The following is a 72,089-nucleotide window of genomic DNA, read 5'->3' on the forward strand; positions in this document are numbered from 1 at the left end:
AGGTCTTGATTGTCTTCCCTTGAGGGGGTCTTGAATCCGCTTGGGGGATCTTCTCCGAAGAGGTCGTGAGCTCCGAGGAGAAGTAACCAAGTGGATGAGCAAGGCTCTCACACAAAATATGAGCTAAACCATCGCTAAAACTAACTAGGAGGAGGTGGAGGAGTATATATAGTCATGTGCCACGAAGGGGTAAGTTGGGGGATACATGGACTCGGTCCAATACACTGTGCGCAGACAGGCATCGGACCTCCAGTGTGTTCCGATCTTCCGGAGGCTCAGGAAGGTCCGGACGTCCGAGAGTCTTCGGATGATAGAGGCGGAGGTGTCCCGTCTTTCGATGAGATGGTGGATTTCGCTTTGGTGGAAGTCGACTTTGACGATCCGACTACGAACGTGCGAGGACGTCGCGCCTTAGCAATCGCTAAACCAACTCCGAGAGGTTATTGACCACGCTGGAGCACGATCAACCTGATCACGAGGGTCTTTTTCCTGCGAGCAAACGAAGAACAAGCAAGAAACTAAGATTGCAATCTAGATATTGCGAATATAAGATGAAAGCTTTATTGATCAAGGTGGGGTTCTGTGACGCCTTTGTCTGGTCGTTGAACACAAACGAAGTACGCGAAGTTGCAGCTATGGCGAACTTTTAATCTAAACAAAACCCAAAGTCTAAACGATGCCCTAAGGGCTGTATATATGGAGGAAGAGGGGGGAATTTCGTGGCCCTTGGTGGAGGGGTCCGAAATCAACCCTATCTCTTGTTTCCCCACACATACGGACTCTAAAAATAGCCTATACTTATGTATTTCGAAATTACATGGGCCTGGCCCAATAATAAGGTGACGCAGCACCTAAAATAGCCTCGGGACGAAATTTATGAAGTGGCATCTTGTATATTTCGTCCAAGGCTTCATGCACCCATTATGGTGGCTTCAAAGTCCTGAAATCATCACTTGTAACTTCGTTCTTGTTTCCCTTGCGCATGCCATCATCTCCATGCTTGTTCTTGCTCCAATGTTCATCCTTCTCCAAGCTAGGCCCTTCATTTGTAAGCAAAACAAATGTATCCAATTTAGGCAGCATCATATTCTCATGAACATTAGAATCATTACAAAGAAACGAAAGTACCTGGTAATTTTGATAGAGGCGGAGGTGTCCCGTCTTTCGATGAGATGGTGGATTTCGCTTTGGTGGAAGTCGACTTTGACGATCCGACTACGAACGTGCGAGGACGTCGCGCCTTAGCAATCGCTAAACCTACTCCGAGAGGTTATTGACCACGCCGGAGCACGATCAACCTGACCACGAGGGTCTGTTTCCTGCGAGCAAACGAAGAACAAGCAAGAAACTAAGATTGCAATCTGGATATTGCGAATATAAGATGAAAGCTTTATTGATCAAGGTGGGGTTCTGTGACGCCTTTGTCTGGTCGTTGAACACAAACGAAGTACGCGAAGTTGCAGCTATGGCGAACTTTTAATCTAAACAAAACCCAAAGTCTAAACGATGCCCTAAGGGCTGTATATATGGAGGAAGAGAGGGGGAATTTCGTGGCCCTTGGTGGAGGTGATAGAGGCAAAGGTGTCCCGTCTTTCGATGAGATGGTGGATTTCGCTTTGGTGGAAGTCGACTTTGACGATCCGACTACGAACGTGCGAGGACGTCGCGCCTTAGCAATCGCTAAACCAACTCCGAGAGGTTATTGACCACGCCGGAGCACGATCAACCTGACCACGAGGGTCTGTTTCCTGCGAGCAAACGAAGAACAAGCAAGAAACTAAGATTGCAATCTGGATATTGCGAATATAAGATGAAAGCTTTATTGATCAAGGTGGGGTTCTGTGACGCCTTTGTCTGGTCGTTGAACACAAACGAAGTACGCGAAGTTGCAGCTATGGCGAACTTTTAATCTAAACAAAACCCAAAGTCTAAACGATGCCCTAAGGGCTGTATATATGGAGGAAGAGGGGGGGAATTTCGTGGCCCTTGGTGGAGGAGTCCGAAATCAACCCTATCTCTTGTTTTCCCACACATACGGACTCTAAAAATAGCATATACTTATGTATTTCGAAATTACATGGGCCTGGCCCAATAATAAGGTGACGCAGCACCTAAAATAGCCTCGGGACGAAATTTATGAAGTGGCATCTTGTATATTTCGTCCAAGGCTTCATGCACCCATTATGGTGGCTTCAAAGTCCTGAAATCATCACTTGTAACTCCGTTCTTGTTCCCCTTGCGCATGCCATCATCTCCATGCTTGTTCTTGCTCCAATGTTCATCCTTCTCCAAGCTAGGCCCTTCATTTGTAAGCAAAACAAATGTATCCAATTTAGGCAGCATCATATTCTCATGAACATTAGAATCATTACCAAGAAACGAAAGTACCTGGTAATTTAGTTGGCGTGCACGAGCTCTAGTAATTGGTCCAGTATGTATAGCAGCAGGGGCTATGGGTGTAACAATTGTATTGATGTCCTCATCATCGGACTTCCATAAATTCGGTTCTGTTGGGGAAGTGTCGGTCGTCCATAGAGTTTCGGTCGTCCGGCGCCTGGGAGTTGTCGGACGTCCGGTACTTGTCGGTCGTCCAGCCGCCGTAGCCTTCATTGGCTGGCCCTTCTGGCTGACTGAGTGTCCAAGCATCGGACGTCCGGCGTTGTCCGGTCGTCCGGCTGCTGTAGCTTTCATCGGCTGCTTCTTCTTGATCCTTGTACTAGGCGTCCTCGCTAGCTCTTCCGTTAGATGTGGTGGCTCCGTGGCTTTCCTCTAAGTACCTGATCATTCATAGCACACACGTTGGGGGTAGTAGCCATGTCTCACATGTAGAAAGTGAAGGTTCGGAGAGGAGCGAGTTCACCTTGTGTCCAATGGCATATAGTTGAGGTCTCGTCATATGTCCACTTGGGGTTTGGAGAGTAGTCGGAGTGTACATGGGGATGAACGTGGGATGCTCCGCATCAGGATGCCCTTGTAGGCATCCCACCTTTCTTCTTCAACAACTATCGGTTAGTATCGGTTGAGCCTAAGTTTTTGCTTCTTCACATGAGTTGTGCTATCCTTGCAATGTCATTTTATTTTGTTTTGCTTGCTACTTGAATACAATACCAAGATCTGATATTCTTTAATGAGAGAGAGTCTTCCCATTAGCTTCATAATTATTTAGCTACTCATTGATCTTCACTTATATCTTGTTGGAGTAGTTTTTCGTTTACTCGTGTGCTTCACTTATATCCTTTGAGTAAATGGTTGAATGAGTTGAATGTCATAAATCTGAAATTATATATGTTTCATTTGCTTATTCCATGGGGAGTAGTGGCTTCACATCTAAGAAGTAGAGGTTGTAAATTTATTGAAGGTTAGCAAGCATTGTATTAGTCATTTGAACAATTCATGAAAGAATATTGAAGAAAGAGAGATTTCACATATAAATACACTATCCTAGACATCTTTTATAATTGGGAGCACTCATTAAGTATGACATGCTAAAGAGTTGATGTTGGACAAGGAAGACGACGTAATGGTTTATTGTTTTCCGACATCTCAGTTAAAGTATATTGTCATGGATCATTCAAACATGTTGAGCTTGCCTTTCCCCCTCATGCTAGCCAAAATTCCTTGCACCAAGTAGAGATACTACTTGTGCTTCCAAATATCCTTAAACTCAATTTTGCCATGAGAGTCCACCATACCTACCTATGTATTGAGTAAGATCCTTCAAGTAAGTTGTCATCGGTGCAAGCAATAAAAATTGCTCTCTAAATATGTATGATCTTTTGGTGTGAAGAAAATAGCTTTATACGATCTCTTGTTATGGAAGCAATAAAAGCGACGGACTGCATAAGAAAGGTCCATATACAAGTGGCAATATAAAGTGACGTTCATTCACATTAAGATTTTGTGCATCCAACCCTAAAAGCGCATGACAACCTTTGCTTCCCTCTGCGAAGGGCCTATCTTTTACTTTATGTCTTTTACTTTATGCAAGAGTCAAGGTGATCTTCACCTTTCCCTTTTTCATTTTATCCTTTGGCAAGCACTTTGTGTTGGGGTGATCCTGATATATATATCCAATTGGATGTAAGTTAGCATGAATTATTATTGTTGACATCACCCAAAGGTGAATACGTTGGGAGGCAACACTATAAGCCCCTATCTTTCTCAGTGTCCGATTGAAACTCCATAACCATTAGTATTGCGTGAGTATTAGCAATTGTAGAAGACTATATGATAGTTGAGTATGTGGAGTTTGCTATTCTTGAAAAAAAGATGAATTGCAATTGTTTGATGACTGAGAATGAAGTTTGCTAGTTTTCAAGAAAGTTTATTGATACGGAGCATCCCACGTTCATCTCCATGTACACCTTCATAGCACATCAAGCCCCAAGTGGACCTACCGGAACTAAGGTGAACCCGCTCTTCTTCGAGAACATCATGAATATCCATTGGACTTGCTTGCTACCTCACCAAAGTGCTCTTTGTGTCCTTAGGTACGAAGACCGACGCCCACAAGCTGGTGAGGGACACCCCAAAGGAGTTGGAGAAGAACCACAAGGCCACGAGGAAGAAGATGGAGCGCAACAGGAGTTGGACAGGAGGTCCCAGGCGACCCCGTGCGCACGGGCCCCCGAGACCCCGTGCGCACGGACCACTCAGGGAGCTGCCGCTGGAGCACCCTATGCGCACGGGCCTGTACCGTGCCCACGGGACCCCCGTGCGCACGGGCCCAACTTACCCCGTGCGCACGGGCTCACCAGGATGGACGGCCATGATCTCCACTCCGAGCCCCTCTTCCTCCACTTCGTGCCCAAGACTATATATTCCGTATCTAGACCATTTGTTAGGGTTAGCAAAGGATATGTTAGACATATGAGAGCTTTGCTCCATGGATCCACTCCACTAGGAGATCAAGACCTCCTCTTGGAGTGACCTAGCTCAAGACCCCCTTGTGGGAAGGATCTATCTAGATCATCAAGCCCTCATCTTCTTCAAAGGATTTGGGATGAACTCTACCATGTATCTTATTTCCCTTTGTTGTTCATGTACCTTGTGGATCTTATGTGTTTGATTGTCTAGTGGATGTGTGATTTGACTTGTTCTTGAGTGCTCCTCTTGTTTTCCCTCCTTTGTTCATCTTGTTCTTGGGGATTCCACCTCCAATTCGTGAAAGATCTTCTCTATAAGGTTCCATCCTACATCATTTATGGTCTATGCTTGGATATGTGAATTGCTTGTTACTTTATCGTGAGATGTTTTATGAGATGAACTACTGTTGATGAGGACATGACTACCTTGGATACGACCAAAAATATTGCATACATGCATATTTGTCAGGTGATTTCTAGTGCAAACTATTCAATAATCTATTTATGTTATCCAGAACAAAAATACTTCACACACTTTTGTGTTTTGTCTAATTACAGGTGTATGGGATATTTGTACAATTCACATATGAAGATAAGGGAGAAAGAGATGTTTAAGTGCTGTTCAAAAAGTTCTCTCACGTTACTTTTGGGCCAAGAGAAGATAGAGTCCAAGTCTCTCACGTTCTGGATTCAGATTCGGACTGCACAGACATACCTGACTCAAAACGCCAATAACTTTTTCATACGGACTCCGAATTGGGTGATTCTTTTTTTGTTGGATTCTAGATTTTGTGCTATTTCCAGCACAATTGGATTCACCTTGAAATTTGTCCGGAGCGTTGATTTATCGACGAAACAATCAGACACTGCAATAGAATGCGAGTCAAACAACAAGTCCAAAGGTGTTGCATCACCTCCACTTGGGCCCATGAGCCTTGTACGACCTAGGGTTGGTTTTAGGATGCCTTGGGACGTTCTCCCACCTCCTTGGCCGCCACCCTTTCCTCCTATATAAGTAGATCTATCTAGTAGCTTTTTCCTTGGGATTTGTTAGTTAAAAGTTAGCCATTGCAACTTCGTGTACTTTGTTTGTGTCCAACGACCAGACCAAGACCGCTTACGGATCCCCACCTTTCTCAATACTTCATATATACTCGCAATATTCAGATTGCTTTTATCATATTTTTGCTTGTTCTTCGATTGCTTGCAGGAATAGACCTTCGTGGTCAGGTTGATTGTGCTCCGGCGTGGTCAATAACCTCTCGGAGTTGGTTTAGCGATTGCTAAGGCGCAACGTCGTGCACGTTTGTAGTCGGATCGTCAAAGTCGTCTCCATCAAATCGATAGTTATCATCTCATCGAAAGATCGGGACACCCCGCCTCTATCAAGTGGTATCAGTTTTCAGGTTGCTCGGTGAGAATTTCCAGTTTTCCCTAGATTAGATTTATTTTCTTACCTATTGTCCAAGAAAAAGCCACAAAAAAAGTTAGATCTATTCATCCTTTGTCCAAGCCAGTCCGAGCCTATGCAATTTTCTTTTCATTGTTTGCATTATTGAATTATCGGTTGCATCATTGTGTCGGGTTGCTGGTCTTAGTGTCTAGTTTGTTTAGAGTTTCGAGTTCTGTTCACATTAGTCACGCCGCCGCTGCATCGTTATCCCTTCCACTATCCACCACACATCCATCAAATTCCACCATGTGCTACCCACCGTTCATTGTCATAATCATAGTTGAGATCGTTCATATCTTCGCTTGATCCAATCTGCATCTTATCTAGTTTGTTTTGGAAAGAGAGAGACAAAAAAAAGAGGGAAAAAAGAGAGAGAAAAAAAGTAAAAAAAAGTCAGAAAAAGAGAAAGAAAAAGAAAAAAAGTGTGAGAAAAAAAGAGAAGAAAAAAAAAACAAAATTCAAATCTATCTAGACTCAATCTCGTAGTTGAATACACACTGGAATCTGTTTTGTGCACTGTTCAGTAAAAGAGGCATAAGTTCCTCATATGAACTCCGTTTTGACTCCACAAGTACTCAAATTAAAGCTAGCGACTAGACGCACCTGAATAGTTGCAAAAGCTAGTTCAATATTTGGCGTCTCAAAATCAGTTTCTAAATAGGTCTTTTTACCCTCCAAAGTTCGCGCATATATTTTGTTCCAGTTTTTCAGGCCAGTTTTAGAATTCTTTGACTCCTTATATCAATTCGGAATTGAGTGATTCTTTTTGCATTGGAAAGCTTGAGTTAGTAGCAAACTTTTCAAGAGGAAAGTTGGAGAGAGAGTTGTTATATATCCTGCTTGGCAGTTGTTATTTATCGTTATCTTTACTGCCGTTGTTATCTTCACTTATATCTTGCTGTCCAGAGCTACTTATCCTTCATTGATGCTAGTTGTGCTATGCCGTGACCTCATTAGTGTTCTAGGCTCGCGTCTCTAGTCCGGCCTAGCCTAGGACCAACACAGTACCGTCGTTGAGCGTTTATTCAACATTGCATCTTTGAATTGATTATTGCTAATCTTTTGCTACCATATATAGCCAACCCAGCTCCACATATTTCTATATCGTGTATACGTACGTTCCCCTGGCAATCGCTTTACACAATCTTCGGAGTTATTCAACACCGCTGGTTGCCTGTCACCACCTGTCGCATGGTAGGAACTTGTAAGATATTGATATTTGCTTTACTGTGAGCACGTTACAACCACATCCTAGTAGTTCATAGGAACATTATTCTCGAATTTTATTTCTTGTTTCTACTAATCATGACAGGTTCTGGAGAAAGAAGTTCTTGGACGACAAACACATCTTGACCATCACGAGAGTTGGGACAACACACATAAGCACATGGTCAGGTTATCTCTTTACCATCATTTGAGGGTAGATTTAATCCTGCTATTTATCTAGATTGGGAGCTTGAAGTAGAACAAGTTTTTAGTTACCATGACTTTTCTGAACTTGAGCGAGTACGAGCTGCCACTAGAGAATTTACTTGTTTTGCTTCTGTTTGGTGGAGTGTGCATTGTAAGAAAAACATTGATAACCAACCCACAACTTGGAAAGATTTAAAACATGTAATGAGACAACAATTTTTCCCTCGTTTACTATCATCGTGAATTGCTTCGCAAATTTGAACAATTTAAACAAGGCAATAACACTGTTCATGCTTACTACCAAGAGTTCAAATCTTATATGCATCATTGTGACATAGAAGAATCTGAGGATGATACAATGAATAGATTTTTTGGTGGTTTGAACCATGATATTCAGGCAAGATTTAGGTATATTCCTCATTGCATTAGTGGTATGTATGTTCGTGCTTGTACCTTTGAGAGACAGTTACAGGAGGATGCATTGGGTGACTACAACAACTACTATTCCAATTCATGCTCACTACCATCGGTTGATTCCTCCACCGTTGCACCTACTAGAGCAGCCACACCTCAGATTGTGAGTGCGACATCATCTCAAGTGTATGGTACATTGTCATTGTCCATACCGACATCAGCTACGTCTTTACGACAAGGTAACAGTAAAGGTATTGATGATATAACTTCACATGAGAATGATGCATCCCTAATTAACTTAAATACATCATGTGTTGAGTTACCTGTTGATTTGAGCACGCCACCTATTTTAGAGAATCATGTTACTATCATGAATGCATCATGTGATCAAACAACTGAAATACCAACAATTTTGAGTGCACCCATTGAATTAACTATTGATGCAAAAGAACCAATGTTTAATCATTTTGATATGACCTCTAATCTTGGTGATGATTCTGTGTCCAATGACTTACTGCATGTTTGCTTATTTAAGCATGTTGTAGCATGTAAATTTGATGCAAGTAAGGTTTATTCACCAATGTTGGGATGGTTTAATGATGAATATTGTCAATCTTTTGATAGGAATAAGAGCTTCACTTATATGTGCAAACTGAGTTGCAATATTTTCATGCCTTCTACTTATGATAATATTTTGGCTTTATATTTTATGATATATGAAAGTTACTCATGTATACATGTGTCATATGTGCAAAAATCAAGGGAAGTAAAAATGGATGACATATACATATACAACATGTATACCTTGTCTCTTTTCTTAGCCACATTTCAGATTAAGCAACGCCGAGGACGGCTTTGTTTTCAAAAAGGGGAGGATGATGAGGACATGACAACCTTGGATATGACCAAAAATATTGCATACATGCATATTTGTCAGGTGATTTCTAGTGCAAACTATTCAATAATCTATTTATGTTATCCAGAACAAAAATACTTCACACACTTTTGTGTTTTGTCTAATTACAGGTGTATGGGATATTTGTACAATTCACATATGAAGATAAGGGAGAAAGAGATGTTTAAGTGCTGTTCAAAAAGTTCTCTCACATTACTTTTGGGCCAAGAGAAGATAGAGTCCAAGTCTCTCACGTTCTGGATTCAGATTCGGACTGCACAGACATACCTGACTCAAAACGCCAACAACTTTTTCATACGGACTCCGAATTGGGTGATTCTTTTTTTGTTGGATTCTAGATTTTGTGCTATTTCCAGCACAATTGGACTCACCTTGAAATTCGTCCGGAGCATTGAGATATCGACGAAACAATCAGACGCTGCAGCAGAATGCGAGTCAAACAACAAGTCCAAAGGTGTTGCATCACCTCCACTTGGGCCCATGAGCCTTGTACGACCTAGGGTTGGTTTTAGGATGCCTTGGGACGTTCTCCCACCTCCTTGGCCGCCACCCCTTCCTCCTATATAAGTAGATCCATCTAGTAGCTTTTTCCTTGGGATTTGTTTAGTTAAAAGTTAGCCATTGCAACTTCGTGTACTTCGTTTGTGTCCAACGACCAGACCAAGACCGCTTACGGATCCCCACCTTTCTCAATACTTCATATATACTCGCAATATTCAGATTGCTTTTATCATATTTTTGCTTGTTCTTCGATTGCTTGCAGGAATAGACCTTCGTGGTCAGGTTGATTGTGCTCCGGCGTGGTCAATAACCTCTCGGAGTTGGTTTAGCGATTGCTAAGGCGCAAAGTCGTGCATGTTTGTAGTTGGATCGTCAAAGTCGTCTCCATCAAATCGATAATTATCATCTCATCGAAAGATCGGGACACCCCGCCTCTATCAAGTGCTATGACATATTATCATGCTAGAGAAGGTGATTGAAATTATCATTGATCAAACTTGTGCACCTTCTAGCATTCACACTTCATAAATTCTTTCTTTTATCATTTACCTACTCGAGGACGAGTAGGAATTAAGCTTGGGGATGTTGATACGTCTCCAACGTATCTATAATTTATGAAGCATTCATGCTATATTATTATCTGTTTTGAATGTTTATGGGCTTTATTATACACTTTTATATTACCTTTTGGACTAACCTATTAACCGGAGGCCCAACCCATATTGCTGTTTTATTGCCTGTTTCAGTATTTCGAAGAAAAGGAATATCAAACGGAGTCCAAACGGAATGAAACCTTCGGCAGCATGATTTTTTTGGAAGAATATGATCCTGGAGACTTGGAGTCCACGTCAGAAGCTCCTCGAGGAGGCCACGAGATAGGAGCCCCCCCTATAGGGCGCGCCCCCTATCTCGTGGGCCCCTCGAGCACCTCCCGACCGACTTCTTTCACCTATATAAGCCTGCATACCCTAAAAATATCGAATATCAAGATAGATCGGGAGTTCCTCCGCCACAAGCCTATGTAGCCACCAAAAACCTCTCGGGAGTCTGTTCTGGCACCCTGCCGGAGGGGGAATCCATCACTGGTGGCCATCTTCATCATCCCGGTGCTATCCATGACGAGGAAGGAGTAGTTCACCCTCGGGGCTGAGGGTATGTACCAGTAGCCATGTGTTTGATCTCTCTTTCTCTCTCTCTCGTGTTCTCTCTATGGCACGATCTTGATGTATCGCGAGCTTTGCTATTATAGTTGGATCTTATGATGTTTCTCCCCCCTCTACTCTCTTGTGATGAATTGAGTTTCCCTCTTGAAGTTATCTTATCGGATTGAGTCTTTGATTTGAGAACACTTGATGTATGTCTTGCCGTGTTTATCTGTGGTGACAATGGGATATCACGTGCCACTTGATGTATGTTTTGGTGACCAACTTGCGGGTTCCGCCCATGAACCTATGCATAGGGGTTGGCACACGCTTTCTTGACTCTCCGGTAGAGACTTTGGGGCACTCTTTGAAGTACTTTGTGTTGGTTGGATGAATCTGAGATTGTGTGATGCATATCGTATAATCATGCCCACGGATACTTGAGGTGACAATGGAGTATCTAGGTGACATTAGGGTTTTGGTTGATTTGTGTCTTAAGGTGTTATTCTAGTACGAACTCTTGAATAGATTGATCCGAAAGAATAACTTTGAGGTTTTGTACCCTACCATAATCTCTTCGTTTGTTCTCCGCTATTAGTGGCTTTGGAGTGACTCTTTGTTGCATGTTGAGGGATTGTTATATGATCTATATATGTTATTATTGTTGCGAGAACTTGCACTGGTGAATGTATGAACCCTATGCCTTGTTTCCTATCATTCCAATACCGTTTACGCTCACGTTTATCATTAGTTACCTTGCTGTTTTTATATTTTCAGATTACAAAACCTATATCTACTATCCATATTGCACTTGTATCACCATCTCTTCGCCGAACTAGTGCACCTATACAATTTACCATTGTATTGGGTGTGTTGGGGACACAAGAGACTCTTTGTTGTTTGGTTGCAGGGTTGTTTGAGACAGACCATCTTCATCCTACGCCTCCCACGAATTGATAAACCTTAGGTCATCTGATGAGGACATCAATACCATTGTTACACCCACAGCCCCTACTGCTACATATACGGGACCAATTACTAGAGCTCGCGCACGCCAATTAAATTATCAGGTACTTTCGTTTCTTGGTAATGATTCTAATGTTCATGAGAATATGATGCTGCCTAAATTGGATACATTTGTTTTGCTTACAAATGAAGGGCCTAGCTTGGAGAAGGATGAACATTGGAGCAAGAACAAGCATGGAGATGATGCCATGCGCAAGGGGAACAAGAACGGAGTTACAAGTGATGATTTCAGGACTTTGAAGCCACCATAATGGGTGCATGAAGCCTTGGACGAAATATACAAGATGCCACTTCATAAATTTCGTCCCGAGGCTATTATAGGTGCTGCGTCACCTTTTTATTGGGCCAGGCCCATGTAATTTCGAAATACATAGGTATAGGCTATTTTTAGAGTCCGTATGTGTGGGGAAACAAGAGATAGGGTTGATTTCGGACCCCTCCACCAAGGGCCACGAAATTCCCCCTCTCTTCCTCCATATATACAGCCCTTAGGGCACCGTTTAGACTTTGGGTTTTGTTTAGATTAACAGTTTGCCATAGCTGCAACTTCGCGTACTTCGTTTGTGTTCAACGACCAGACAAAGGCGTCACAGAACCCCACCTTGATCAATAAAGCTTTCATCTTATATTCGCAATATCCAGATTGCAATCTCAGTTTCTTGCTTGTTCTTCGTTTGCTCGCAGGAAACAGACCCTCGTGGTCAGGTTGATCGTGCTCCGGCGTGGTCAATAACCTCTCGGAGTTGGTTTAGCGATTGCTAAGGCGCGACGTCCTCGCACGTTCGTAGTCGGATCGTCAAAGTCGACTGCCACCAAAGCGATATCCATCATCTCATCGAAAGACGGGACACCTTTGCCTCTATCAAGTGGTATCAGATTTCCAGGTTGCTCGGTGAGATTTTACAGTTTTTCGTAGTTTAGATCGAGTCTGTTCTTCATACCTATAGTCCACGAAAAAGCCAAAAAAAAATTAGGGTTAGTTCATCCCATCCGAACCAATCTGAGCCTTGCATAATCTTTTCTGTGTTTGCTTTGTTGAATTTGCGGTTGCATTGTCGTGTCCAGTTGCTGGTCTTAGCGTCTACTCTTTTAGAGTTTCGAGTTCTGTTCACAGGTTGTCACGTCGCCGCTGCCATATATCACCACCGCATCATCATCGTCGCTGTTGCCATATACCACCACCACATATTCACCGCCAATCCGAATCCATATACGCCACCACATATTCGCCGCCATCACGCCAATCCGAGTTCACCTGCAACATATATCCGCCACCTGTCCGTGTTCCACCAGATTCATCTCCGCCACCAGTCCGAGTTCCACCAGATTCATCTCCGCCACCAGTTCTAGTCCGAGTCCAGTAATTGTTGCATTGTTCTCGATTTCCAGATCACGCGATACTCCGAGTCGTGACAGAGAAGGACTCCCCAACTTCCGAGCCATCCGCAGAAGAAAAATAGTTCCAATTTCAAAAAAAAAACTAAGTCTGGAAAATTCTGGCTAGGCAGTTTTTAGACCATTTGTAGACTTTTTCGAAAAAAAATTGTTGCGGAGCAAAAAAAAAGAGGAAAACAAAGTGCAAAAAAAAAGAGAAAAAGAAATTCAGAGTGTGCTCCTCCCTTGTTTACGTGCCACGCCGTGATTTTGTTGGTGTTCTAGGCTCGCGTCTCTAGCACAGTCTAGCCTAGGACCAGCATAGTACCGTCGTTGAGCGTTTATTCAACTTTGCATCTCTGAATTGATTATTGCTGACCCTTTTTGCTACCATATTATAAGCCTTCCCAGCTCCACATACATCTACGTCGTGCGTTTGACTCGCCCTGGTAATCGCTCTATCCAAGCTTTGAGAGTTTTGACTACAACGATTGCCGATCACCGCGTGTTGCTGGGTAAGAACTGGTAAGAATTTGAGTTTTGCTTGACGGATTTGTGACACCCACCACCACCACTTGTTCGTAGTCTGTAGGATCATATTCTTGTGTATTTCTATTGCTGCTAACCATGCCAGGATCACAAGCCGACGAGATTGACTGGGAGAATTTATCGAACAAGGAGCTTCATGATAAGTTTCAGCAAATGATAACTGAACAGGTGCAAGATGTGCTGAACAATTTTGAAGAGGCCATGGAGAAGATCACTGGTCTTGAGAAGACGTTCGAAACAAAGCTCGATAACAAGTTTAATGAATTGCTCGCGCGTCTTCCACCACCACCACCCGCTGCACCTAACGCACCTCTCCAACAACAACAACAACGACTACCTCCACGTCGCGAAACAGACCTCCGCCGAGCAAACCGTGTTCCTCTTGCGTTTGGCCAAACTGTTGGTGCTGCTGTTGATACTTCTGTGGCTGCTGCTGCTGATGCGGAGGAGGATGATTATGTGGGAGATTATGAGGATGAGGTTGATCAAAATCAACACTACGTGCAGCCACCTGTACCACCACCAGCAGGTCGACCTCAGGTATATATTCGTAATGGTAGGCCTGCACCACCACCTCAGGTACGAGATGATGTCCATATTCCTAAACTGAAATTGAATATTCCACCATTTGAGGGTAGATATGTTCCTGATATATATCTTACTTGGGAGTTAGAAACTGAACAACGATTTACATGTTTACAATATCCTGAGGAGAGACGAGTTGCTGCTGCTGTTTGTGCTTTCACTAGTTTTGCATGTGTATGGTGGTCTGAACATTGTAGATTATATCCTATTCCAACTACTTGGGCTGCTTTGAAAACTGCTATGCGTACGCGTTGGGTTCCACCATATTATCAACGTGAATTGCTTCAAAAATTGCAGCGTTTAAGACAAGGGAAAAATTCTGTAGAAGAATATTACCAGGAATTACAAACTGGCATGATTAGATGTGGTATTGTTGAGGAGAATGAAGCTATGCTTGCACGTTTTCTGGGTGGATTAAATAGAGAGATTCAGACCATTCTAGACTATAAGGAGTATACTAATATCACTCGTTTATTCCATCTTGCTTGTAAAGCTGAACATGAAGTGCAGGATCGACAAGCATTGGGGCGAACTAACTTTTTTGCAGGCCGACCTTCATCATGGACACCACGTGCATCTTCTACTTCAACTGCACCAGCACCTCAGTCACGTGCCTCCTCCAGTCGTGATACAAGAAAACAGGCACAACCACCATTATCTGCCAAGAGCGCACCTGCTGGGCCTGCACAGAGTTCTTCTTCTTCCATGGCATCAACAGGGCACACAAGTGATATTATTTGTCATCATTGTAAGGGAGGAGGTCATTATGCGAGAGAATGCAAATCTCCGCGTGTGATGATTGCTACCGCGGATGGTGGATATGAGTCCGCTAGTGACTATGATGAGGAGACTTTGGCTCTTATTACACGTGAAGAACATGGTGGAGATGATTCTGATCATGAGACGCAATACATGGCTCCTAAAGACGCTGACAGGTATGAATGTTTAGTTGCTCAATGTGTTTTGAGTGTGCAGATCACACAAGCTGAGCAAAATCAGAGGCACAATTTGTTCCATACCAAGGGAGTTGTGAAGGAACGTTCTGTGCGCGTCATCATAGACGGAGGGAGCTGCAACAACTTGGCTAGCATGGAGATGGTGGAGAAGCTTTCTCTCACCACAAGACCACATCCACATCCTTACTACATCCAATGGTTCAACAACAGTGGCAAGGTTAAGGTAACACGTACTGTTCGTGTGCATTTTAGTATCTCTACATATGCTGATTATGTTGATTGTGATGTGGTACCTATGCAAGCATGTTCCTTATTACTTGGTAGACCATGGCAATTTCATAAAAATTCTGTACACCATGGTAGAAACAATCACTATACTCTTGTTCATAAGGATAAAAATATTACTTTGCTTCCTATGACTCCTGATTCCATTTTGAAAGATGATATTAATAGAGCTAATAAAGCAAAACAGGAGACAAATAAGAGTGAAAATCAGATTGTGGCAAAAGAATTTGAGCAACAAATGAAGCCTAATAATAAACCATCTAGTGTTGCTTCTGAAATTAAATTGAAAAGTGCATGTTTATTTGCCACCAAATCTGATATTGATGAGCTAGATTTTAGCAAATCTGTTTGCTATGCTTTTGTGTGCAAAGAGGCATTATTTTCATTCGAGGACGTGCCTTCCTCTTTGCCTCCTGTTGTCACTAACATTTTGCAGGAGTTCGCTGACGGTCTTTCCACAAGACGTGCCACCGGGATTACCGCCTATTCGAGGGATTGAGCATCAGATTGACTTAATTCCCGGTGCTTCACTGCCGAACCGTGCACCATACCGTACCAATCCAGAGGAGACGAAGGAGATTATGCGTCAAGTACAAGAGCTTCTCGACAAAGGTTATATACACGAATCCCTTAGTCCTTGTGCTGTTCCTATTATTCTAGTGCCGAAAAAGGATGGTACATCACGTATGTGTGTTGATTGTAGAGGCATTAATAATATTACTATTCGTTATCGTCATCCTATTCCTAGGCTAGATGATATGCTTGATGAATTGAGTGGCTCTACAATATTCTCCAAAGTTGATTTGCGTAGTGGATACCATCAAATTCGTATGAAATTGGGAGATGAATGGAAAACAGCATTCAAAACTAAGTTTGGATTATATGAGTGGTTAGTCATGCCTTTTGGGTTAACTAATGCACCTAGTACTTTCATGAGATTAATGAACGAAGTTTTACGTGCTTTCATTGGACGATTTGTGGTAGTTTACTTTGATGACATATTGATTTATAGCAGATCTTTGGAAGAACATTTGGAACATTTACGTGCTGTTCTTATTGCTCTACGTGATGCACGTTTGTTTGATAACCTTGGGAAGTGCACCTTTTGCACCGACCGAGTATCTTTTCTTGGCTATGTTGTTACTCCACAGGGAATTGAAGTTGATAAAGCCAAGATTGAAGCTATTGAGAGTTGGCCGCAACCCAAAACGGTCACACAAGTGAGGAGTTTTCTTGGCCTCGCTGGATTCTATAGGCGTTTTGTGAGAGATTTCAGCACCATTGCTGCACCTCTCAATGAGCTTACAAAGAAAGATGTGCCTTTTCTTTGGGGTACCGCACAGGAAGAAGCCTTCTCGGTATTGAAAGATAAGTTGACACATGCTCCTTTACTCCAACTTCCTGATTTTAATAAGACTTTTGAGCTTGAATGTGATGCTAGTGGAATTGGATTAGGCGGTGTGTTATTACAAGATGGCAAACCTGTTGCATACTTTTCTGAAAAATTGAGTGGGCCTAGTCTGAATTATTCTACTTATGATAAAGAATTATATGCTCTTGTTCGGACTTTAGAAACATGGCAACATTATTTATGGCCCAAAGAATTTGTTATACATTCTGATCATGAATCTTTGAAACATATTAAAAGTCAAGCTAAACTGAATCGTAGACATGCTAAATGGGTTGAACTCATTGAGACTTTTCCTTATGTCATTAAACACAAGAAGGGAAAAGAAAATGTTATTGCTGATGCATTGTCTCGCCGCTATACTATGCTTTCACAACTTGACTTCAAAATATTTGGTTTGGAGACCATCAAAGATCAATATGTGCATGATGCTGATTTTAAAGATGTAATGCAGAATTGTAAAGAAGGAAGAATGTGGAACAAGTTCGTCGTTAACGATGGATTTGTGTTTCGTGCTAACAAGCTATGCATTCCAGCTAGCTTCGTTCGTCTTTTGTTGTTGCAGGAGGCGCATGGAGGAGGATTAATGGGACACTTTGGCGTGAAGAAGACGGAGGACGTACTTTCTACACATTTCTTTTGGCCAAAGATGAGACGGGATGTTGAGCGTTTTATTGCTCGATGCACTACATGTCAAAAAGCTAAGTCACGACTCAATCCTCATGGTTTATATATGCCTTTGCCTGTACCTAGTGTTCCTTGGGAGGATATATCTATGGACTTTGTGTTAGGTTTACCTCGAACAAAGAAGGGGAGGGATATCATATTTGTTGTCGTGGATAGATTCTCGAAAATGGCACACTTTATACCATGTCATAAAAGCGATGATGCTGTTAATGTTGCTGATTTGTTCTTTCGTGAAATTATTCGCTTGCATGGTGTGCCAAATACTATTGTTTCAGATCGTGATACTAAATTTCTTAGCCACTTTTGGAGATGTTTATGGGCTAAGTTGGGGACTAAACTGCTTTTTAGTACTACTTGTCACCCCCAAACTGATGGACAAACTGAAGTAGTCAATAGAACGTTGTCTACTATGCTTAGGGCTGTTTTGAAGAATAATAAGAAAATGTGGGAGGAATGCTTGCCTCATATTGAATTTGCTTATAATCGTTCATTGCATTCTACTACTAAGATGTGCCCTTTTCAAGTTGTGTATGGTTTCCTACCTCGTGCACCTATTGATTTGTTGCCTCTTCCATCTTCGGAGAAGGTTAATTTTGATGCTAAACAACGTGCTGAATTGATTTTAAAAATGCATGAGTTAACTAAGGAAAACATTGAGCGTATGAATGCTAAATATAAACTTGCTGGAGATAAGGGTAGAAAACATGTTGTGTTTGCACCTGGAGATCTTGTTTGGTTACATTTGTGTAAGGATAGATTTCCTGATTTGCGCAAATCAAAGCTAATGCCACGTGCTGATGGTCCCTTTAAGGTGTTAGAGAAAATAAATGATAATGCATATAAACTTGAGCTGCCTGCAGATTTTGGGGTTAGTCCCACTTTTAACATTGCAGATTTGAAGCCTTATTTGGGTGAGGAAGATGAGTTTCCATCGAGGACGACTTCATTTCAAGAAGGGGAGGATGATGAGGACATCAATACCATTGTTACACCCATAGCCCCTACTGCTACATATACGGGACCAATTAGTAGAGCTCGCGCACGCCAATTAAATTATCAGATACTTTCGTTTCATGGTAAAGATTCTAATGTTCATGAGAATATGATGCTGCCTAAATTGGATACATTTATTTTGCTTACAAATGAAGGGCCTAGCTTGGAGAAGGATGAACATTGGAGCAAGAACAAGCATGGAGATGATGCCATGCGCAAGGGGAACAAGAACGGAGTTACAAGTGATGATTTCAGGACTTTGAAGCCATCATAATGGGTGCATGAAGCCTTGGACGAAATATACAAGATGCCACTTCATAAATTTCTTCCCGAGGCTATTATAGGTGCTGCGTCACCTTTTTATTGGGCCAGGCCCATGTAATTTCGAAATACATAAGTATAGGCTATTTTTAGAGTCCGTATGTGTGGGGAAACAAGAGATAGGGTTGATTTCGGACCCCTCCACCAAGGGCCACGAAATTCCCCCTCTCTTCCTCCGTATATACAACCTTTAGGGCACCATTTAGACTTTGGGTTTTGTTTAGATTAAAAGTTCGCCATAGCTGCAACTTCGCGTACTTCGTTTGTGTTCAACGACCAGACAAAGGCGTCACAGAACCCCACCTTGATCAATAAAGCTTTCATCTTATATTCGCAATATCCAGATTGCAATCTCAGTTTCTTGCTTGTTCTTCGTTTGCTCGCAAGAAACAGACCCTCGTGGTCAGGTTGATCATGCTCCGGCGTGGTCAATAACCTCTCGGAGTTGGTTTAGCGATTGCTAAGGCGCGACGTCCTCGCACGTTCATAGTCGGATCGTCAAAGTCGACTGCCACCAAAGCGATATCCATCATCTCATCGAAAGACGGGACACCTTTGCCTCTATCATCATCCACTTGAGAGAAATTTGCTACTGTCCTACAAACCTGTGCACTTGCAGGCCCAACAACGTCTACAAGAAGAAGGTTGTGTAGTAGACATCATTGAATCATTGTCACAATAGACTTGAGCATCTTCTTCGTCATTCACTTGACGGTGCATGGCGACGTGCTCGATAGCTTCCATCTCATCTTCACTCATGGAGTCGTATGAGCCACCATCATTGGTGATCATGTTTTGCTTGGTGATGCATTGGAAAGACTTGTGTCCACGGCCACCACATGTGAAGCACTTGATAGAACTTGTCTTGACGTGATCGTCCGGTGGTGCCGAAGAAGAGGTCTTGTTCTTGTAGGTGCTTGCCGGTGATAGAGGCGAGGGTCCCGATCTTTCGATGAGATGTTAACTATCGATTTGGTGGAGACGACTTTGACGATCCGACTACAAACGTGCACGACGTTGCGCCTTAGCAACCGCTAAACCAATCTCCTGAGGTTACTGACGATGCTGGAAGCACGGTCAGCCTGACCATGAAGGTCTATTCCTGCAAGCAATCGAAGAACGAGCAAGAATATGATAAAGCAATCTGAATATCGCAAATATATATGAAGTATTGATAATGGTGGGGATCCAGAAGCGGTCTTGGTCTGTTCGTTGGACACAAACGAAGTACACGAAGTTGCAATGGCTAACTTTTAACTAAACAAATCCCAAGCAAAAAGCTACTAGATGGATCTACTTATATAGGAGCAAGGGGTGGCGGCCAAGGAGGTGGGAGGACATCCCAAGGCAGCCTAAAACTAACCCTAGGTCGTACAAGGCTGATGGGCCCAAGTGGAGGTGATGCAACACCTTAGGGCTTGTAGTTTGACTTAGATTCTGGCGCAACGTCAGATTGTTTCATCCGTAACTCAACGCTCCGGACGAATTTGAAGGTGAATCCAATTGGGTTGGAAAGAGCACGAAATCTAGTTTCCAACAAAAAAAGAATCACCCAATTCAGAGTCCGTATGAAAAAGTTGTTGGCGTTTTGAGTCAGGTATGTCTGTGCAGTCCGAATCTGAATCCAGAACGTGAGAGACTTGGACTCTATCTTCTCTTGTCCCAAAAGTGACGTGAGAGGACTTTTTGAACACAACCTAAACTTCTCCTTTTCCCTTATCTTCATATGTGGATTGTACAAATGTCCCATACACCTGCAATTAGACAAAACACAAAAATGTGTGAAGTATTTTTGTTCTGGATAACATAAATAGATTATTGAATAGTTTGCATTAGAAATCACCTGACAAATATGCATGTATGCAATATTTTTGGTCGTATCCAAGGTAGTCATGTCCTCATCAGCCGGAGGACGAGTCGAGGAAGTCTTTGCTTGCTTGAACATTGACTTGTTGCCGGTAGTTGGTGATGCTCTCATCGAAGTCGTAGTAGGGGTAGCTTGAGTTATGCGCTGTAGGTCTTGGATGAGTACTTGGCGAACTTGAAGTCTTCTTGTACTTGACGTTCCGCCTTGGTCGCTTGGTGAACTAGCTCAAGAAGGTTGGAGTATGGTTGGAAGTCGGCAATCTTCCGTATTGGGTGGCTGAGTCCGTCCAGAAAGCGTGCCATTGTTTGCTCATCATCTTCTTTGACATTGGCTCGTATCATGGCAATACCCATTTCTTGATAGTACTCTTCCACCATCTTCGTGCCTTGTTTGAAGAGTTGCAACTTCTTGAACAAATCTCGAGAGTAGTACGTAGGCACGAAGCGAGCTCTCGTGACGTCCTTCATTTGTGCCCAAGTCATGATGAGTGGCTTGTCCTTCTCACGAGAGCTCGATGACTTGCTCCCACCAAATTAGGACATAGTCTTGAAACTCGAGGGACTCCATGGCAATCTTCTTTTCCTCGTCGTGCTTGTGGAGACGGAATATCTTGTCAACTTTCAATGCCCATGATAGGTATTTCTCGGGGTCGTTGCTTCTAGAGAACTTGGGCATGGTGAACTTGAGCTTGCCATACCAGAGTTCTTCATCATAGTGACGATGGTGATATCGGTCTTGTCGAGGAGGAGGATCTTCAAGCATTCGATCCGCTTGATGTCACTCTTGATGAGGAGGAGGGTCGTGGATCACTCGATCCGGTTGCCGAGGAGGATGTCAAGGCATATGTTCCCGGTTTCGCCTTTGTTGTTGTTCTTCATGTCAAGCGGCTTATTCTTGTATTTCCCGCCGAAGAGCTTCTTCTTGCTCACATACTTGATGAATTCATTGGGCAACGACTCAAGTGGACTCTTGGAGTGCGTCTTGAGCTTGAGCTTCATGGTCTTGTTGGTCTTATCAGGTTGCCTCGCCGTCTTGAGATGCTTGACATGGACGATATAGCGGTGGTTGTTGTTCTTGATCCATGGTGTCTCGTTCATGGCGTCGCACTTGCTCACGTGCTCGAACGCGGTCTTGTAGGCCATTGCCATGGAACGAATTTTCTTGCGCTTGGCAGTCTTGAGTATCGACGCGTCGAGGAGGACTCGCATCAGAAGACGAATGGCGACTTGAGTGACACCGTCTTGGTGAAGAAGTTGAGGAAGATGCGCGGCTCACGATCATGTTGTGGAATTCATCCATTTGTTTGGAGATCTTGGCGTCCAAATAGTCCTATTGTCGTGCTTCTGATTGTCATAGGTCGGTGGCGAGTTGTTCGATGCCTTCACCCAAAGCTTCGCTCTCTTGATGTAGAGCTCGTTGCGCAATGAAGAAGTGATTCTTGGTGACGTAGTCGTGTTCTCCATCTTGCTCCTCGAACAGAGGGTTCACCGAAGAAGAAGGCCTATCCATCTTGTGGAAGTGGTGGTGAGTAGCAAAATGAGAGAACAAAACCAAAGTTACCTTTTCCGAAGATTGTGGGTGCAACAAGTATGATCCCACGTGATGCTATAATAGGAGAAATGGTACTTGGTATTGTTTCTCACACCTACAAGTAAATGGCTTATGGAGGAGCTCGGTTAGGAAAAGGCACAAATAATTCAAGAAAAAGTTAGTCAAGATGTTGAAAAAGTTGAGAAGATTCACAAATGGCAAGTAAGACAAATATATCAAACCCAAGAATATCACTAGGAACACACAGAGAAGATAAATGGGATCCGCACAACCAAGGAGTGAGCTCAAAGATGTGTAACCATGGAATTTGCTCGCGTTCTAGAGAGACGCTAGCTCGATTGCTCTAATGGGCTAGATACGTGATAGAGGCAAAGGTGTCCCGTCTTTCGATGAGATGGAGGATTTCGCTTTGGTGGAAGTCGACTTTGACGATCCGACTACGAACGTGCGAGGACGTCGCGCCTTAGCAATCGCTAAACCAACTCCGAGAGGTTATTGACCACGCCGGAGCACGATCAACCTGACCACGAGGGTCTGTTTCCTGCGAGCAAACGAAGAACAAGCAAGAAACTGAGATTGCAATCTGGATATTGCGAATATAAGATGAAAGCTTTATTGATCAAGGTGGGGTTCTGTGACGCCTTTGTCTGGTCGTTGAACACAAACGAAGTACGCGAAGTTGCAGCTATGGCGAACTTTTAATCTAAACAAAACCCAAAGTCTAAACGATGCCCTAAGGGCTGTATATATGGAGGAAGAGGGGGGGAATTTCGTGGCCCTTGGTGGAGGGGTCCGAAATCAACCCTATCTCTTGTTACCCCACACATACGGACTCTAAAAATAGCCTATACTTATGTATTTCGAAATTACATGGGCCTGGCCCAATAATAAGGTGACGCAGCACCTAAAATAGCCTCGGGACGAAATTTATGAAGTGTCATCTTGTATATTTCGTCCAAGGCTTCATGCACCCATTATGGTGGCTTCAAAGTCCTGAAATCATCACTTGTAACTCCGTTCTTGTTTCCCTTGCGCATGCCATCATCTCCATGCTTGTTCTTGCTCCAATGTTCATCCTTCTCCAAGCTAGGCCCTTCATTTGTAAGCAAAACAAATGTATCCAATTTAGGCAGCATCATATTCTCATGAACATTAGAATCATTACCAAGAAACGAAAGTACCTGGTAATTTAGTTGGCGTGCACGAGCTCTAGTAATTGGTCCAGTATGTATAGCAGCAGGGGCTGTGGGTGTAACAATTGTATTGATGTCCTCATCATTAGCTCTATTAATATCATCTTTCAAAATGGAATCAGGAGTCATAGGAAGCAAAGTAATATTTTTATCCTTATGAACAAGAGTATAGTGATTGTTTCTACCATGGTGTACAGAATTTTTATCAAATTGCCATGGTCTACCAAGTAATAAGGAACATGCTTGCATAGGTACCACATCACAATCAACATAATCAGCATATGTAGAGATACTAAAATGCACACGAACAGTACGTGTTACCTTAACCTTGCCGCTGTTGTTGAACCATTGGATGTAGTAAGGATGTGGATGTGGTCTTGTGGTGAGAGAAAGCTTCTCCACCATCTCCATGCTAGCCAAGTTGTTGCAGCTCCCTCCGTCTATGATGACGCGCACAGAACGTTCCTTCACAACTCCCTTGGTATGGAACAATTTGTGCCTCTGATTTTGCTCAGCTTGTGTGACCTGCACACTCAAAACACGTTGAGCAACTAAACATTCATACCTGTCAGCGTCTTCAGGAGCCATGTATTGCGTCTCATGATCAGAATCATCTCCACCATGTTCTTCACGTGTAATAAGAGCCAAAGTCTCCTCATCATAGTCACTAGCGGACTCATATCCACCATCCGCGGTAGCAATCATCACACGCGGAGATTTGCATTCTCTCGCATAATGACCTCCTCCCTTACAACGACGACAAATAATATCACTTGTGTGCCCTGTTGATGCCATGGAAGAAGAAGAACGCTGTGCAGGCCCCGCAGGTGCGCTCTTGGCAGATAATGGTGGTTGTGCCTGTTTTCTTGTATCACGGCTGGAGGTGGCACCGGATGGAGGTGCTGGTGCAGTTGAAGTAGAAGATGCACGTGGTGTCCATGATGAAGGTCGGCCTGCAAAAAAGTTAGTTCGCCCCAATGCTTGTCGATCCTGCACTTCACGTTCAGCTTTACAAGCAAGATGGAATAAACGAGTGATATTAGTATACTCCTTATAGTCTAGAATGGTCTGAATCTCTCTATTTAATCCACCTAGAAAACATGCAAGCATAGCTTCATTCTCCTCAACAATACCACATCTAATCATGCCAGTTTGTAATTCCTGATAATATTCTTCTACAGAATTTTTCCCTTGTCTTAAACGCTGCAATTTTTGAAGCAATTCACGTTGATAATATGGTGGAACCCAACGCGTACTGATAGAGGCAAAGGTGTCCCGTCTTTCGATGAGATGGTGGATTTCGCTTTGGTGGAAGTCGACTTTGACGATCCGACTACGAACGTGCGAGGACGTCGCGCCTTAGCAATCGCTAAACCAACTCCGAGAGGTTATTGACCACGCCGGAGCACGATCAACCTGACCACGAGGGTCTGTTTCCTGCGAGCAAACGAAGAACAAGCAAGAAACTAAGATTGCAATCTGGATATTGCGAATATAAGATGAAAGCTTTATTGATCAAGGTGGGGTTCTGTGACGCCTTTGTCTGGTCGTTGAACACAAACGAAGTACGCGAAGTTGCAGCTATGGCGAACTTTTAATCTAAACAAAACCCAAAGTCTAAACGATGCCCTAAGGGCTGTATATATGGAGGAAGAGGGGGGAATTTCGTGGCCCTTGGTGGAGGGGTCCGAAATCAACCCTATCTCTTGTTTCCCCACACATACGGACTCTAAAAATAGCCTATACTTATGTATTTCGAAATTACATGGGCCTGGCCCAATAATAAGGTGACGCAGCACCTAAAATAGCCTCGGGACGAAATTTAGGAAGTGGCATCTTGTATATTTCGTCCAAGGCTTCATGCACACATTATGGTGGCTTCAAAGTCCTGAAATCATCACTTGTAACTCCGTTCTTGTTCCCCTTGCGCATGCCATCATCTCCATGCTTGTTCTTGCTCCAATGTTCATCCTTCTCCAAGCTAGGCCCTTCATTTGTAAGCAAAACAAATGTATCCAATTTAGGCAGCATCATATTCTCATGAACATTAGAATCATTACCAAGAAACGAAAGTACCTGGTAATTTAGTTGGCGTGCACGAGCTCTAGTAATTGGTCCAGTATGTATAGCAGCAGGGGCTGTGGGTGTAACAATTGTATTGATGTCCTCATCATCCTCCCCTTCTTGAAATGAAGTCGTCCTCGACGAAAGTTCATCTTCCTCACCCAAATAAGGCTTCAAATCTGCAATGTTAAAAGTGGGACTAACCCCAAAATCTGCAGGCAGCTCAAGTTTATATGCATTATCATTTATTTTCTCTAACACCTTAAAGGGACCATCAGCACGTGGCATTAACTTTGATTTGCGCAAATCAGGAAATCTATCCTTACGCAAATGTAACCAAACAAGATCTCCAGGTGCAAACACAACATGTTTTCTACCCTTATCTCCAGCAGGTTTATATTTAGCATTCATGCGCTCAATGTTTTCCTTAGTTAACTCATGCATTTTTAAAATCAATTCAGCACGTTGTTTAGCTTCGAAATTAACCTTCTCCAAAGATGGAAGAGGCAACAAATCAATAGGTGCACGAGGTAGGAAACCATACACAACTTCAAAAGGGCACATCTTAGTAGTAGAATGCAATGAACGATTATAAGCAAATTCAATATGAGGCAAGCATTCCTCCCACATTTTCTTATTATTCTTCAAAACAGCCCTAAGCATAGTAGACAACGTTCTATTGACTACTTCAGTTTGTCCATCAGTTTGGGGGTGACAAGTAGTACTAAAAAGCAGTTTAGTCCCCTTAGCCCATAAACATCTCCAAAAGTGGCTAAGAAATTTAGTATCACGATCTGAAACAATAGTATTTGGCACACCATGCAAGCGAATAATTTCACGAAAGAACAAATCAGCAACATTAACAGCATCATCGCTTTTATGACATGGTATAAAGTGTGCCATTTTTGAGAATCTATCCACGACAACAAATATGCTATCCCTCCCCTTCTTTGTTCGAGGTAAACCTAAAATAAAGTCCATAGATATATCATCCCAAGGAACACTAGGTACAGGCAAAGGCATATATAAACCATGAGGATTGAGGCGTGACTTAGCTTTTTGACATGTAGTGCAGCGAGCAATAAAACGCTCAACATCCCGTCTCATCTTTGGCCAAAAGAAATGTGTAGCAAGTACGTCCTCCGTCTTCTTCACGCCAAAGTATCCCATTAATCCTCCTCCATGCGCCTCCTGCAACAACAAAAGACAAACGGAGCTAGCTGGAATGCATAGCTTGTTAGCACGAAACACAAATCCATCGTTAACAACAAACTTGTTCCACATTCTTCCTTCTTTACAATTATGCATTACATCTTTAAAATCAGCATCATGCACATATTGATCTTTGATGGTCTCCAAACCAAATATTTTGAAGTCAAGTTGTGAAAGCATAGTATAGCGACGAGACAAAGCATCAGCAATAACATTTTCTTTTCCCTTCTTGTGTTTAATGACATAAGGGAAAGTCTCAATGAATTCAACCCATTTAGCATGTCTACGATTCAGTTTAGCTTGACTTTTAATATGTTTCAATGATTCATGATCAGAATGTATAACAAATTCTTTGGGCCATAAATAATGTTGCCATGTTTCTAAAGTCCGAACAAGAGCATATAATTCTTTATCATAAGTAGAATAATTCAGACTAGGCCCAATCAATTTTTCAGAAAAGTATGCAACAGGTTTGCCATCTTGTAATAACACACCTCCTAATCCAATTCCACTAGCATCACATTCAAGCTCAAAAGTCTTATTAAAATCAGGAAGTTGGAGTAAAGGAGCATGTGTCAACTTATCTTTCAATACCGTGAAGGCTTCTTCCTGTGCGGTACCCCAAACAAAAGGCACATCCTTCTTTGTAAGCTCGTTGAGAGGTGCAGCAATGGTGCTGAAATCTCTCACAAAACGCCTATAGAATCCAGCGAGGCCAAGAAAACTCCTCACTTGTGTGACCGTTTTGGGCTGCGGCCAACTCTCAATAGCTTCAATCTTGGCTTTGTCAACTTCAATTCCCTGTGGAGTAACAACATAGCCAAGAAAAGATACTCGGTCGGTGCAAAAGGTGCACTTCCCAAGGTTACCAAACAAACGTGCATCACGTAGAGCAATAAAAACAGCACATAAATGTTCCAAATGTTCCTCCAAAGATCTGCTATAAATCAATATGTCATCAAAGTAAACTACCACAAATCGTCCAATGAAAGCACGTAAAACTTCGTTCATTAATCTCATGAAAGTACTAGGTGCATTGGTTAACCCAAAAGGCATGACTAACCACTCATATAATCCAAACTTAGTTTTAAATGCTGTTTTCCATTCATCTCCCAATTTCATACGAATTTGATGGTAGCCACTACGCAAATCAACTTTGGAGAATATTGTAGAGCCACTCAATTCATCAAGCATATCATCTAGCCTAGGAATAGGATGACGATAACGAATAGTAATATTATTAATGCCTCTACAATCAACACACATACGTGATGTACCATCCTTTTTCGGCACTAGAATAATAGGAACAGCACAAGGACTAAGGGATTCGCGTATATAACCTTTGTCGAGAAGCTCTTGTACTTGGCGCATAATCTCCTTCGTCTCCTCTGGATTGGTACGGTATGGTGCACGGTTTGGCAGTGAAGCACCGGGAATTAAGTCAATCTGATGCTCAATCCCTCGAATAGGCGGTAATCCCGGTGGCACGTCTTGTGGAAAGACGTCAGCGAACTCCTGCAAAATGTTAGTGACAGCAGGAGGCAAAGAGGAAGGCACGTCCTCGAATGAAAATAATGCCTCTTTGCACACAAAAGCACAGCAAACAGATTTGCTGAAATCTAGCTCATCAATATCAGATTTGGTGGCAAATAAACATGCACTTTTCAATTTAATTTCAGAAGCAACACTAGATGATTTATTATTAGACTTCATTTGTTGCTCAAATTCTTTTGCCACAATCTGATTTTCACTCTTATTCGTCTCCTGTTTTGCTTTATTAGCTCTATTAATATCATCTTTCAAAATGGAATCAGGAGTCATAGGAAGCAAAGTAATATTTTTATCCTTATGAACAAGAGTATAGTGATTGTTTCTACCATGGTGTACAGAATTTTTATCAAATTGCCATGGTCTACCAAGTAATAAGGAACATGCTTGCATAGGTACCACATCACAATCAACATAATCAGCATATGTAGAGATACTAAAATGCACACGAACAGTACGTGTTACCTTAACCTTGCCGCTGTTGTTGAACCATTGGATGTAGTAAGGATGTGGATGTGGTCTTGTGGTGAGAGAAAGCTTCTCCACCATCTCCATGCTAGCCAAGTTGTTGCAGCTCCCTCCGTCTATGATGACGCGCACAGAACGTTCCTTCACAACTCCCTTGGTATGGAACAATTTGTGCCTCTGATTTTGCTCAGCTTGTGTGACCTGCACACTCAAAACACGTTGAGCAACTAAACATTCATACCTGTCAGCGTCTTCAGGAGCCATGTATTGCGTCTCATGATCAGAATCATCTCCACCATGTTCTTCACGTGTAATAAGAGCCAAAGTCTCCTCATCATAGTCACTAGCGGACTCATATCCACCATCCGCGGTAGCAATCATCACACGCGGAGATTTGCATTCTCTCGCATAATGACCTCCTCCCTTACAACGACGACAAATAATATCACTTGTGTGCCCTGTTGATGCCATGGAAGAAGAAGAACGCTGTGCAGGCCCCGCAGGTGCGCTCTTGGCAGATAATGGTGGTTGTGCCTGTTTTCTTGTATCACGGCTGGAGGTGGCACCGGATGGAGGTGCTGGTGCAGTTGAAGTAGAAGATGCACGTGGTGTCCATGATGAAGGTCTGATAGAGGCGGGGGTGTCCCGATCTTTCGATGAGATGATAACTATCGATTTGGTGGAGACGACTTTGACGATTCGACTACAAACGTGCACGACGTTGCGCCTTAGCAATCGCTAAACCAATCTCCTGAGGTTACTGACGATGCCGGAAGCACGGTCAGCCTGACCACGAAGGTCTATTCCTGCAAGCAATCGAAGAACGAGCAAGAATATGATAAAGCAATCTGAATATTGCAAATATATATGAGGTATTGATAATGGTGGGGATCCGTAAGCGGTCTTGGTCTGGTCGTTGGACACAAACGAAGTACACGAAGTTGCGTTGGCTAACTTTTAACTAAACAAATCCCAAGGAAAAGCTACTAGATGGATCTACTTATATAGGAGCAAGGGATGGCGGCCAAGGAGGTGGGAGGACGTCCCAAGGCAGCCTAAAACTAAATCTAGGTCGTACAAGGCCAATGGGCCCAAGTGGAGGTGATGTAACACCTTTGGACTTGTAGTTTGACTCGGATTCTGCTGCAGCATCAGATTGTTTCGTCCACAACTCAACGCTCCGGACGAATTTGAAGGTGATTCCAATTGGGTTGGAAAGTGCACGAAATCTAGTTTGCAACAAAAAAAGAATCACCCAATTCGGAGTCCGTATGAAAAACTTGTGTGCGTTTTGAGTCAGGTGTGTCTGTGCAGTCCGAATCTGAATCCAGAACGTGAGAGACTTGGACTCTATCTTCTCTTGGGCCAAAAGTGACGTGAGAGAACTTTTTGGACAGCAAATAAACATCTCTTTCTTCCTTATCTTCATATGTGGATTGTACAAATGTTCCATACACCTGCAATTAGACAAAACACAAAAGTGTGTGAAGTATTTTTGTTCTGGATAACATAAATAGATTATTGAATAGTTTGCTCTAGAAATCACCTGACAAATATGCATATATGCAATATTTTTGGTCATATCCAAGGTAGTCATGTCCTCATCAGCGTATATAACCTTTGTCGAGAAGCTCTTGTACTTGACGCATAATCTCCTTCGTCTCCTCTGGATTGGTACGGTATGGTGCACGGTTTGGCAGTGAAGCACCGGGAATTAAGTCAATTTGATGCTCAATCCCTCGAATAGGCGGTAATCCCGGTGGCACGTCTTGTGGAAAGACGTCAGCGAACTCCTGCAAAATGTTAGTGACAGCAGGAGGCAAAGAGGAAGGCACGTCCTCGAATGAAAATAATGCCTCTTTGCACACAAAAGCATAGCAAACAGATTTGCTGAAATCTAGCTCATCAATATCAGATTTGGTGGCAAATAAACATGCACTTTTCAATTTAATTTCAGAAGCAACACTAGATGGTTTATTATTAGGCTTCATTTGTTGCTCAAATTCTTTTGCCACAATCTGATTTTCACTCTTATTCTTCTCCTGTTGTGCTTTATTAGCTCTATTAATATCATCTTTCAAAATGGAATCAGGAGTCATAGGAAGCAAAGTAATATTTTTATCCTTATGAACAAGAGTATAATGATTGTTTCTACCATGGTGTACAGAATTTTTATCAAATTGCCATGGTCTACGAAGTAATAAGGAACATGCTTGCATAGGTACCACATCACAATCAACATAATCACCATATGTCGAGATACTAAAATGCACACGAACAGTACGTGTTACCTTAACCTTGCCGCTGTTGTTGAACCATTGGATGTAGTAAGGATGTGGATGTGGTCTTGTGGTGAGAGAAAGCTTCTCCACCATCTCCATGCTAGCCAAGTTGTTGTAGCTCCCTCCGTCTATTATGACGCGCACAGAACGTTCCTTCACAACTCCCTTGGTATGGAACAAATTGTGCCTCTGATTTTGCTCAGCTTGTGTGACCTGCACACTCAAAACACGTTGAGCAACTAAACATTCATACCTGTCAGCGTCTTCAGGAGCCATGTATTGCGTCTCATGATCAGAATCATCTGCACCATGTTCTTCACGTGTAATAAGAGCCAATGTCTCCTCATCATAGTCACTAGCGGACTCATATCCACCATCCGCGGTAGCAATCATCACACGCGGAGATTTGCATTCTCTCGCATAATGACCTCCTCCCTTACAACGACGACAAATAATATCACTTGTGTGCCCTATTGATGCCATGGAAGAAGAAGAACGCTGTGCAGGCCCCGCAGGTGCGCTCTTGGCAGATAATGGTGGTTGTGCCTGTTTTCTTGTATCACGGCTGGAGGTGGCACCGGATGGAGGTGCTGGTGCAGTTGAAGTAGAAGATGCACGTGGTGTCCATGATGAAGGTCGGCCTGCAGAAAAGTTAGTTCGCCCCAATGCTTGTCGATCCTGCACTTCACGTTCAGCTTTACAAGCAAGATGGAATAAACGAGTGATATTAGTATACTCCTTATAGTCTAGAATGGTCTGAATCTCTCTATTTAATCCACCCAGAAAACGTGCAAGCATAGCTTCATTCTCCTCAACAATACCACATCTAATCATGCCAGTTTGTAATTCCTGATAATATTCTTCTACAGAATTGTTCCCTTGTCTTAAACGCTGCAATTTTTGAAGCAATTCACGTTGATAATATGGTGGAACCCAACGCGTACGCATAGCAGTTTTCAAAGCAGCCCAAGTAGTTGGAATAGGATATAATCTACAATGTTCAGACCACCATACACATGCAAAACTAGTGAAAGCACAAACGGCAGCAGCAACTCGTCTCTCCTCAGGATATTGTAAACATGTAAATCGTTGTTCAGTTTCTAACTCCCAAGTAAGATATATATGAGGAACATATCTACCCTCAAATGGTGGAATATTCAATTTCAGTTTAGGAATATGGACATCATCTCGTACCTGAGGTGGTGGTGCAGGCCTACCATTACGAATATATACCTGAGGTCGACCTGCTGGTGGTGGTACAGGTGGCTGCACGTAGTGTTGATTTTGATCAACCTCATCCTCATAGTCTCCCACATAATCATCCTCCTCCGCATCAGCAGCAGGAGCCACAGAAGTATCAACAGCAGCACCAACAGTTTGGCCAAACGCAAGAGGAACACGGCTTGCTCGGCGGAGGTCTGCTTCGCGACGTGGAGGTAGTCGTTGTTGTTGTTGTTGTTGTTGGAGAGGTGCGTTAGCTGCAGCGGGTGGTGGTGGTGGAAGACGCGCGAGCAATTCATTAAACTTGTTATCGAGCTTTGTTTCGAACGTCTTCTCAAAGCCAGTGATCTTGTCCATGGCCTCTTCAAAATTGTTCAGCACATCTTGCACCTGTTCAGTCATCATTTGCTGAAACTTATCATGAAGCTCCTTGTTCGATAAATTCTCCCAGTCAATCTCGTCGGCTTGTGATCCTGGCATGGTTAGCAGTAATAGAAACACACAAGAATATGATCCTATAGACTACGAACAAGTGGTGGTGGTGGGTGTCACAAATCCGTCAAGCAAATCTCAAATTCTTACCAGTTCTTACCCAGCAGCAGGCGGTGATCGGCAACCGTTGTAGTCAAAAACTCTCAAAGCTTGGATAGAGCGATTACCAGGGAGAGTCAAACGCACGACGTAGATGTATGTGGAGCTGGGAAGGCTTATAATATGGTAGCAAAAAGGGTCAGCAATAATCAATTCAGAGATGCAAAGTTGAATAAACGCTCAACGACGGTACTGTGCTGGTCCTAGGCTAGACTGTGCTAGAGACGCGAGCCTAGAACACTAACAAAATCACGGCGCGGCACGTAAACAAGGGAAAAGCACACTCTGGAATTTTTTTTTTCGCTCTTTTTTTTTTTTGCGCTGCTTTTTTTTTTGCGAAAAATCACTATAATGGCGAGTGTCTCAAAACTCTTCTTAGCTCAAACTGACAGGATGGGCACGAAATTTTTTTGACCAAATTTTTTTTTGACTGCCCGGACCCAAAAACTGGAAACGGGTCAAAAAAAACTTCCTATAGTGGCACCTGTCTCAAAACACTCAGAAACACCTAAAAATAGGATAGCCAGAATTTTTTTCGAAAAATGCGTTTTTGAAAAATTTTGGGCCTAAACGGAGCGTGGCTACCCGACTCTTTTTTTTTTCCGAAACCTACTCCGGCAAGGAAACACGAATCGGAATCTGGATGGATCCCGAAAACAAACCTAATAAGCAAAGAACTCGGATTGGTGGTGGATATATGGTGGTGGTATATGGCAGCGGTGGTGGTAGCGGTGGTAATATATGGATATGGATCGGTGGTGGTATATGGACACGGATTGGTGGTGGTATATGGATACGGATTCGGAGCGGTGGTGGTAGATGGCAGGGGCGATGATGATGGTGCGGCGGCGGCGTGACAACTTATGACCAGAACTCGAAACTCTAAAAGACTAGACTCTAAGACCAGCAACTAGACACGACGATGCAACAGCAAATTCAACAAAGCAAAACCCTAAAAAGATTATGCAAAGGCTCAGATTGGTTCGGATATGATGAACTAACCCTAAATTTTTTTGTGGCTTTTTCGTGGACTGTAGGTATGAAGAACAGACTCGATCTAAACTACGAAAAACTGTAAAATCTCACCGAGCAACCTGGAAATCTGATACCACTTGATAGAGGCAAAGGTGTCCCGTCTTTCGATGAGATGGAGGATTTCGCTTTGGTGGAAGTCGACTTTGACGATCCGACTACGAACGTGCGAGGACGTCGCGCCTTAGCAATCGCTAAACCAACTCCGAGAGGTTATTGACCACGCCGGAGCACGATCAACCTGACCACGAGGGTCTGTTTCCTGCGAGCAAACGAAGAACAAGCAAGAAACTGAGATTGCAATCTGGATATTGCGAATATAAGATGAAAGCTTTATTGATCAAGGTGGGGTTCTGTGACGCCTTTGTCTGGTCGTTGAACACAAACGAAGTACGCGAAGTTGCAGCTATGGCGAACTTTTAATCTAAACAAAACCCAAAGTCTAAACGATGCCCTAAGGGCTGTATATATGGAGGAAGAGGGGGGAATTTCGTGGCCGTTGGTGGAGGAGTCCGAAATCAACCCTATCTCTTGTTTCCCCACACATACGGACTCTAAAAATAGCCTATACTTATGTATTTCGAAATTACATGGGCCTGGCCCAATAATAAGGTGACGCAGCACCTAAAATAGCCTCAGGACGAAATTTATGAAGTGGCATCTTGTATATTTCGTCCAAGGCTTCATGCACCCATTATGGTGGCTTCAAAGTCCTGAAATCATCACTTGTAACTCCATTCTTGTTCCCCTTGCGCATGCCATCATCTCCATGCTTGTTCTTGCTCCAATGTTCATCCTTCTCCAAGCTAGGCCCTTCATTTGTAAGCAAAACAAATGTATCCAATTTAGGCAGCATCATATTCTCATGAACATTAGAATCATTACCAAGAAACGAAAGTACCTGGTAATTTAGTTGGCGTGCACGAGCTCTAGTAATTGGTCCAGTATGTATAGCAGCAGGGGCTGTGGGTGTAACAATTGTATTGATGTCCTCATCAATACACATGCAAAACTAGTGAAAGTACAAACAGCAGCAGCAACTCGTCTCTCCTCAGGATATTGTAAACATGTAAATCGTTGTTCAGTTTCTAACTCCCAAGTAAGATATATATCAGGAACATATCTACCCTCAAATGGTGGAATATTCAATTTCAGTTTAGGAATATGGACATCATCTCGTACCTGAGGTGGTGGTGCAGGCCTACCATTACGAATATATACCTGAGGTCGACCTGCTGGTGGTGGTGCTGGTGGCTGCTCGTAGATCTGATTTTGATCAACCTCATCCTCATAATCGCCCGCATACTCATCATCCTCCTGGGTACCAGCAACAGCAGTAGCAGGAGCCACAGAAGTATCAACAGCAGCACCAACAGTTTGGCCAAACGCAAGAGGAACACGACTTGCTCGGCGGAGGTCTGCTTCGCGACGTGGAGGTAGTCGTTGTTGTTGTTGTTGGAGAGGTGCGTTAGGTGCAGCGGGTGGTGGTGGTGGAAGACGCGCGAGCAATTCATTAAACTTGTTATCGAGCTTTGTTTCGAACGTCTTCTCAAGGCCAGTGATCTTCTCCATGGCCTCTTCAAAATTGTTCAGCACATCTTGCACCTGTTCAGTCATCATTTGCTGAAACTTATCATGAAGCTCCTTGTTCGATAAATTCTCCCAGTCAATCTCGTCGGCTTGTGATCCTGGCATGGTTAGCAGCAATAGAAACACACAAGAATATGATCCTACAGACTACGAACAAGTGGTGGTGGTGGGTGTCACAAATCCGTCAAGCAAATCTCAAATTCTTACCAGTTCTTACCCAGCAGCAGGCGGTGATCGGCAACCGTTGTAGTCAAAAACTCTCAAAGCTTGGATAGAGCGATGACCAGGGAGAGTCAAACGCACGACGTAGATGTATGTGGAGCTGGGAAGGCTTATACTATGGTAGCAAAAAGGGTCAGCAATAATCAATTCAGAGATGCAAAGTTGAATAAACGCTCAACGACGGTACTGTGCTGGTCCTAGGCTAGACTGTGCTAGAGACGCGAGCCTAGAACACCAACAAAATCACGGCGCGGCACGTAAACAAGGGAAAAGCACACTCTGAATTTTCTTTTTCGCTCTTTTTTTTTTGCGCTCTTTTTTTTGCGCTGCTTTTTTTTTTTTGCGAAAAATCACTATAATGGCGAGTGTCTCAAAACTCTTCCTAGCTCAAACTGACAGGATGGGCACGAAATTTTTCGACCAATTTTTTTTTTTCGACTGCCCGGACCCAAAAACTGGAAACGGGTCAAAAAAAACTTCCTATAATGGCACCTGTCTCAAAACACTCAGAAACACCTAAAAATAGGATAGCCAGAAATTTTTTCGAAAAATGCGTTTTCGAAAAATTTTGGGCCTAAACGGAGCGTGGCTACCCGACTCTTTTTTTTTTTCCGAAACCTACTCCGGCAAGGAAACACGAATCGGAATCTGGATGGATCCCGAAAACAAACCTAATATGACAAGAACTCGGATTGGTGGTGGATATATGGTGGTAGATGGCAGCGGTGGTGGTATATGACAGCTGTGGTGGTATATGGATACGGATTCGAAGCGGTGGCGGATAAGCGGTGGTGGTAGATGGCAGGGGTGATGATGATGGTGCGGCGGCGGCGTGACAACTTATGACCAGAACTCGAAACTCTAAAAGACTAGACTCTAAGACCAGCAACTAGACACGACGATGCAACCGCAAATTCAACAAAGCAAAACCCTAAAAAGATTATGCAAAGGCTCAGATTGGTTCGGATATGATGAACTAACCCTAATTTTTTTTGGCTTTTTCGTGGACTGTTGGTATGAAGAACAGACTCGATCTAAACTACGAAAAACTGTAAAATCTCACCGAGCAACCTGGAAATCTGATACCACTTGATAGAGGCGGAGGTGTCCCGTCTTTCGATGAGATGATGGATATCGCTTTGGTGGAAGTCGACTTTGACGATCCGACTACGAACGTGCGAGGACGTCGCGCCTTAGCAATCGCTAAACCAACTCCGAGAGGTTATTGACCACGCCGGAGCACGATCAACCTGACCACGAGGGTCTGTTTCCTGCGAGCAAACGAAGAACAAGCAAGAAACTAAGATTGCAATCTGGATATTGCGAATATAAGATGAAAGCTTTATTGATCAAGGTGGGGTTCTGTGACGCCTTTGTCTGGTCGTTGAACACAAACGAAGTACGCGAAGTTGCAGCTATGGCGAACTTTTAATCTAAACAAAACCCAAAGTCTAAACGATGCTCTAAGGGCTGTATATATGGAGGAAGAGGGGGGAATTTCGTGGCCCTTGGTGGAGGGGTCCGAAATCAACCCTATCTCTTGTTTCCCCACACATACGGACTCTAAAAATAGCCTATACTTATGTATTTCGAAATTACATGGGCCTGGCCCAATAATAAGGTGACGCAGCACCTAAAATAGCCTCGGGACGAAATTTATGAAGTGTCATCTTGTATATTTCGTCCAAGGCTTCATGCACCCATTATGGTGGCTTCAAAGTCCTGAAATCATCACTTGTAACTCCGTTCTTGTTTCCCTTGCGCATGCCATCATCTCCATGCTTGTTCTTGCTCCAATGTTCATCCTTCTCCAAGCTAGGCCCTTCATTTGTAAGCAAAACAAATGTATCCAATTTAGGCAGCATCATATTCTCATGAACATTAGAATCATTACCAAGAAACGAAAGTACCTGGTAATTTAGTTGGCGTGCACGAGCTCTAGTAATTGGTCCAGTATGTATAGCAGCAGGGGCTGTGGGTGTAACAATTGTATTGATGTCCTCATCAATACGCTAGTGCACCAACCTATAAGAGAAACGAGTCGTCTTGCTATCCCAAGTATGCTTATGTATGTAGTAACCAAGATGATGTAGCTATGCTATGAGGCTCGATGCTATTGCTTATAAGCTCTTTGCTTCTCTTCTCTTTTGCTTAAAAGCTTTTGTTCTTTTTTTACTATGCCACAATGCTTGATATGCGAGCCACAACACGAGATTACAAGTAGTATATGCACGGGAGAGACGTAACACTAATGGTGCACTAAGGCGTGGCCCGACAATACTCGACAAGCTTGTCTTGATGGGTAAGCTACGCAAAAGAGGCTCGAAGCTATCAAGGTAAAGGCAAGGGTAATACAATGGTGTCGTCGAGGTTACCGTCCTTGCTTATGGTTGTTATGAAGATGGAGCGGTCGAAGCCGTGATGAGGACATCAATACCATTGTTACACCCACAACCCCTACTGCTACATATACTGGACCAATTACTAGAGCTCGCGCACGCCAATTAAATTATCAGGTACTTCCGTTTCTTGGTAATGATTCTAATGTTCATGAGAATATGATGTTGCCTAAAGTGGATACATTTGTTTTGCTGACAAATGAAGGGCCTGGCATGTATAAGAGGGATGAACACTAGAGCAAGAACAAGCATGGAGATGATGGCATGCGCAAGGGGAACAAGAACGGAGTTACAAGTGATGATTTCAGGACTTTGAAGCCACAATGATGAGTGCATGAATCCTTGGACAAAATATACAAGATGCCACTTCATAAATTTCGTCCAGAGGCGATTCTAAGTGTTGCATCACCTTTTTATTGAGCCAGGCCCATGTAATTTCGAAATACATAAGTATAGGCTATTTTAGAGTCCGTATGTGTGGGGAAACAAGAGATAGGGTTGGTTTCGGACCCCTCCACCAAGGGCCACGAAATCCCCCCTATATATACCGCCCTTAGGGCACCGTTTAGACTTTGGGTTTTGTTTAGATTAAAAGTTCGCCATAGCTGCAACTTCGCGTACTTCGTTTGTGTTCAACGACCAGACTAAGACGTCACAGAACCCCATCTTGATCAACAAAGCTTTCATCTTATATTCGCAATATCCAGATTGCAATCTCAGTTTCTTGCTTGTTCTTCATTTGCTCGCAGGAAATAGACCCGCGTGGTCAGGTTGATCATGCTCCAGCGTGGTCAATAACCTCTCGGAGTTGGTTTAGCGATTGCTAAGGCGCGACGTCCTCACACGTACGTAGTCGTATCGTCAAAGTCTACACCTCCGAAACGATAATCACCATCTCATCAAAAGACGGGACACCTTTGCCTCTATCAAGTGGTATCAGATTTTCAGGTTGCTCGGCGAGATTTTAAAGTTTTTTATAGTTTAGATGGAGTTTGTTCTTCATACCTACAGTCCACGAAAAAAAAATTAGGGTTAGTTCATCATATCCGAACCAATCTAAGCCTTTGCATATTCTTTTTAGTGTTTTGCATTGTTGAATTTGCGGTTGCATTGTCGTGTCTAGTTGCTGGTCTTAGTGTCTAGTCCTTTAGAGTTTTGAGTTATGTTCACAAGTTGTCATGCCGCCGCCGCATCACCGTCATCAGCACTGCCATATACCACATATTCACCGCCATCACGATAATCCGAGTCCACCTCCATCAGAGATTCGCCACCAGTCTGTGTTCCACCGTGATAGAGGCAAAGGTGTCCCGTCTTTCGATGAGATGGTGGATATCGCTTTGGTGGCAGTCGACTTTGACGATCCGACTACGAACGTGCGAGGACGTCGCGCCTTAGCAATCGCTAAACCAACTCCGAGAGGTTGTTGACCACGCCGGAGCACGATCAACCTGACCACGAGGGTCTGTTTCCTGCGAGCAAACGAAGAACAAGCAAGAAACTGAGATTGCAATCTGGATATTGCGAATATAAGATGAAAGCTTTATTGATCAAGGTGGGGTTCTGTGACGCCTTTGTCTGGTCGTTGAACACAAATGAAGTACGCGAAGTTGCAGCTATGGCGAACTGTTAATCTAAACAAAACCCAAAGTCTAAACGGTGCCCTAAGGGCTGTATATATGGAGGAAGAGAGGGGGAATTTCGTGGCCCTTGGTGGAGGGGTCCGAAATCAACCCTATCTCTTGTTTCCCCACACATACGGACTCTAAAAATAGCCTATACCTATGTATTTCGAAATTACATGGGCCTGGCCCAATAAAAAGGTGACGCAGCACCTATAATAGCCTCGGGACGAAATTTATGAAGTGGCATCTTGTATATTTCGTCCAAGGCTTCATGCACCCATTATGGTGGCTTCAAAGTCCTGAAATCATCACTTGTAACTCCGTTCTTGTTCCCCTTGCGCATGGCATCATCTCCATGCTTGTTCTTGCTCCAATGTTCATCCTTCTCCAAGCTAGGCCCTTCATTTGTAAGCAAAACAAATGTATCCAATTTAGGCAGCATCATATTCTCATGAACATTAGAATCATTACCAAGAAACGAAAGTACCTGATAATTTAATTGGCGTGCGCGAGCTCTAGTAATTGGTCCCGTATATGTAGCAGTAGGAGCTGTGGGTGTAACAATGGTATTGATGTCCTCATCATCCTCCCCTTTTTGAAATGAAGTCGTCCTCGACGGAAACTCATCTTCCTCACCCAAATAAGGCTTCAAATCTACAATGTTAAAAGTGGGACTAACCCCAAAATCTGCAGGCAGCTCAAGTTTATATGCATTATCATTTATTTTCTCTAACACCTTAAAGGGACCATCAGCACGTGGCATTAGCTTTGATTTGCGCAAATCAGGAAATCTATCTTTACGCAAATGTAACCAAACAAGATCTCCAGGTGCAAACACAACATGTTTTCTACCCTTATCTTCAGCAAGTTTATATTTAGCATTCATACGCTCAATGTTTTCCTTAGTTAACTCATGCATTTTTAAAATCAATTCAGCACGTTGTTTAGCATCAAAATTAACCTTCTCCGAAGATGGAAGAGGCAACAAATCAATAGGTGCACGAGGTAGGAAACCATACACAACTTCAAAAGTGCACATCTTAGTAGTAGAATGCAATGAACGATTATAAGCAAATTCAATATGAGGCAAGCATTCCTCCCACATTTTCTTATTATTCTTCAAAACAGCCTTAAGCATAGTAGACAACGTTCTATTGACTACTTCAGTTTGTCCATCAGTTTGGGGGTGACAAGTAGTACTAAAAAGCAGTTTAGTCCCCAACTTAGCCCATAAACATCTCCAAAAGTGGCTAAGAAATTTAGTATCACGATCTGAAACAATAGTATTTGGCACGCCATGCAAGCGAATAATTTCACGAAAGAACAAATCAGCAACATTAACAACATCATCGCTTTTATGACATGGTATAAAGTGTGCCATTTTCGAGAATCTATCCACGACAACAAATATGCTATCCCTCCCCTTCTTTGTTCGAGGTAAACCTAAAACAAAGTCCATAGATATATCCTCCCAAGGAACACTAGGTACAGGCAAAGGCATATATAAACCATGAGGATTGAGTCGTGACTTAGCTTTTTGACATGTAGTGCATCGAGCAATAAAACGCTCAACATCCCGTCTCATCTTTGGCCAAAAGAAATGTGTAGCAAGTACGTCCTCCATCTTCTTCACGCCAAAGTGTCCCATTAATCCTCCTCCATGCGCCTCCTGCAACAACAAAAGACGAACGGAGCTAGCTGGAATGCATAGCTTGTTAGCACGAAACACAAATCCATCGTTAACGACAAACTTGTTCCCCATTCTTCCTTCTTTACAATTCTGCATTACATCTTTAAAATCAGCATCATGCACATATTGATCTTTGATGGTCTCCAAACCAAATATTTTGAAGTCAAGTTGTGAAAGCATAGTATAGCGACGAGACAATGCATCAGCAATAACATTTTCTTTTCCCTTCTTGTGTTTAATGACATAAGGGAAAGTCTCAATGAATTCAACCCATTTAGCATGTCTACGATTCAGTTTAGCTTGACTTTTAATATGTTTCAAAGATTCATGATCAGAATGTATAACAAATTCTTTGGGCCATAAATAATGTTGCCATGTTTCTAAAGTCCGAACAAGAGCATATAATTCTTTATCATAAGTAGAATAATTCAGACTAGGCCCACTCAATTTTTCAGAAAAGTATGCAACAGGTTTGCCATCTTGTAATAACACACCTCCTAATCCAATTCCACTAGCATCACATTCAATGATGAGGACATGACTACCTTGGATATGACCAAAAATATTGCATATATGCATATTTGTCAGGTGATTTCTAGTGCAAACTATTCAATAATCTATTTATGTTATCCAGAACAAAAATACTTCACACACTTTTGTGTTTTGTCTAATTGCAGGTGTATGGGACATTTGTACAATCCACATATGAAGATAAGGAAGAAAGAGATGTTTATTTGCTGTCCAAAAAGTTCTCTCACGTCACTTTTGGCCCAAGAGAAGATAGAGTCCAAGTCTCTCACGTTCTGGATTCAGATTCGGACTGCACAGACATACCTGACTCAAAACGCACACAAGTTTTTCATACGGACTCCGAATTGGGTGATTCTTTTCTTGTTGGAAACTAGATTTCGTGCACTTTCCAACCCAGTTGGAATCACCTTCAAATTCGTCCGGAGCGTTGAGTTGTGGACGAAACAATCTGATGCTGCAGCAGAATCCGAGTCAAACTACAAGTCCAAAGGTGTTACATCACCTCCACTTGGGCCCATTGGCCTTGTACGACCTAGATTTAGTTTTAGGCTGCCTTGGGACGTCCTCCCACCTCCTTGGCCGCCACCCCTTGCTCCTACATAAGTAGATCCATCTAGTAGCTTTTCCTTGGGATTTGTTTAGTTAAAAGTTAGCCATTGCAACTTCGTGTACTTCGTTTGTGTCCAACGACCAGACCAAGACCGCTTCCGGATCCCCACCATTATCAATACCTCATATATATTTGCAATATTCAGATTGCTTTATCATATTCTTGCTTGTTCTTCGATTGCTTGCAGGAATAGACCTTCGTGGTCAGGCTGACCGTGCTTTCGGCATCGTCAGTAACCTCAGGAGATTGGTTTAGCGATTGCTAAGGCGCAACGTCGTGCACGTTTGTAGTCGGATCGTCAAAGTCGTCTGCACCAAATCGATAGTTATCATCTCATCGAAAGATCGGGACACCCCCGCCTCTATCAAGCAAGTACGTCCTCCATCTTCTTCACGCCAAAGTGTCCCATTAATCCTCCTCCATGCGCCTCCTGCAACAACAGAAGACGAACGGAGCTAGCTGGAATGCATAGCTTGTTAGCACGAAACACAAATCCATCGTTAACGACGAACTTGTTCCACATTCTTCCTTCTTTACAATTCTGCATTACATCTTTAAAATCAGCATCATGCACATATTGATCTTTGATGGTCTCCAAACCAAATATTTTGAAGTCAAGTTGTGAAAGCATAGTATAGCGGCGAGACAATGCATCAACAATAACATTTTCTTTTCCCTTCTTGTGTTTAATGACATAAGGAAAAGTCTCAATGAATTCAACCCATTTAGCATGTCTACGATTCAGTTTAGCTTGACTTTTAATATGTTTCAAAGATTCATGATCAGAATGTATAACAAATTCTTTGGGCCATAAATAATGTTGCCATGTTTCTAAAGTCCGAACAAGAGCATATAATTCTTTATCATAAGTAGAATAATTCAGACTAGGCCCACTCAATTTTTCAGAAAAGTATGCAATAGGTTTGCCATCTTGTAATAACACACCTCCTAATCCAATTCCACTAGCATCACATTCAAGCTCAAAAGTCTTATTAAAATCAGGAAGTTGGAGTAAACGAGCATGTGTCAACTTATCTTTCAATACCGTGAAGGCTTCTTCCTGTGCGGTACCCCAAAGAAAAGGCACATCTTTCTTTGTAAGCTCATTGAGAGGTGCAACAATGGTGCTGAAATCTCTCACAAAACGCCTATAGAATCCAGCGAGGCCAAGAAAACTCCTCACTTGTGTGACCGTTTTGGGCTGCGACCAACTCTCAATAGCTTCAATCTTGGCTTTATCAACTTCAATTCCCTGTGGAGTAACAACATAGCCAAGAAAAGATACTCGGTCGGTGCAAAAGGTGCACTTCCCAAGGTTACCAAACAAACGTGCATCACGTAGAGCAATAAAAACAGCACGTAAATGTTCCAAATGTTCTTCCAAAGATCTGCTATAAATCAATATGTCATCAAATTAAACTACCACAAATCGTCTAATGAAAGCACGTAAAACTTCGTTCATTAATCTCATGAAAGTACTAGGTGCATTAGTTAACCCAAAAGGCATGACTAACCACTCATATAATCCAAACTTAGTTTTAAATGCTGTTTTCCATTCATCTCCCAATTTCATACGAATTTGATGGTAGCCACTACGCAAATCAACTTTGGAGAATATTGTAGAGCCACTCAATTCATCAAGCATATCATCTAGCCTAGGAATAGGATGACGATAACGAATAGTAATATTATTAATGCCTCTACAATCAACACACATACGTGATGTACCATCCTTTTTCGGCACTAGAATAATAGGAACAGCACAAGGACTAAGGGATTCGCGTATATAACCTTTGTCGAGAAGCTCTTGTACTTGACGCATAATCTCCTTCGTCTCCTCTGGATTGGTACGGTATGGTGCACGGTTTGGCAGCGAAGCACCGGGAATTAAGCCAATCTGATGCTCAATCCCTCGAATAGGCGGTAATCCCGGTGGCACGTCTTGTGGAAAAACGTCAGCGAACTCCTGCAAAATGTTAGTGACAGCAGGAGGCAAAGAGGAAGGCACGTCCTCGAATGAAAATAATGCCTCTTTGCACACAAAAGCATAACAAACAGATTTGCTGAAATCTAGCTCATCAATATCAGATTTGGTGGCAAACAAACATGCACTTTTCAATTTAATTTCAGAAGCAACACTAGATGGTTTATTATTAGGCTTCTTTTGTTGCTCAAATTGTTTTGCCACAATCTGATTTTCACTCTTATTCTTCTCCTGTTTTGCTTTATTAGCTCTATTAATATCATCTTTCAAAATGGAATCAGGAGTCATAGGAAGCAAAGTAATATTTTTATCCTTATGAACAAGAGTATAGTGATTGTTTCTACCATCGTGTACAGAATTTTTATCAAATTGCCCTGGTCTACCAAGTAATAAGGAACATGCATGCATAGGTACCACATCACAATCAACATAATCAGCATATATAGAGATACTAAAATGCACACGAACAGTACGTGTTACTTTAACCTTGCCGCTGTTGTTGAACCATTGGATGTAGTAAGGATGTGGATGTGGTCTTGTGGTGAGAGAAAGCTTCTCCACCATCTCCATGCTATCCAAGTTGTTCCAGCTCCCTCCGTCTATTATGACGCACACAGAACGTTCCTTCACAACTCCCTTGGTATGGAACAAATTGTGCCTCTGATTTTGCTCAGCTTGTGTGACCTGCACACTCAAAACACGTTGAGCAACTAAACATTCATACCTGTCAGCGTCTTCAGGAGCCATGTATTGCGTCTCATGATCAGAATCATCTCCACCATGTTCTTCACGTGTAATAAGAGCCAATGTCTCCTCATCATAGTCACTAGCGGACTCATATCCACCATCCGCGGTAGCAATCATCACACGCGGAGATTTGCATTCTCGCATAATGACCTCCTCCCTTACAACGACGACAAATAATATCACTTGTGTGCCCTGTTGATGCCCTGGAAGAAGAAGAACTCTGTGCAGGCCCGGCAGGTGCGCTCTTGGCAGATAATGGTGGTTGTTCCTGTTTTCTTGTATCACGGCTGTAGGAGGCACCTGATTGAGGTGCTGGTGCAGTTGAAGTAGAAGATGCACGCGGCGTCCATGAGGAAGGTCGGCCTGCAGAAAAGTTAGTTCGCGCCAATGCTTGTCGATCCTGCACTTCACGTTCAGCTTTATAAGCAAGATGGAATAAACGAGTGATATTAGTATACTCCTTATAGTCTAGAATGGTCTGAATCTCTCTATTTAATCCACCCAGAAAACGTGCAAGCATAGCTTCATTCTCCTCAATAATACCACATCGAATCATGCCAGTTTGTAATTCCTGATAATATTCTTCTACAGAATTTTTTCCTTGTCTTAAACGCTGCAATTTTTGAAGCAATTCACGTTGATAATATGGTGGAACCCAACGCGTACGCATAGCGGTTTGCAAAGCAGCCCAAGTTGATAGGGGCGGGGTGTCCCGATCTTTCGATGAGATGATAATTATCAATTTGGTGGAGACGACTTTGACGATCCGACTACAAACGTGCAACGACGTTGTGCCTTAGCAATCGCTAAACCAACTCCGAGAGGTTATTGACCACGCCGGAGCACGATCAACCTGACCACGAAGGTCTATTCCTGCAAGCAATCGAAGAACAAGCAAGAATATGATAAAAGCAATCTGAATATCGCGAATATGTATGAAGTATTGATAATGGTGGGGATCCGAAAAGTGGTCTTGGTCTGGTCGTTGGACACAAACGAAGCACACGAAGTTGCGATGGCTAACTTTTAACTAAACAAATCCCCAGGAAAAGCTACTAGATGGATCTACTTATATAGGAGCAAGGGGTGGCGGCCAAGGAGGTGGGAGGACGTCCCAAGGCAGCCTAAAACTAAATCTAGGTCGTACAAGGCCAATGGGCCCAAGTGGAGGTGATGTAACACCTTTGGACTTGTAGTTTGACTCGGATTCTGCTGCAGCATCAGATTGTTTTGTCCACAACTCAACACTCCAGATGAATTTGAAGGTGATTCCAATTGGGTTGGAAAGTGCACGAAATCTAGTTTCCAACAAAAAAATAATCACCCAATTCGGAGTCCGTATGAAAAACTTGTGTGCGTTTTGAGTCAGGTATGTCTGTGAAGTCCGAATCTGAATCCAGAACGTGAGAGACTTGGACTCTATCTTCTCTTGGGCCAAAAGTGACGTGAGAGAACTTTTTGGACAACAAATAAACATCTCTTTCTTCCTTATCTTTATATTTGGATTGTACAAATGTCCCATACACCTGCAATTAGACAAAACACAAAAGTGTTTGAAGTATTTTTGTTCTGGATAACATAAATAGATTATTGAATAGTTTGCACTAGAAATCACCTGACAAATATGCATATATGCTATATTTTTGGTCATATCCAAGGTAGTCATGTCCTCATCATCCTCCCCTTCTTGAAAATAAAGCCGTCCTCGGCGTTGCTTAATCTGAAATGTGGCTAACAAAAGAGACAAGGTGTACATGTTGTATATGTATATGTCATCCATTTTTACTTCCCTTGATTTTTGCATATATGACACATGAATAGATGAGTAACTTGCATAGTTCATAAAATCTAAAGCCAAAATATTAGCACAAGAAGTAGAAGGCATGAAAATATTGCAACTCAGTTTGCACATATAAGTGAAGCTCTTATTCATTTCAAAAGATTGACAATGTTCATCATTAAACCATCCCAACATTGGTGAATAAACCTTACTTGCATCAAATTTACATGCTACAACATGCTTAAATAAGCAAACATGCAATAAGTCATTCAACACAGAATCATCACCAAGATTAGAGGTCATATCAAAATGATTAAACATTGGTTCTTTTGCATCAATAGTTAATTCAATGGGTGCACTCAAAATTGTTGGTATTTCAGTTGTTTGATCACATGGCAAAGTCAAATTATCAATGTAGTCCTCTAAAATAGGTGGTGTGATCAAAGTAGTGGTTAGCTCATCAGATGGTGCATTCAAATTGACAAGGCATTCATCATTCTCATGTAGAGATGGAAGATCAGTACCTTTGTCATTACCTCTTATGATCAACTCAGATGATGTAGCCACTCTCGGGGGCGATGTGTCACATGGTGGAGGTGATGTAGTCCTGACAACAACGGATGTGGTTGTCATAGCATGCCTAGTAGTTGAAGGAACAATCATATCAACTCTTGGAATGTGCACCGTGCGCTTGTTCTCCTCGTGGCCAACACGTCGTTTTATTTCCTGTTCAGCTTTGCAAGCAAGATGAAACAAATGGTCCATAGGATAACACTCTTCATGAATTAGTATCTCTTGAATATCACGGTTTAATCCTCCCCAAAATCTATCCATAAAATCATCTTCACTTTCTTCTAAAGAGGAATGCAACAAGGTAGTTTGTAAATCATCATAATATTTTGTTACAGTTTCACTACCTTGTTTTAAGTGTTGCAACTTCTTAATCATGTCACGAGTATAATAAGCAGGGACGAAAGTATGTCGCATGGCAAGTTTCAAATCATCCCAAGTAGTAGGTATATAATCAGGATGTAACCGACAATATTCACTCCACCAAACCAAAGCATAACCAGTGAAAGAACCAACCGCAACCTTAACCTTTTTATGTTCATTGAAATTATGGGAAGCAAATATATTTTTTATGTCGAACTCCCATTCAATATATAAAGCAGGTTTAAAACGGCCATTAAATGGTGGTATAGATACATTAACCTGATCATGTGCATTTGGATGTTTGTGCACCTCTCGTGACGGTTGTGGTATTTGCAAAGGTGGTGGCACGTCTCCCGTGATCGACAAAGCCCATGAATTGACTCTGGATCCTGTCATGATTAGTAGAACAAGAAACAAAACCCAAAAATAATGTTCCTATAACTACTAGGATGTGGTGGTAAAATGCTCACAGTAAAGCAAATATCAATGTCTTACAAGTTCTTACCATGCAGCAGGCGGTGATCGGCAACCAGCGGTGTCAAGTAACTCCGAATATTGAGTAAAGCGATTGCCAGGGGAGCGTACGTATACACGGTGTAGAAATATGTGGAGCTGGGTTGGCTATATATGGTAGCAAAAGATTAGCAATAATCAATTTAAAGATGCAATGTTGAATAAACGCTCAACGACGGTACTGTGCTGGTCCTAGGCTAGACCGGACTAGAGACGCGAGCCTAGAACACTAATGAGGTCACGGCGTAGCACAACTAGCATCAATGAAGGATACTAAGTAGCTCTTGACAGGAAGATATAAGTGAAGATCACAACAGTAGTGAAGATAATGAGGTGAAACAACAGCCAAGCAGGATATATCAACAACTTTGTCTCCAACTTTCCTCTGAAAAAGTTTGTGCCGATTTTTTTGTTTTTTTTTCTTCTCTCTTTTTTTTCCTCACACTTTTTTTTCTTTCTCTCCTTTTTTTTTCTCTGACTTTTTTTCCTTTTTTTCTCTCGTTTTTTCTCTCTCTTTTTTTCTCCCTCTTTCCAAAACAAACTAGATAAGATGCAGATTGGATCAAGTGAAGATGTGAACGATCTCAACTATTATTATGACAATGAATGGTGGGTAGCACGTGGTGGAAATTGATGGATGGGTGGTGGACAGCGGAAGAGATAATGATGCAGCGGTGGCGTGACTAATGTGAACAGAATTCGAAACTCTAAACGAACTAGACACTAAGACCAGCAACTCGACACGACGATGCAATCGATAATTCAACTATGCAATCAATGAAAAGAAAATTGCAACGGCTCAGACTGGCTTGGACCAAGGATGAATAGATCTAACTCTTTTTTGTGGCTTTTTCTTGGACAATAGGTAAGAAAGTAAATCTAATCTAGGAAAACTGGAAATTCTCACCGAGCAACCTGAAAACTGATACCACTTGATAAAGGCGAGGGTCCCGATCTTTCGATGAGATGATAACTATCGATTTGGTGGAGACGACTTTGACGATCCGACTACAAACGTGCACGACGTTGCACCTTAGCAATCGCTAAACCAACTCCGAGAGGTTATTGACCACGCCGGAGCACAATCAACCTGACCACGAAGGTCTATTCCTGCAAGCAATCGAAGAACAAGCAAGAATATGATAAAAGCAATCTGAATATTGTGAGTATATATGAAGTATTGATAAAGGTGGGGATCCGTAAGCGGTCTTGGTCTGGTCGTTGGACACAAACGAAGTACACGAAGTTGCAATGGCTAACTTTTAACTAAACAAATCCCAAGGAAAAGCTACTAGATGGATCTACTTATATAGAAGCAAGGGGTGGCGGCCAAGGAGGTGGGAGGACGTCCCAAGGCAGCCTAAAACTAAATCTAGGTCGTACAAGGCCAATGGGCCCAAGTGGAGGTGATGTAACACCTTTGGACTTGTAGTTTGACTCGGATTCTGCTGCAGCATCAGATTGTTTCGTCCACAACTCAACGCTCCGGATGAATTTGAAGGTGATTCCAATTGGGTTGGAAAGTGCACGAAATCTAGTTTCCAACAAAAAAAGAATCACCCAATTCGGAGTCCGTATGAAAAACTTGTGTGCGTTTTGAGTCAGGTGTGTCTGTGCAGTCCGAATCTGAATCCAGAACGTGAGAGACTTGGACTCTATCTTCTCTTGGGCCAAAAGTGACGTGAGAGAACTTTTTGAACAGCAAATAAACATCTCTTTCTTCCTTATCTTCATATGTGGATTGTACAAATGTCCCATACACCTGCAATTAGACAAAACACAAAAGTGTGTGAAATATTTTTGTTCTGGATAACATAAATAGATTATTGAATAGTTTGCACTAGAAATCACCTGACAAATATGCATATATGCAATATTTTTGGTCATATCCAAGGTAGTCATGTCCTCATCATCCTCCCCTTCTTGAAAATAAAGCCGTCCTCGGCGTTGCTTAATCTGAAATGTGGCTAACAAAAGAGACAAGGTGTACATGTTGTATATGTATATGTCATCCATTTTTACTTCCCTTGATTTTTGCATATATGACACATGAATAGATGAGTAACTTGCATAGTTCATAAAATCTAAAGCCAAAAAATTAGCACAAGAAGTAGAAGGCATGAAAATATTGCAACTCAGTTTGCACATATAAGTGAAGCTCTTATTCATTTCAAAAGATTGACAATCTTCATCATTAAACCATCCCAACATTGGTGAATAAACCTTACTTGCATCAAATTTACATGCTACAACATGCTTAAATAAGCAAACATGCAATAAGTCATTCAACACAGAATCATCACCAAGATTAGAGGTCATATCAAAATGATTAAACATTGGTTCTTTTGCATCAATAGTTAATTCAATGGGTGCACTCAAAATTGTTGGTATTTCAGTTGTTTGATCACATGGCAAAGTCAAATTATCAACGTAGTCCTCTAAAATAGGTGGTGTGATCAAAGTAGTGGGTAGCTCATCAGATGGTGCATTAAAATTGACAAGGCATTCATCATTCTCATGTAGAGATGGAAGATCAGTACCTTTGTCATTACCTCTTATGATCAACTCAGATGATGTAGCCACTCTCGGGGGCGATGTGTCACATGGTGGAGGTGATGTAGTCCTGACAACAACGGATGTGGTTGTCATAGTATGCCTAGTAGTTGAAGGAACAATCATATCAACTCTTGGAATGTGCACCGTGCGCTTGTTCTCCTCGTGGCCAACACGTCGTTTTATTTCCTGTTCAGCTTTGCAAGCAAGACGAAACAAATGGTCCATAGGATAACACTCTTCATGAATTAGTATCTCTTGAATATCACGGTTTAATCCTCCCCAAAATCTATCCATAAAATCATCTTCACCTTCTTCTAAAGAGGAATGCAACAAGGTAGTTTGTAAATCATCATAATATTTTGTTACAGTTTCACTACCTTATTTTAAGTGTTGCAACTTCTTAATCATGTCACGAGTATAATAAGCAGGGACGAAAGTATGTCGCATGGCAAGTTTCAAATCATCCCAAGTAGTAGGTATATAATCAGGATGTAACCGACAATATTCACTCCACCAAACCAAAGCATAACCAGTGAAAGAACCAACCACAACCTTAACCTTTTTATGATCATCGAAATTATGGGAAGCAAATATATTTTTTATGTCGAACTCCCATTCAATATATAAAGCAGGTTTAAAACGGCCATTAAATGGTGGTATAGATACATTAACCTGATCATGTGCATTTGGATGTTTGTGCACCTCTCGTGACGGTTGTGGTATTTGCAAAGGTGGTGGCACGTCTCCCGCGATCGACAAAGCCCATGAATTGACTCTGGATCCTGTCATGATTAGTAGAACAAGAAACAAAACCCAAAAATAATGTTCCTATAACTACTAGGATGTGGTGGTAAAACGCTCACAGTAAAGCAAATATCAATGTCTTACAAGTTCTTACCATGCAGCAGGCGGTGATCGGCAACCAGCGGTGTCAAGTAACTCCGAATATTGAGTAAAGCGATTGCCAGGGGAGCGTACGTATACACGGTGTAGAAATATGTGGAGCTGGGTTGGCTATATATGGTAGCAAAAGATTAGCAATAATCAATTTAAAGATGCAATGTTGAATAAACGCTCAACGACGGTACTGTGCTGGTCCTAGGCTAGACCGGACTAGAGGCGCGAGCCTAGAACACTAACGAGGTCACGGCGTAGCACAACTAGCATCAATGAAGGATACTAAGTAGCTCTTGACAGCAAGATATAAGTGAAGATCACAACGACAGTGAAGATAATGATGAAAAACAACTGCCAAGCAGGATATACAACAACTCTCTCTCCAACTTTCCTCTTGAAAAGTTTGAGACAATTCTCTGATAAATTCTTTCAAAGAATGCTACTAATTTAAGCTTTCCAATGCAAAAAGAATCACTCAATTCCGAGTTGATATGAGGAGTCAAAGAATTCTAAAACTGGCCTGAAAAATTGGAACAAGCTGTGTGCACGAACTTCGGAGGGCAAAAAGACCTATTTAGAAGCCGATTTTGAGGTGTCAAATATTGAACTAGCTTCTGCAACTATTTAGATGCGGCTCGTCGCTATCTTCAATTTGAGTACTCACGGAGCCAAAACGGACTTCGTATGAGGAAGATACACCTGTTTTACTGAACAGTGCGCAAAACAGATTCCAATCTTTCGATGAGATGATAATTATCGATTTGGTGGAGACGACTTTGACGATCCGACTACAAACGTGCAACGACGTTGTGCCTTAGCAATCGCTAAACCAACTCCGAGAGGTTATTGACCACGCCGGAGCACGATCAACCTGACCACGAAGGTCTATTCCTGCAAGCAATCGAAGAACAAGCAAGAATATGATAAAAGCAATCTGAATATCGCGAATATGTATGAAGTATTGATAATGGTGGGGATCCGAAAAGTGGTCTTGGTCTGGTCGTTGGACACAAACGAAGCACACGAAGTTGCGATGGCTAACTTTTAACTAAACAAATCCCCAGGAAAAGCTACTAGATGGATCTACTTATATAGGAGCAAGGGGTGGCGGCCAAGGAGGTGGGAGGACGTCCCAAGGCAGCCTAAAACCAAATCTAGGTCGTACAAGGCCAATGGGCCCAAGTGGAGGTGATGTAACACCTTTGGACTTGTAGTTTGACTCGGATTCTGCTGCAGCATCAGATTGTTTTGTCCACAACTCAACGCTCCAGATGAATTTGAAGGTGATTCCAATTGGGTTGGAAAGTGCACGAAATCTAGTTTCCAACAAAAAAAGAATCACCCAATTCGGAGTCCGTATGAAAAACTTGTGTGCGTTTTGAGTCAGGTGTGTCTGTGCAGTCCGAATCTGAATCCAGAACGTGAGAGACTTGGACTCTATCTTCTCTTGGGCCAAAAGTGACGTGAGAGAACTTTTTGGACAGCAAATAAACATCTCTTTCTTCCTTATCTTCATATGTGGATTGTACAAATGTCCCATACACCTGCAATTAGACAAAACACAAAAGTGTTTGAAATATTTTTGTTCTGGATAACATAAATAGATTATTGAATAGTTTGCACTAGAAATCACCTGACAAATATGCATATATGCAATATTTTTAGTCATATCCAAGGTAGTCATGTCCTCATCACAAGTAGTTGGAATAGGATATAATCTACAATGTTCAGACCACCATACACATGCAAAACTAGTGAAAGCACAAACAGCAGCAGCAACTCGTCTCTCCTCAGGATATTGTAAACATGTAAATCCTTGTTCAGTTTCTAACTCCCAAGTAAGATATATATCAGGAACATATCTGCCCTCAAATGGTGGAATATTCAATTTCAGTTTAGGAATATGGACATCATCTCGTACCTGAGGAGGTGGTGCAGGCCTACCATTACGAATATATACCTGAGGTCGACCTGCTGGTGGTGGTACAGGTGGCTGCATGTAGTGCTGATTTTGATCAACCTCATCCTCATAATCTCCCACATAATCATCCTCCTCCGCATCAGCAGCAGGAGCCACAGAAGTATCAACAGCAGCACCAACAGTTTGGCCAAACGCAAGAGGAACACGGCTTGCTCGGCGGAGGTCTGTTTCGCGACGTGGAGGTAGTCGTTGTTGTTGTTGTTGGAGAGGTGCGTTAGGTGCAACAGGTGGTGGTGGTGGAAGACGTGCGAGCAATTCATTAAACTTGTTATCGAGCTTTGTTTCGAACGTCTTCTCAAGGCCAGTGATCTTCTCCATGGCCTCTTCAAAATTGTTCAACACATCTTGCACCTGTTCAGTCATCATTTGCTGAAACTTATCATGAAGATCCTTGTTCGATAAATTCTCCCAGTCAATCTCGTCGGCTTGTGATCCTGGCATGGTTAGCAGCAATAGAAACACACAAGAATATGATCCTACAGACTACGAACAAGTGGTGGTGGTGGGTGACACAAACCCGTCAAGCAAAACTCAAATTCTTACCAGTTCTTACCCAGCAGCAGGAGGTGATCGGCAACCGTTGTAGTCAAAACTCTCAAAGCTTGGATAGAGCGATTACCAGGGAGAGTCAAACGCACGATGTAGATGTATGTGGAGCTGGGAAGGCTTATAATATGGTAGCAAAAAGGGTCAGCAATAATCAATTCAGAGATGCAAAGTTGAATAAACGCTCAACGACGGTACTGTGCTGGTCCTAGGCTAGACTGTGCTAGAGACGTGAGCCTAGAACACCAACAAAATCACGGCGCGGCACGTAAACAAGGGAGGAGCACACTCTGAATTATTTTTTCTCTTTTTTTTGCACTTTTTTTCCTCTTTTTTTTTTGCTCCGCAACAATTTTTTTTCGAAAAAGTCTACAAATGGTCTAAAAACTGCCTAGCCAGAATTTTCCAGACTTAGTTTTTTTTTTAAATTGGAACTATTTTTCTTCTGCGGATGGCTCGGAAGTTGGGGAGTCCTTCTCTGTCACGACTCGGAGTATCGCGTGATCTGGAAATTGATAGAGGCAAAGGTGTCCCGTCTTTCGATGAGATGATGGATATCGCTTTGGTGGAAGTCGACTTTGACGATCCGACTACGAACGTGCGAGGACGTCGCGCCTTAGCAATCGCTAAACCAACTCCGAGAGGTTATTGGCCACGCCGGAGCACGATCAACCTGACCACGAGGATCTGTTTCCTGTGAGCAAACGAAGAACAAGCAAGAAACTAAGATTGCAATCTGGATATTGCGAATATAAGATGAAAGCTTTATTGATCAAGGTGGGGTTCTGTGACGCCTTTGTCTGGTCGTTGAACACAAACGAAGTACGCGAAGTTGCAGCTATGGCGAACTTTTAATCTAAACAAAACCCAAAGTCTAAACGATGCCCTAAGGGCTGTATATATGGAGGAAGAGGGGGGGAATTTCGTGGCCCTTGATGGAGGGTCCGAAATCAACCCCATCTCTTGTTTCCCCACACATACGGACTCTAAAAATAGCCTATACTTATGTATTTCGAAATTACATGGGCCTGGCCCAATAATAAGGTGACGCAGCACCTAAAATAGCCTCGGGACGAAATTTATGAAGTGGCATCTTGTATATTTCGTCCAAGGCTTCATGCACCCATTATGGTGGCTTCAAAGTCCTGAAATCATCACTTGTAACTCCGTTCTTGTTCCCCTTGCGCATGCCATCATCTCCATGCTTGTTCTTGCTCCAATGTTCATCCTTCTCCAAGCTAGGCCCTTCATTTGTAAGCAAAACAAATGTATCCAATTTAGGCAGCATCATATTCTCATGAACATTAGAATCATTACCAAGAAACGAAAGTACCTGGTAATTTAGTCGGCGTGCACGAGCTCTAGTAATTGGTCCAGTATGTATAGCAGCAGGGGCTGTGGGTGTAACAATTGTATTGATGTCCTCATCAGAAATCGAGAACAATGCAACAATTACTGGACTCGGACTAGAACTGGTGGCGGAGATGAATCTGGTGGAACTCGGACTGGTGGCGGAGATGAATCTGGTGGAACACGGACAGGTGGCGGATATATGTTGCAGGTGAACTCGGATTGGCGTGATGGCGGAGGATATGCGGTGGCGTATATGGATTCGGATTGGCGGTGAATATGTGGTGGTGGTATATGGCAACAGCGACGATGATGATGCGGTGGTGATATATGGCAGCGGTGACGTGACAACCTGTGAACAGAACTCGAAACTCTAAAAGACTAGACGCTAAGACCAGCAACTGGACACGATGATGCAACCGCAAATTCAACAAAGCAAATACAGAAAAGATTATGCAAGGCTCAGATTGGTTCGGATGGGATGAACTAACCCTAATTTTTTTTGGCTTTTTCGTGGACTATAGGTATGAAGAACAGACTCGATCTAAACTACGAAAAACTGTAAAATCTCACCGAGCAACCTAGAAATCTGATACCACTTGATAGAGGCAAAGGTGTCCCGTCTTTCGATGAGATGATGGATATCGCTTTGGTGGCAGTCGACTTTGATGATCCGACTACAAACGTGCGAGGACGTCGCGCCTTAGCAATCGCTAAACCAACTCCGAGAGGTTGTTGACCACGCCGGAGCACGATCAACCTGACCACGAGGGTCTGTTTCCTGCGAGCAAACGAAGAACAAGCAAGAAACTGAGATTGCAATTTGGATATTGCGAATATAAGATGAAAGCTTTATTGATCAAGGTGGGGTTCTGTGACGCCTTTGTCTGGTCGTTGAACACAAACGAAGTACGCGAAGTTGCAGCTATGGCGAACTGTTAATCTAAACAAAACCCAAAGTCTAAACGGTGCCCTAAGGGCTGTATATATGGAGGAAGGGAGGGGGAATTTCGTGGCCCTTGGTGGAGGGGTCCGAAATCAACCCTATCTCTTGTTTCCCCACACATACGGACTCTAAAAATAGCCTATACCTATGTATTTCGAAATTACATGGGCCTGGCCCAATAAAAAGGTGACGCAGCACCTATAATAGCCTCGGGACGAAATTTATGAAGTGGCATCTTGTATATTTCGTCCAAGGCTTCATGCACCCATTATGGTGGCTTCAAAGTCCTGAAATCATCACTTGTAACTCCGTTCTTGTTCCCCTTGCGCATGGCATCATCTCCATGCTTGTTCTTGCTCCAATGTTCATCCTTCTCCAAGCTAGGCCCTTCATTTGTAAGCAAAACAAATGTATCCAATTTAGGCAGCATCATATTCTCATGAACATTAGAATCATTACCAAGAAACAAAAGTACCTGATAATTTAATTGGCGTGCGCGAGCTCTAGTAATTGGTCCCGTATATGTAGCAGTAGGAGCTGTGGGTGTAACAATGATATTGATGTCCTCATCACACCGCCCTACATATATCTGCTACAAGTCCGAGTTTCCACAAGATTCATCTCCGCCACCAGTCCTAGTCCTAGTCTAGTATTTGTTCCTTTGTTTTTGAATTCTAGATCACGCTATACTACGAGTCGTGACCAAGTCGAACTCCCCAACTTCTGTGCCACCCGCAGTAGAAATATAGTTCCAAACTAAAAAAAAAACTAAGTCTGGAAAATTCTGGCTAGGCAGTTTTTAGACCATTTGTAAACTTTTTCGAAAAAAAACGTTGCGGAGCAAAAAAAAGAGGAAAAAAGCGAAAAAAAGAGATTTTTTTTCAGAGTGTGCTCCTCCCTTGATTACGTGCCGCGCCGTGATTTTGTTAGCATTCTGATTGAGGCAAAGGTGTCCCGTCTTTCGATGAGATGATGGATTTCGCTTTGGTGGAAGTCGACTTTGACGATCCGACTACGAACGTGCAAAGACGTTGCGCCTTAGCAATCGCTAAACCAACTCCGAGAGGTTATTGACCACACCGGAGCACGATCAACCTAACCACGAGGGTCTGTTTCCTGCGAGCAAACGAAGAACAATCAAGAAACTGAGATTGCAATCTAGATATTGCGAATATAAGATAAAAGCTTTATTGATCAAGGTGGGGTTCTGTGACGCCTTTGTCTGGTCGTTGAACACAAACGAAGTACGCGAAGTTGCAGCTATGGCGAACTTTAATCTAAACGAAACTCAAAGTCTAAACGGTGCCCTAAGGGTTGTATATATGGAGGAAGAGGGGGGGGGGGAATTTCGTGGCCCTTGGTGGAGGGGTCCGAAATCAACCCTATCTCTTGTTTCCCCACACATACGGACTCTAAAAATAGCCTATACTTATGTATTTCGAAATTACATGGGCCTGGCCCAATAAAAAGGTGACGCAACACCTATAATAGCCTCTGGACGAAATTTATGAAGTGACATCTTGTATATTTCGTCCAAGGCTTCATGCACTCAGTATGGTGGCTTCAAAGACCTGAAATCATCACTTGTAACTCCGTTCTTGTTCCCCTTGCGCATGCCATCATCTCCATGCTTGTTCTTGCTCCAATGTTCATCCTTATCCAAGCTAGGCCCTTCATTTGTAAGCAAAACAAATGTATCCAAGCAGCATCATATTCTCATGAACATTAGAATCATTACCAGGAAACAAAAGTACCTGGTAATTTAGTTAGCGTGCGCGAGCTCTACTAATTGGTCCAGTATGTATAGCAGCAGGGGCTGTGGGTGTAACAATGGTATTGATGTCCTCATCATCCTCCCTTCTTGAAATGAAGTCGTCCTCGATGGAAGCTCATCTTCCTCTCCCAAATAAGGCTTCAAATCTGCAATGTTAAAAGTGGGACTAACCCCAAAATCTACAGGCAGCTCAAGTTTATATGCATTATCATTTATTTTCTCTAACTCCTTAAAGGGACCATCAGCACGTGGCATGAGCTTTGATTTGCGCAAATCAGGAAATCTATCCTTACGCAAATGTAACCAAACAAGATCTCCAGGTGCAAACACAACATGTTTTCTACCCTTATCTCCAGCAAGTTTATATTTGGCATTCATACGCTCAATGTTTTCCTTAGTTAGCTCATGCATTTTTAAAATCGATTCAGCACGTTGTTTAGCATCAAAATTAACCTTCTCCAAAGATGGAAGAGGCAACAAATCAATAGGTGCATGAGGTAGGAAACCATACACAACTTCAAAAGGGCACATCTTAGTAGTAGAATGCAATGAACGATTATAAGCAAATTCAATATGAGGCAAGAATTCCTCCCACATTTTCTTATACTCTTCAAAACAGCCCTAAGCACAGTAGACAATGTCCTATTGACTACTTCAGTTTGTCTATCAGTTTGGGGGTGACAAGTAGTACTAAAAAGCAGTTTAGTCCCCAACTTAGCCCATAAACATCTCCAAAAGTGGCTAAAAAATTTAGTACCACGATCTGAAACAATAGTATTTGGCACACCATGCAAGCGAATAATTTCAGGAAAGAACAAATCAGCAACATTAACAACATCATCGCTTTTATGACATGGTATAAAGTGTGCCATTTTCGAGAATCTATCCACGACAACAAATATGCTATCCCTCCCCTTCTTTGTTCGAGGTAAACCTAAAACAAAGTCCATAGATATATCCTCCCAAGGAACACTAGGTACAGGCAAAGGCATATATAAACCATGAGGATTGAGTCGTGACTTAGCTTTTTGACATGTAGTGCATCGAGCAATAAAACGCTCAACATCCCGTCTCATCTTTGGCCAAAAGAAATGTGTAGCAAGTACGTCCTCCGTCTTCTTCACGCCAAAGTGTCCCATTAATCCTCCTCCATGCGCCTCCTGCAACAACAAAAGACGAACGGAGCTAGCTGGAATGCATAGCTTGTTAGCACGAAACACAAATCCATCGTTAACGACGAACTTGTTCCACATTCTTCCTTCTTTACAATTCTGCATTACATCTTTAAAATCAGCATCATGCACATATTGATCTTTGATGGTCTCGAAACCAAATATTTTGAAGTCAAGTTGTGAAAGCATAGTATAGCGGCGAGACTATGCATCAGCAATAACATTTTCTTTTCCCTTCTTGTGTTTAATGACATAAGGAAAAGTCTCAATGAATTCAACCCATTTAGCATGTCTACGATTCAGTTTAGCTTGACTTTTAATATGTTTCAAATATTCATGATCAGAATGTATAACAAATTCTTTGGGCAATAAATAATGTTGCCATGTTTCTAAAGTCCGAACAAGAGCATATAATTCTTTGTCATAAGTAGAATAATTCAGACTAGGCCCACTCAATTTTTCAGAAAAGTATGCAACAGGTTTGCCATCTTGTAATAACACACCTCCTAATCCAATTCCACTAGCATCACATTCAAGCTCAAAAGTCTTATTAAAATCAGGAAGTTGGAGTAAACGAGCATGTGTCAACTTATCTTTCAATACCGTGAAGGCTTCTTCCTGTGCGGGACCCCAAAGAAAAGGCACATCTTTCTTTGTAAGCTCATTGAGAGGTGCAGCAATGGTGCTGAAATCTCTCACAAAACGCCTATAGAATCCAGCGAGGCCAAGAAAACTCCTCACTTGTGTGACCGTTTTGGGCTGCGGCCAACTCTCAATAGCTTCAATCTTGGCTTTATCAACTTCAATTCCCTATGGAGTAACAACATAGCCAAGAAAAGATACTCGGTCAGTGCAAAAGGTGCACTTCCCAAGGTTACCAAACAAACGTGCATCACGTAGAGCAATAAAAACAGCACGTAAATGTTCCAAATGTTCTTCCAAAGATCTGCTATAAATCAATATGTCATCAAAGTAAACTACCACAAATCGTCCAATGAAAGCATGTAAAACTTCGTTCATTAATCTCATGAAAGTACTAGGTGCATTAGTTAACCCAAAAGGCATGACTAACCACTCATATAATCCAAACTTAGTTTTAAATGCTGTTTTCCATTCATCTCCCAATTTCATACGAATTTTATGGTATCCACTACGCAAATCAACTTTGGAGAATATTGTAGAGCCACTCAATTCATCAAGCATATCATCTAGCCTAGGAATAGGATGACGATAACAAATAGTAATATTATTAATGATGAGGACATCAATACAATTGTTACACCCACAGCCCCTGCTGCTATACATACTGGACCAATTACTAGAGCTCGTGCACGCCAACTAAATTACCAGGTACTTTCGTTTCTTGGTAATGATTCTAATGTTCATGAGAATATGATGCTGCCTAAATTGGATACATTTGTTTTGCTTACAAATGAAGGGCCTAGCTTGGAGAAGGATGAACATTGGAGCAAGAACAAGCATGGAGATGATGGCATGCGCAAGGGGAACAAGAACGAAGTTACAAGTGATGATTTCAGGACTTTGAAGCCGCCATAATGGGTGCATGAAGCCTTGGACGAAATATACAAGATGCCACTTCATAAATTGCGTCCCGAGGCTATTTTAGGTGCTGCGTCACCTTATTATTGGGCCAGGCCCATGTAATTTCGAAATACATAAGTATAGGCTATTTTTAGAGTCCGTATGTGTGGGGAAACAAGAGATAGGGTTGATTTCGGACCCCTCCACCAAGGGCCACGAAATTGCCCCCTCTTCCTCCATATATACAGCCCTTAGGGCATCGTTTAGACTTTGGGTTTTGTTTAGATTAAAAGTTCGCCATAGCTGCAACTTCGCGTACTTCGTTTGTGTTCAACGACCAGACAAAGGCGTCACAGAACCCCACCTTGATCAATAAAGCTTTCATCTTATATTCGCAATATCCAGATTGCAATCTCAGTTTCTTGCTTGTTCTTCGTTTGCTCGCAGGAAACAGACCCTCGTGGTCAGGTTGATCATGCTCCGGTGTGGTCAATAACCTCTCGGAGTTGGTTTAGCGATTGCTAAGGCGCGACGTCCTCGCACGTTCGTAGTCGGATCGTCAAAGTCGACTTCCACCAAAGCGATATCCATCATCTCATCGAAAGACGGGACACCTCCGCCTCTATCAAGTGGTATCAGATTTCCAGGTTGCTCGATGAGATTTTACAGTTTTTCGTAGTTTAGATCGAGTCTGTTCTTCATACCTACAGTCCACGAAAAAGCCACAAAAAAAATTAGGGTTAGTTCATCATATCCGAACCAATCTGAGCCTTTGCATAATCTTTTTAGGGTTTTGCTTTGTTGAATTTGCGGTTGCATCGTCGTGTCTAGTTGCTGGTCTTAGAGTCTAGTCTTTTAGAGTTTCGAGTTCTGGTCATAAGTTGTCACGCCGCCGCCGCACCATCATCATCGCCCCTGCCATCTACCACCACCGCTCCGAATCCGTATCCATATACCACCACCAATCCGTGCCCATATACCACCACCGATCCATATCCATATACTACCACCGCTACCACCACCGCTGCCATATACCACCACCATATATCCACCACCAATCCGAGTTCCTTGCTTATTAGGTTTGTTTTCGGGATCCATCTAGATTCCGATTCGTGTTTCCTTGCCGGAGTATGAGGACATGACTACCTTGGATATGACCAAAAATATTGCATATATGCATATTTGTCAGGTGATTTCTAGTGCAAACTATTCAATAATTTATTTATGTTATCCAGAACAAAAATACTTCACACACTTGTGTGTTTTGTCTAATTGCAGGTGTATGGGACATTTGTACAATCCAAATATAAAGATAAGGAAGAAAGAGATGTTTATTTGCTGTCCAAAAAGTTCTCTCACGTCACTTTTGGCCCAAGAGAAGATAGAGTCCAAGTCTCTCACGTTCTGGATTCAGATTCGGACTGCACAGACACACCTGACTCAAAATGCACACAAGTTTTTCATACGGACTCCGAATTGGGTGATTCTTCTTTTGTTGGAAACTAGATTTCATGCACTTTCCAACCCAATTGGAATCACCTTCAAATTCGTCCGGAGCGTTGAGTTGTGGACGAAACAATCTGATGCTGCAGCAGAATCCGAGTCAAACTACAAGTCCAAAGGTGTTACATCACCTCTACTTGGGCCCATTGGCCTTGTACGACCTAGATTTAGTTTTAGACTGCCTTGGGACGTCCTCCCACCTCCTTGGCCGCCACCCCTTGCTCCTATATAAGTAGATCCATCTAGTAGCTTTTTCCTTGGGATTTGTTTAGTTAAAAGTTAGCCACTGCAACTTCGTGTACTTCGTTTGTGTCCAACGACCAGACCAAGACCGCTTATGGATCCCCGCCATTATCAATACCTCATATATATTTGCAATATTCAGATTGCTTTATCATATTCTTGCTCGTTCTTCGATTGCTTGCAGGAATAGACCTTCGTGGTCAAGCTGACCGTGCTTCCGGCATCGTCAGTAACCTCAGGAGATTGGTTTAGCGATTGCTAAGGCGCAACGTCGTGCACGTTTGTAGTCGGATCGTCAAAGTCGTCTCCACCAAATCGATACTTATCATCTCATCGAAAGATCGGGACACCCTCGCCTCTATCAAGTGGTATCAGTTTTCAGGTTGCTTGGTGAGAATTTCCAGTTTTTCCTAGATTAGATTTATTTTCTTACCTATTGTCCAAGAAAAAGCCACAAAACAAAAGTTAGATCTATTCATTCTTTGTCCTAGCCAGACTGAGCCTTTGCAATTTTCTTTTCATTGTTTGCATTATTGAATTATCGGTTGCATCGCCGTGTCGAGTTGCTGGTCTTAGTGTCTAGTTCCTTTAGAGTTTCGAGTTCTGTTCACATTAGTCACGCAGCCGCTGCATCATTATCCCATCCGCTGTCCACCATCCCATCCACCAATTTCCACCACGTGCTACGCACTGTTTATTGTCATAATCATAGTTGAGGTCACTCACATCTTCGCCTGATCGAATCTGCATCTTATCTAGTTTGTCTTGGAAAGAGGGAGAAAAAGAATATAAAGAAAAAAAGAGAGAAAAAAGGAAAGAAAAAAAAGAAAAAGAGGGAGAATAAAAAGAAAAAAAAGCGTGAGAAAAAAAAGAGAGAAGAAAAAAAATTGGATCTATCTAGAATCAATCTCGTACCTGAATTCGGATTGGAATCTGTTTTGCGCACTATTCAGTAAAACAGGTGTATCTTCCTCATACGAAGTCCGTTTTGGCTCCGTGAGTACTCAAATTGAAGATAGCGACGAGCCGCATCTAAATAGTTGCAGAAGCTAGTTCAATATTTGACACCTCAAAATCGGCTTCTAAATAGGTCTTTTTGCCCTTCGAAGTTCGTGAACACAGCTTGTTCCAATTTTTTAGGCCAGTTTTAGAATTCTTTGACTCCTCATATCAACTCGGAATTGAGTGATTCTTTTTGCATTGGAAAGCTTGAGTTAGTAGCATTCTTTGAAATAATTTATCAGAAAATTGTCTCAAACTTTTCAAGAGGAAAGTTGGAGAGAGATTTGTTGTATATCCTGCTAGGCAGTTGTTTTTCATCATTATCTTCACCGCCGTTGTGATCTTCACTTATATCTTGCTGTCAAGAGCTACTTAGTATCCTTCATTGATGCTAGTTGTGCTACGCCGTGACCTCATTAGTGTTCTAGGCTCGCGTCTCTAGTCCGGTCTAGCCTAGGACCAGCACAGTACCGTCGTTGAGCGTTTATTCAACATTGCATCTTTGAATTGATTATTGCTAATCTTTTGCTACCATATATAGCCAACCCAGCTCCACATATTTCTACACCATGTATATGTACGCTCCCCTGGCAATCGCTTTACTCAATATTCAGAGTTACTTGACACCGCTGGTTGCCGATCACCGCCTGCTGCATGGTAAGAACTTGTAAGACATTGATATTTGCTTTACTGTGAGCATTTTACCACCACATCCTAGTAGTTATAGGAACATTATTTTGGGTTTTGTTTCTTGTTCTACTAATCATGACAGGATCCAGAGTCAATTCATGGGCTTTGTCGATCGCGGGAGACGTGCCACCACCTTTGCAAATACCACAACCGTCACGAGAGGTGCACAAACATCCAAATGCACATGATCAGGTTAATGTATCTATACCACCATTTAATGGCCGTTTTAAACCTGCTTTATATATTGAATGGGAGTTCGACATAAAAAATATATTTGCTTCCCATAATTTCGATGAACATAAAAAGGTTAAGGTTGCGGTTGGTTCTTTCACTGGTTATGCTTTGGTTTGGTGGAGTGAATATTGTCGGTTACACCCTGATTATATACCTACTACTTGGGATGATTTGAAACTTGCCATGCGACATACTTTCGTCCCTGCTTATTATAGTCGTGACATGATTAAGAAGTTGCAACACTTAAAACAAGGTAGTGAAACTGTAACAAAATATTATGATGATTTACAAACTACCTTGTTGCATTCCTCTTTAGAAGAAAGTGAAGATGATTTTATGGATAGATTTTGGGGAGGATTAAACCGTGATATTCAAGAGATACTAATTCATGAAGAGTGTTATCCTATGGACCATTTGTTTCATCTTGCTTGCAAAGCTGAACAGGAAATAAAACGACGTGTTGGCCACGAGGAGAACAAGCGCACGGTGCACATTCCAAGAGTTGATATGATTGTTCCTTCAACTACTAGGCATACTATGACAACCACATCCGTTGTTGTCAGGACTACATCACCTCCACCATGTGACACATCGCCCCCGAGAGTGGCTACATCATCTGAGTTGATCATAAGAGGTAATGACAAATGATAGAGGCAAAGGTGTCCCGTCTTTCGATGAGATGGTGGATTTCGCTTTGGTGGAAGTCGACTTTGACGATCCGACTACGAACGTGCGAGGACGTCGCGCCTTAGCAATCGCTAAACCAACTCCGAGAGGTTATTGACCACGCCGGAGCACGATCAACCTGACCACGAGGGTCTGTTTCCTGCAAGCAAACGAAGAACAAGCAAGAAACTAAGATTGCAATCTGGATATTGCGAATATAAGATGAAAGCTTTATTGATCAAGGTGGGGTTCTGTGACGCCTTTGTCTGGTCGTTGAACACAAACGAAGTACGCGAAGTTGCAGCTATGGCGAACTTTTAATCTAAACAAAACCCAAAGTCTAAACGATGCCCTAAGGGCTGTATATATGGAGGAAGAGGGGGGGGGGGATTTCGTGGCCCTTGGTGGAGGGGTCTGAAATCAACCCTATCTCTTGTTTCCCCACACATACGGACTCTAAAAATAGCCTATACTTATGTATTTCGAAATTACATGGGCCTGGCCCAATAATAAGGTGACGCAGCACCTAAAATAGCCTCGGGACGAAATTTATGAAGTGGCATCTTGTATATTTCGTCCAAGGCTTCATGCACCCATTATGGTGGCTTCAAAGTCCTGAAATCATCACTTGTAACTCCGTTCTTGTTCCCCTTGCGCATGCCATCATCTCCATGCTTGTTCTTGCTCCAATGTTCATCCTTCTCCAAGCTAGGCCCTTCATTTGTAAGCAAAACAAATGTATCCAATTTAGGCAGCATCATATTCTCATGAACATTAGAATCATTACCAAGAAACGAAAGTACCTGGTAATTTAGTTGGCGTGCGCGAGCTCTCGTAATTGGTCCAGTATGTATAGCAGCAGGGCCTGTGGGTGTAACAATGGTATTGATGTCCTCATCATTGATTATTGCTAATCTTTTGCTACCATATATAGCCAACCCAGCTCCACATATTTCTACTCCGTGTATACGTACGCTCCCCTGGCAATCGCTTTACTCAATATTCAGAGTTACTTGACACCGCTGGTTGCCGATCACCGCCTGCTGCATGGTAAGAACTTGTAAGACATTGATATTTGCTTTACTGTGAGTGTTTTACCACCACATCCTAGTAGTTATAGGAACATTATTTTTGGGTTTTGTTTCTTGTTCTACTAATCATGACAGGATCCAGAGTCAATTCATGGGCTTTGTCGATCGTGGGAGACGTGCCACCACCTTTGCAAATACCACAACCGTCACGAGAGGTGCACAAACATCCAAATGCACATGATCAGGTTAATGTATCTATACCACCATTTAATGGCCGTTTTAAACCTGCTTTATATATTGAATGGGAGTTCGACATAAAAAATATATTTGCTTCCCATAATTTCGATGAACATAAAAAGGTTAAGGTTGCGGTTGGTTCTTTCACTGGTTATGCTTTGGTTTGGTGGAGTGAATATTGTCGGTTACACCCTGATTATATACCTACTACTTGGGATGATTTGAAACTTGCCATGCGACATACTTTCGTCCCTGCTTATTATACTCGTGACATGATTAAGAACTTGCAACACTTAAAACAAGGTAGTGAAACTGTAACAAAATATTATGATGATTTACAAACTACCTTGTTGCATTCCTCTTTAGAAGAAAGTGAAGATGACTTTATGGATAGATTTTGGGGAGGATTAAACCGTGATATTCAAGAGATACTAATTCATGAAGAGTGTTATCCTATGGACCATTTGTTTCATCTTGCTTGCAAAGCTGAACAGGAAATAAAACGACGTGTTGGCCACGAGGAGAACAAGCGCACGGTGCACATTCCAAGAGTTGATATGATTGTTCCTTCAACTACTAGGCATACTATGACAACCACATCCGTTGTTGTCAGGACTACATCACCTCCACCGTGTGACACATCGCCCCCGAGAGTGGCTACATCATCTGAGTTGATCATAAGAGGTAATGACAAAGGTACTGATCTTCCATCTCTACATGAGAATGATGAATGCCTTGTCAATTTGAATGCACCATCTGATGAGCTACCCACTACTTTGATCACACCACCTATTTTAGAGGACTACGTTGATAATTTGACTTTGCCATGTGATCAAACAACTGAAATACCAACAATTTTGAGTGCACCCATTGAATAAACTATTGATGCAAAAGAACCAATGTTTAATCATTTTGATATGACCTCTAATCTTGGTGATGATTCTGTGTTGAATGACTTATTGCATGTTTGCTTATTTAAGCATGTTGTAGCATGTAAATTTGATGCAAGTAAGGTTTATTCACCAATGTTGGGATGGTTTAATGATGAACATTGTCAATCTTTTGAAATGAATAAGATCTTCACTTATATGTGCAAACTGAGTTGCAATATTTTCATGCCTTCTACTTCTTGTGCTAATTTTTTGGCTTTAGATTTTATGAACTATGCAAGTTACTCATCTATTCATGTGTCATATATGCAAAAATCAAGGGAAGTAAAAATGGATGACATATACATATACAACATGTACACCTTGTCTCTTTTGTTAGCCACATTTCAGATTAAGCAACGCCGAGGACGGCTTTATTTTCAAGAAGGGGAGGATGATGAGGACATGACTATCTTGGATATGACCAAAAATATTGCATATATGCATATTTGTCAGGTGATTTCTAGTGCAAACTATTCAATAATCTATTTATGTTATCCAGAACAAAAATACTTCACACACTTGTGTGTTTTGTCTAATTGCAGGTGTATGGGACATTTGTACAATCCAAATATAAAGATAAGGAAGAAAGAGATGTTTATTTGCTGTCTAAAAAGTTCTCTCACGTCACTTTTGGCCCAAGAGAAGATAGAGTCCAAGTCTCTCACGTTCTGGATTCAGATTCGGACTGCACAGACACACCTGACTCAAAATGCACACAAGTTTTTCATACGGACTCCGAATTGGGTGATTCTTCTTTTGTTGGAAACTAGATTTCGTGCACTTTCCAACCCAATTGGAATCACCTTCAAATTCGTCCGGAGCGTTGAGTTGTGGACGAAACAATCTGATGCTGCAGCAGAATCCGAGTCAAACTACAAGTCCAAAGGTGTTACATCACCTCTACTTGGGCCCATTGGCCTTGTACGACCTAGATTTAGTTTTAGACTGCCTTGGGACGTCCTCCCACCTCCTTGGCCGCCACCCCTTGCTCCTATATAAGTAGATCCATCTAGTAGCTTTTTCCTTGGGATTTGTTTAGTTAAAAGTTAGCCACTGCAACTTCGTGTACTTAGTTTGTGTCCAACGACCAGACCAAGACCGCTTATGGATCCCCACCATTATCAATACCTCATATATATTTGCAATATTCAGATTGCTTTATCATATTCTTGCTCGTTCTTCGATTGCTTGCAGGAATAGACCTTCGTGGTCAAGCTGACCGTGCTTCCGGCATCGTCAGTAACCTCAGGAGATTGGTTTAGCGATTGCTAAGGCGCAACGTCGTGCACGTTTGTAGTCGGATCGTCAAAGTCATCTCCACCAAATCGATACTTATCATCTCATCAAAAGATCGGGACACCCTCGCCTCTATCATGGGTGGTGGACAGCGAAAGAGATAATGATGCAGCGGTGGCGTGACTAATGTGAACAGAACTCGAAACTCTAAACGAACTAGACACTAAGACCAGCAACTCGACACGACGATGCAACCGATAATTCAACTATGCAAGCAATGAAAAGAAAATTGCAAAGGCTCAGATTGGCTTGGACCAAGGATGAATAGATCTAACTCTTTTTTGTGGCTTTTTCTTGGACAATAGGTAAGAAAATAAATCTAATCTAGGAAAACTGGAAATTCTCACCGAGCAACCTGAAAACTGATACCACTTGATAGAGGCGAGGGTGTCCCGATCTTTCGATGAGATGATAAATATCAATTTGGTGAAGATGACTTTGACGATCCGACTACAAACGTGCATGACGTTGCGTCTTAGCAATCGCTAAACCAACTCCGAGAGGTTATTGACCACGCCGAAGCACAACCAACCTGACCACGAAGGTCTATTCCTGCAAGCAATCGAAGAACAAGCAAGAATATGATAAAGCAATCTGAATATTGCGAATATAGATGAAGTATTGATAAAGGTGGGGATCCGTAAGCGGTCTTGGTCTGGTCGTTGGACACAAACAAAGTACACGAAGTTGCAATGGCTAACTTTTAACTAAACAAATCCCAAGGAAAAGCTACTAGATGGATCTACTTATATAGGAGCAAGGGGTGGCGGCCAAGGAGGTGGGAGGATGTCCCAAGGCAGCCTAAAACTAAATCTAGGTCGTACAAGGCCAATGGGCCCAAGTGGAGGTGATGTAACACCTTTGGACTTGTAGTTTGACTCGGATTCTGCTGCAGCATCAGATTGTTTCGTCCACAACTCAACACTCCGGACGAATTTGAAGGTGATTCCAATTGGGTTGGAAAGTGCCCGAAATCTAGTTTCCAACAAAAAAAGAATCACCCAATTCGGAGTCCGTATAAAAAACTTGTGTGCGTTTTGAGTCAGGTGTGTCTGTGCAGTCCGAATCTGAATCCAGAACGTGAGAGACTTGGACTCTATCTTCTCTTGCGCCAAAAGTGACGTGAGAGAACTTTTTGGACAGCAAATAAACATCTCTTTCTTCCTTATCTTCATATGTGGATTGTACAAATGTCCCATACACCTGCAATTAGACAAAACACAAAAGTGTGTGAAGTATTTTTGTTCTGGATAACACAAATAGATTATTGAATAGTTTGCACTAGAAATCACCTGACAAATATGCATATATGCAATATTTTTGGTCATATCCAAGGTAGTCATGTCCTCATCACGTCTCTAGCACAGTCTAGCCTAGGACCAGCACAGTACCGTCGTTGAGCGTTTATTCAACTTTGCATCTCTGAATTGATTATTGCTGACCCTTTTTGCTACCATACTATAAGCCTTCCCAGCTCCACATACATCTACTTCGTGTGTTTGACTCTCCCTGGTAATCGCTCTATCCAAGCTTTGAGAGTTTTTGACTACAACGGTTGCCGATCACCGCCTGCTGCTGGGTAAGAACTGGTAAGAATTTGAGATTTGCTTGACGGATTTGTGATACACCACCACCACTTCTTAGTAGTCTGTAGGATCATATTCTTGTGTGTTTCTATTGCTGCTAACCATGCCAGGATCACAATCCGACGAGATTGACTGGGAGAACTTATCGAACAAGGAGCTTCATGATAAGTTTCAGCAAATGATGACTGAACAGGTACAAGATGTGCTGAACAATTTTGAAGAGGCCATGGAGAAGATCACTGGCCTTGAGAAGACGTTCGAAACAAAGCTCGATAACAGATTTAATGAACTGCTTGCGCGTCTTCCACCACCGGCTGCACCTGTCGCACCTCTGCAACAACAACAACTACGCCCCCTTCCGCATCAGTATGGAAGAGCACAGCGTGTTCCTATTGTGCCAGGACAAAATTCTGGTGCCGCTGTTACTGCTGTTGGTGCTTCTTTGGCTCCTGCTACTGCTCCTGCTGGTACCCAGGAGGATGATGAGTATGCGGGCGATTATGAGGATGAGGTTGATCAAAATCAGATCTACGAGCAGCCACCAGCACCACCACCAGCAGGTCGACCTCAGGTATATATTCGTAATGGTAGGCCTGCACCACCACCTCAGGTACGAGATGATGTCCATATTCCTAAACTGAAATTGAATATTCCACCATTTGAGGGTAGATATGTTCCTGATATATATCTTACTTGGGAGTTAGAAACTGAACAACGATTTACATGTTTACAATATCCTGAGGAGAGACGAGTTGCTGCTGCTGTTTGTGCTTTCACTAGTTTTGCATGTGTATGGTGGTCTGAACATTGTAGATTGTATCCTATTCCAACTACTTGGGCTGCTTTGAAAACTGCTATGCGTACGCGTTGGGTTCCACCATATTATCAACGTGAATTGCTTCAAAAATTACAGCGTTTAAGACAAGGAAAAAATTCTGTAGAAGAATATTATCAGGAATTACAAACTGGCATGATTAGATGTGGTATTGTTGAGGAGAATGAAGCTATGCTTGCACGTTTTCTGGGTGGATTAAATAGAGAGATTCAGACCATTCTAGACTATAAGGAGTATACTAATATCACTCGTTTATTCCATCTTGCTTGTAAAGCTGAACGTGAAGTGCAGGATCGACAAGCATTGGGGCGAACTAACTGATAGAGGCAGGGTGTCCCGATCTTTCGATGAGATGATAACTATCGATTTGGTGGAGACGACTTGGACGATCCGACTACAAACGTGCACGACGTTGCGCCTTAGCAATCGCTAAACCAATCTTCTGAGGTTACTGACGATGCCGGAAGCACGGTCAGCCTGACCACGAAGGTCTATTCCTGCAAGCAATCGAAGAACGAGCAAGAATATG

The sequence above is a fragment of the Triticum dicoccoides genome, chromosome 2B (assembly GCF_002162155.2).
Source record: "Triticum dicoccoides isolate Atlit2015 ecotype Zavitan chromosome 2B, WEW_v2.0, whole genome shotgun sequence".
Lineage (NCBI taxonomy): Eukaryota > Viridiplantae > Streptophyta > Magnoliopsida > Poales > Poaceae > Triticum > Triticum dicoccoides.